The 61029-nt window shown below is 37.3% G+C and overlaps 4 protein-coding genes and 1 long non-coding RNA gene across 7 annotated transcripts; 2 read left to right on the top strand and 3 right to left on the bottom strand.

Moving 5' to 3' along the window:
• Positions 1–5552: 5552 nt before the first annotated feature.
• On the top strand, positions 5553–10314 carry LOC132148983 (transmembrane and ubiquitin-like domain-containing protein 2). Its single transcript, XM_059557829.1, has 3 exons — positions 5553–5701; positions 6889–7419; positions 9333–10314. Exons 2-3 carry the CDS (start codon positions 6905–6907, stop codon positions 9718–9720), a joined length of 903 nt encoding a protein of 300 aa, XP_059413812.1. The 5' UTR covers positions 5553–5701; positions 6889–6904; the 3' UTR covers positions 9721–10314.
• Positions 10315–11459: 1145 nt separating this feature from the next.
• Positions 11460–17863, bottom strand: LOC132148982 (ataxin-7-like protein 3). Of its 3 annotated transcripts, XR_009434989.1 has the most exons (13): positions 17684–17863; positions 17323–17455; positions 17065–17236; positions 16656–16753; positions 16498–16520; positions 16348–16393; positions 16190–16227; positions 15982–16050; positions 15239–15282; positions 14097–14168; positions 12650–12786; positions 12177–12552; positions 11460–12140 (listed from the first exon to the last, which is right to left on the bottom strand). XR_009434989.1 is itself a non-coding variant. In XM_059557828.1 (12 exons), the coding sequence occupies exons 1-12, from the start codon at positions 17732–17734 to the stop codon at positions 12305–12307; spliced, it is 1131 nt and encodes a 376-aa protein (XP_059413811.1). In that variant the 5' UTR covers positions 17735–17863; the 3' UTR covers positions 12158–12304. The 3 variants fall into 3 exon arrangements, 1 of the variants encoding a protein (XP_059413811.1); XR_009434990.1 differs by lacking the exon at positions 14097–14168 and having other exon boundaries at positions 17684–17862; XM_059557828.1 differs by lacking the exon at positions 11460–12140 and having other exon boundaries at positions 12158–12552.
• A 1162-nt stretch (positions 17864–19025) lies between these two features.
• LOC132148980 (nucleolar transcription factor 1-like) lies at positions 19026–29190 on the bottom strand. Its single transcript, XM_059557826.1, has 21 exons — positions 29052–29190; positions 27001–27051; positions 26424–26596; positions 26151–26234; positions 25878–26033; positions 25476–25540; positions 25270–25393; positions 25069–25179; positions 24858–24991; positions 24346–24487; positions 24175–24216; positions 23970–24080; positions 23680–23835; positions 23425–23571; positions 22550–22660; positions 22354–22442; positions 22041–22230; positions 21890–21937; positions 21638–21703; positions 21417–21527; positions 19026–21197 (listed from the first exon to the last, which is right to left on the bottom strand). The coding sequence occupies exons 2-21, from the start codon at positions 27035–27037 to the stop codon at positions 21093–21095; spliced, it is 2202 nt and encodes a 733-aa protein (XP_059413809.1). The 5' UTR covers positions 27038–27051; positions 29052–29190; the 3' UTR covers positions 19026–21092.
• Positions 29191–29425: 235 nt separating this feature from the next.
• LOC132148981 (uncharacterized) lies at positions 29426–34699 on the top strand. Its single transcript, XR_009434988.1, has 4 exons — positions 29426–29649; positions 33792–33916; positions 34038–34306; positions 34568–34699. It is a non-coding gene; the product is annotated as an uncharacterized LOC132148981 (long non-coding RNA).
• LOC132148979 (band 3 anion exchange protein-like) lies at positions 32526–46329 on the bottom strand. The gene is made up of 21 exons (XM_059557825.1): positions 46249–46329; positions 44641–44706; positions 44458–44513; positions 41153–41250; positions 41018–41064; positions 40782–40947; positions 40139–40274; positions 39942–40011; positions 39588–39630; positions 39314–39498; positions 39019–39220; positions 38144–38347; positions 36524–36672; positions 36228–36422; positions 35878–36123; positions 35619–35708; positions 34564–34730; positions 34058–34299; positions 33741–33910; positions 32919–33092; positions 32526–32679 (listed from the first exon to the last, which is right to left on the bottom strand). The coding sequence occupies exons 2-21, from the start codon at positions 44701–44703 to the stop codon at positions 32635–32637; spliced, it is 2748 nt and encodes a 915-aa protein (XP_059413808.1). The 5' UTR covers positions 44704–44706; positions 46249–46329; the 3' UTR covers positions 32526–32634.
• Between the last annotated feature and the right edge of the window lie 14700 nt (positions 46330–61029).

Raw genomic sequence — 61029 nt, 5'->3', positions numbered from 1 at the left:
ACGACAGTGGGCACAACTGGAGTCACATGTGCAAAACTCTAACTAAAGTCTGCACAGCAGCAGTTCATGTGGACCAAACTCTAGTTCGTTTTTCATTGCTTGAACACAGTTTTCAAAACTCTACACACTTATCCCACGACTTTAACCACAACCTGCACAACAATGTGGATTTACAGCACTTTGTTCAAAGGCTAACACACTGCTGTCAAAACTGTGAACCACACATTCAAAACAGAATAGATTTCAGCCTTGTGCCTTTTATTGAAGCAAACTGCTAATTTTCATTTACCTTAAAGAATTGTTATGTTCTAAAAATGTAAATAAATCATGTGAAAGAATGTCACTCTTTTTTTTTTAAGAAATATGACATTGTATGAAGTCACTGAAATTGTTCAAACTGTAAAGATGAAAAGTAAGTATTTTCTGTATTGGTGTTTGATGCTAGTGTTTTTCCTCTCAGTGTGTTCTGAGTGACAGTGTGTGTTATCTCAGTGAGGGTTGTGTGTAGTGTTTGGCTGCACTGAGCCTGTTTTTAGCCATGTGTTAAGAGTTGTGTTGCTTGGAATGAGTTTTGCAGGTGATGTGAACTGTTTAGCTCAGGTGACTGTAGACTGCAGTTAGAGTTTTGCACATGTAGCTCCAGTTGTGCTCACTGTCGTTTAGCAATCAAAAAAAAAACTGTAATACCCAGAGCTCCACCATGTGTCAGGTCAACAATATCTTGTGCCAGGCAACTTTTATTTTTTTATTAAGAGAAATAGCAAATATTTCAAGCATTGGCCATTATACATACATAAATACATTTTTGTTGTAGGCATATTACTTTAGGACGCTTCTAAACACAAAAGCTCTTGTTGGGATGTCCCGGGACACCTTTGCTTTCACTTCTGCCTCTCTAAGCTCCTTAAGGCTGGAGCAGGAGCTGCAGGACTGGGAGGACACCTGGGTGAATTCTTTCTTCTCATACTTTTGCAGGAATGTGGACTCTTGTCGCAAAAGTAAAGCAGACGTCTGCACTGCGTCTGGCTGCCAGCAGGGGTCACCCTGGTAGTGTCGAGGAGCTGCTGTTTAGGAGAACAGAAGGTGGATGCAGAGTTAGACCCACGATGCCTGTTCAGGAGGCCATCACGTCTGTGTGTGCCTGCTCCTAGACCATGATTAAAGAACATGGTCCAGTCATTAAAGTCAAAATCTTTCAAAGTACACAAATGTTCAAAGGTAAGGGGTGAGTTTTTTAGATAGATACTTTTATTCAGCAAGTATGCATTAAAATGATCAAAAGTGACAGTAAAGACATTTATAATCAGTGTTATTTTAGTTTCAGTTATTATTTTAATTTTAGTAAAGTTTCAATAATTTTCGTTTTGTTCATTCTTACTAGTGTGTATTGTTTATTATTAAGTTAATTTTATTGCAGTTTTATTTATTTTTTATTACATAAAGATAAACTACAATGGTGCCTTGCCAAGTAGCTGAAAAAAGTTTTTATTTTTTAATATATTTTATTTCAGTTCAGGTGTATTTTATCTCAAGAAACAAAGGGTGTTTTTTAAGGTTTAAGTTTAGTTAATTATAAAATCCTGTTTATAATGTTACAAAAAATTATTTCAAATAAATGCTGTTCTTTAGAATTTTATGTTTACCAAAAAATCATGAAAACAAAAAAGCACATTAAACAGCACAACTGTTTTAAACATTGATAAACCTTTAGCTTAAACTTAGTTTACCTTAATAATAAATGTTTCTTGAGCAGCAAATCAACATATTAGAATCATTTCTGAAGGATTATAAGACACTGAAGACTGGAGTAATGATGCTGAAAATTCAGCTTTGTATCACAGGAATAAATTGATATACTATATGTGACCTTGGAGCACAAAACCATTTTTAAGTCGCTAGGGTATATTTTTAGCAATAGCCACACAAAAAAAAATTATATTAATAATTTTGAAAAAAAAACCTTTGTATGGGTCAATTTATCATTTTTTCTTTTAGGCCAAAAATCATTAGGATATTAAGTAAAGATCCTGTTCAATGATGATATTTTGCAAATTTCCTACCATAAATATATCAAAACTTAATTTTTGATGAGTAATATGCATTGCTAAGAACTTGCACAAATTCAAAGACGATTTTCTCAGTATTTAGATTTTTTTGCACCCTCAGATTCCAGATTTTGTATCTCTGCCAAATATTGTCTGATCCTATTAAACCTTACATCAAAAGCTTATTCATTCAGCTTCCATGTGATGTATAAATCTCAAGTTTGAAGAATTGACACTTAAGACTGTTTTTGTGATCCAGGGTCACATATATTGTATTATTAGTTGTATTTTATACAGTAAGTTTACTTAGATAGCAATTTGGTTGGATAAGCCCTGCCATTTCTATCAACAATGGTTGATGTTTTCATTCAGAAACTAATATCTCATCTTAATGAAAAAACACTTGTTGTATTCTCAGGAGCATCAGTCTTTCTGATGCGCTGAGACGGAAGAGCGGTCAGCTGTGCTCTCTTCAGCATCTCTGCCGCTGTGCTCTCTGTAGCCACCTGAGGTCACTGTGTCGCAATAGTCCAGCTCAACCTCCCCAGCACTTTAAAAGGTTATCTGCTGCTGCATAATGATGGACTGCTCCTTTGAGCTCCATTTTTAGACAAACTAAAAATAGCGCACAAGAAACAATGGGCTGAACTGAATAATGTTTTTCACTATTGACTCTTGACAATAGAAGTAGGATGGATTATGGCCCCTCCCCAAATGGGGCAGTGCCCTGGGACTTTCACTGTCAGAGGCGTCGAACTAAGAGGACCACAGGGGCCTAAGAGACAGACATAAGGCACTGCAAACGTAATATTAGTGATAGATGGATGGTGCTTTCATATGTCCCTATGATGGTTCTCGCATATGAAATAAAGACAAAAAAAACGAGATTGTCCCAGGCCCCTCCTTGGCACTAACTGAATGTATTATTGTTTTTTATGCATGTATTACTTTGATGATGTATATAAATATACAAATCTGGAGGATCATATCACTGAATTATCTACACACCCGATTCCAAAAAAGTTGGGACACTGTACAAATTGTGAACAAAAACAGAATGCAATGAAGTGGAAGTCTCAAATTTCAATATTTTATTCAGAGTACAACAAAGATGACATATTAAATGCTTAAACTGAGAAAATGTATAATTTTAAGAGAAAAATAAGTTGATTTTAAATTTCATGACATCAACACATCTCAAAAAAGTTGGGACAAGGCCATGTTTACCACTGTGTGGCATCCCCTCTTCTTTTTATAACAGTCTGCAAACGTCTGGGGACTGAGCAGACATGTTCTTGTCTAATACAGGCTTCTAGTTGCTCAACTGTCTTAGGTCTTCTTTGTCGCATCTTCCTCTTTATGATGTGCCAAATGTTTTCTATGGGTGAAAGATCTGGACTCCAGGCTGGTCATTTCAGTACCCGAATCCTTCTTCTACACAACCATGATGTTGTAATTGATGCAGTATGTGGTCTGGCATTGTCATGTTGGAAAATGCAAGGTCTTCCCTGAAAGAGACGACATCTGGATGGGAGCATATGTTGTTCTAGAACTTGGATATACCTTTCAGCATTGATGGTGCCTTTCCAGATGTGTAAGCTGCCCATGCCACACACACTCATGCAACCCCATACCATCAGAGATGCAGGCTTCTGAACTGAGTGCTGATAACCACTTGGGTTGTCCTTGTCCTCTTTAGTCCGGATGACATGGCATCCCAGTTTTCCAAAAAAGAATTTTGATTCGTCTGACCACAGAACAGTTTTCCAATTTGTCACAGTCCATTTTAAATGAGCCTTGGCCCAGGGAAAACACCTGCGCTTCTGGATAATGTTTAGATATGGCTTGGCACGGTGGATTGTGTTCACCGACAATGTTTTCTGGCAGTATTCCTGAGCCCATGTTGTGATTTCCATTACAGTAGCATTCCTGTATGTGATGCAGTGTCGTCCCGAAGGGCCCGAAGATCACGGGCATCCAGTATGGATTTCCAGGCCTTGACCCTTACGCACAGAGATTGTTCCAGATTCTCAGAATCTTTGGATGATATTATGCACAGTAGATGATGATAACTTCAAACTCTTTGCAATTTTTCTCTGAGAAACTACTTTCTGATATTGATTCACTATTTTTCGCCGCAGCATTGGGGGAATTGGTGATCCTCTGCCCATCTTGACTTCTGAGAGTCACTGCCACTCTGAGAGGCTCTTTTTATACCCAATCATGTTGCCAATTGACCTAATAAATTGCAAATTGGTCCTCCAGCTATTCCTTATATGTACATTTAACTTTTCCGGTCTCTTATTACTACCTGTCCCGACTTTTTTGGAATGTGTAGCTCTCATGAAATCCAAAAGGAGCCAATATTTGGCATGACATTTCAAAATGTCGCACTTTCAACATTTGTTATGTTATTTATATTCTATTGTGAATAAAATATAAGTTTATGAGATTTGTAAATTATTCCATTCCTTTTTAACTCACAATTTGTACAGTGTCACAACTTTTTTGGAATCGGGTTTGTATGAACTGACTTTAACTTGAAAAATTACTGTTTGTTATTGTCCTCTTGCATTAATGACAAACTATTTTTTTTGTTTGCCACTGTAAAGCTGCTTTGACACAGTATTGTATAAAGTTCTATACAAAGGTGACTTGACTTGTTGCAGTGTTTATTTGTTTATTTGCATACCCATTCGTCACTACCAAGGTAGCGGCTATTCTTCATGAGGTCCAACAACTAAAAAAAACACACAAAAAAAAATATATTTAATATATTTTCATTCCTCTATACATTAGTCCATTGCTTTGTATTCGTTTTTGAACCAGAAAAACAAACAAACAAACTAAACTCTTGTTTAAATTATGACTAGCACTACTATACAAAAGTTAACAATACAGGACATGAGGAAGTCTAGACACTGAATATTTCTAATAATAATAATAATAATAATAATAATAATTGTCCTTTTCTTTCAGTAGTGGCCAGCCTAAAATTGTATGCATTCTTACATTATTAGCCCTTCTATTAAGGTTCAGAGTGTGTCAAATTTCTTCATTTCTTACAGTTTTTTTATTAAAATGCCACAATATTATATTGAATATCTACATCAATCATAGTTTTTTAAAACACCTCATTTGAAAAAAGAAGTTTTATATGCAAAACAAAGAGCTAAAGTTTTAGGTAATTTATCTGCTGTAATTTTTTAATAAAAATTCATCAGAATGTAGGGGCCTGATACAACCATTTTTGCCCTTGAATTGAGTTTTAGTTATGTAAATGATTCTATATTTAATTTCTAGACATCTAATAATAACTACAAACTAAAAAAATATATATGTTTTCACATTATTTTTAATTGATGTTCAGTTTTATACATTTTGTGAGTTATTTTTTTTTTGTCACCAGCGTGTCATGTTTCGAACGCTTCGAACAGTGAATCATTTTGCGAGGTTCAATTGATTCGAAGCTTCGAAAAGATTCGTTTCTCCCGTCACTATCGAACACCACGTGACCTTCACACTCTGAGCGTCAGCTGAGCGCGTGCGCGTGAGATTGTACGTGTGTTTATTTATTTCTTAGCCAAGTATTTTGTCTTTCAACCGGTGTAGGGATTAAAACATCGACGATCCAAGATGATCTGAAGAAAGAGAAGGTAAATGTGCTGTAATATCTGTTTAAAGGACATGTGTTCTGTTAAAACTCGTGAATCAAGGTCGTCCTGCATTACTGCTAAGTTACGTTACATGATTACCTGCCTCCCCTTGCAGATAGACAAAACAAATCAGAGCCTTTTTCATTAAATGTATTTTAATGTACGGTATTTCGTCTCTTTTGTTTTTAATATCGAGTGTAGCTCATTCTAGGCCCTGTTTGCGACATTAAATGTGCAACGGTGAAGGTTTGTTAAAGTTTTTTTAGTGGAAACCGCTAACGTTAGCGAGCCTCTAAATGTACAAACTGTCTGGTAACATTGTATTATTAATTAATGAGCTAATATATAACTTAACAGAGGGTAATTATACTTTTAATGCAAGAAGTGTATATGTCATTCTGTACTTAATGTCATCGGACTTATTGCCTAATGCGGCTAAGAAGTGTGTCACTTAATGTTAGGTAACAGAGTTAGGGGTCTTTAAACGATCCATACAACAAACACACTAATGTTCTGTTAGATGATCTAACCAGACAGGTAATGCTTTCTAACAGTGTAACCCATAACTGAAGTCCAATGACAATTAAACATAGTTAATGACAATAATTACCTGTCATAAATACAATATTCAAACAGGTCACCAAGACTGAGATTACTTCTGTTAAGGTCGATTCGCTTTCTTAATGCACTTTCTTTTGTCTTTGGTCTTACCTTTGGTCTTGGTATTATGAAATACTTAAGAAATAGCAATAGTACTGTTTTGAATTCATTTTCATTTTTATATTTTCCATTTTATTTTTAATTCCAATTAAAGTAATTTAGTCATTTTGTTTTGGTGTTGTCATTTGATTAGTTTTTGTTGAATGTTTTTTATGGTTTTTAAATGATTTCACTTAACATTTGTTTTGTTACAAGTAACAACCCCCCCCCCCCCCCATAGTTTTACTTTTAGTTAACCCTTAATAACCCTATTCCAGGGGAAAGAAATGTGTCTCATCCAAAAATTGTCTCTGAAATAGCATTCTCTTTTTTGTGGTGGCATCACTGAGCATCATTTATTCTATTGGATAATGTTAACTAATTGTCTTGTTAAATATCCTATTTCACTTGGTAATTTGTCACATGATGTAAGTAAAAAGGGTTGTGAATATATTGGATGTTGATCTTTCTCTTTCTTGTCTGTGCAGGTGGAGAGGGGCTGGGATGGCGGTGTGTGCTCTAACTGTGCTTGACGGGCTCGGGGAGGAGGCCACGACTTTGGGCAGCGTGGTTGTCCTGTTCCTGGCTGTGGTTCTTGCCTGGCTGTCTACCCACGTGGCCGACCGTGGAGATCACATTCTGGGTACTATTCTCACCGTGGGTGCCCACGCCTCCCTCATCGGCCTCGGGGGTCACGACAGCTACGCGAACCCCCCACCCAGCTCAGAGCCCAGCGAGCAGCTGGACGAAGAGCCCGCTGAGGAGGAGAAACAGGAAGAGGGCGAGGCCCGGCCGGATGGGCGAGAGGATGTGCCTGGAGAAGAGCTGCTGGATATTCAGGGTGGGAGGAAGAAAGTGAGCTATGTTCAGGCTGAGGAAAGGGAAGAGGGGAAAGAGGACGAGATGGAAGAAGAGGCGGAGGATGAGGCCACCGGTATCACGGTGAGACTGAAGTTCCTGAATGACACAGAGGAGCTGGCAGTACTCAGACCACAGGACACCGTTGGACTGCTGAAGAGGTGAGACAAACACACACTTGAAATAGCAAAAATATAGTGTACTCTTATGTGTGAATTGGAGAAATTGAACTTAAAGGGGACCTGTTATGACCCTTATTACAAGATGCAGTGTTAGTCTTGGGTGTCCCCAGAATGTGTCTGTGAAGGTCCAGCTCAAAATACCCCACAGATCATTTATTATAACACAATTAGACATGGGGGGGGGGGGCATTTCTAAAAAAAAAGAGCTGTTTTTTTGTGTATTGCTCTAAATGCAAATGAGCTGCATATGTCTGCCCTGTCTTCAGAAGAGGGCATGGCGTATACATCTCTGCTTTGCATACCTACAGCAATAAGCAGCTGGTAGAAGCAACATGACTGAGAATGAACCAGGACATCTCAGAATGGTTTTTTGATACTTTTATGTAGTCTTCACAGCCCATTTGCAATGATGGATGAGCAACACACTTATAAACAAATAGTTATATAATGTTCACTGTGTGCTTTAACGAAATGACACGCTCACACAAATGTGGTTGAAACATTATCCACTGTGTCCTCAGTTGCTCGGATGTTGGGAGATAATGAAGACTTACATTCAGTGTTACATCCGAACACTAAACACTGGCATTGCTTAAGAAACATTGTAGACGTCACAGCTGCTCGAGCGCGGAGAAAATGGAGGACAGAATACAACCAAGCACTACTTGCTGAGGGCATAAACTACTGTAGCTCAGGACTGTCAGTCAGCGGTCATGGGTGGGCCTAAATAATGTGACCTCACATTGCTATGAGAATCAAAACGGCATGTCTGATGAGAGTGATTTGGTTTAATGGAGATTTAAAAATAAGAAGTGTGTGGATTTTTCTCATGCTGGGGTGGTTCTGTTCACACACTGCCAACACATTTATATACAAACACCATGTAAAAGTGGAGTTTGCATAAAAGGTGCCCTTTAAAGGATTAGTTCACTTCCAAAATAAAAATTTCCTGATAATTTACTCACCCCCATGTCAACCAAGATGTTCATATCTTTCTGTCTTCAGTTTAAAAGGGAAAATAAATATATATATTAAAAGGATATATATATATATACAGTACAGACCAAAAGTTTGGACACACCTTCTCAAAACTATGAATTAACACATGTGGAATTATATATGGAATTATATACATAACAAAAAAGTGTGAAACAACTGAAAATATGTCATATTCTAGGTTCTTCAAAGTAGCCACCTTTTGCTTTGATTACTGCTTTGCACACTCTTGGCCTTCTCTTGATGAGCTTCAAGAGGTAGTCACCTGAAATAGTCTTCCAACAGTCTTGAAGGAGTTCCCCGAGAGATGCTTAGCACTTGTTGGCCCTTTTGCCTTCTGTCTGCGGTCCAGCTCACCCCTAAACCATCTCGATTGGGTTCAGGTTCGGTGACTGTGGAGGCCAGGTCATCTGGCGCAGCACCCCATCACTCTCCTTCTTGGTCAAATAGCCCTTGATGCCTTCAGTGTGACTCTACAATTTTCATAGTCATGAAAATAAAGAAAACTCTTTGAATGAGGTGTTTCCAAACTTTTGGTCTGTACTGTATATATATATATATATATATATATATATATATATATATATATATATATATAAATAAAAGAAAAAGATTTATGCGATACATTTCGCACACAATGTTTTGCCATCCACATGACCACGTCACCCTGATGGAGAGCTCACTGTATCAACATTTTGCTTCTGAAGTTTAAACCACATCAAAACATTAACGTCTTAATGCAATAACATTTGTCACAAGACAGGGTGAGAATGCAAGAATAAGAAATGTAATGGCCAAAAGCAAATGCATTAAAATCCTTCCTTTATTTGGTGTTGATTAATTGCACAAGCAGCTCAGTTTTATTTGTTAATGATCGCTCTCTCTGTGTCTCTCAGTAAGTACTTCTCTGGCCGTGAACATCAGATTAAGCTCATCTACCAGGGTCAGCTGTTGCAGGATCCTCAGCGCTCTCTACTGTCCCTCAACATCACCCACAACTGTGTCCTCCACTGTCACGTCTCTCAAGCCCAGGCGCTGCGTGAAGCGGCTGCAGAGGAGAGCCCTCGAGCTGGGAGGGGCTCCATGCTCAGCGGGGGGCTTCGCTCGGCCGGCTTGGCTCTCAGCACAGGAAGCCTGGTGATCCCCCTGTTCGTGGTGCTGCTCGCTGTCATCTGGTACTTCCGAATCAACTACCGCCAGCTGTTCACTGCCCCGGCCACCATCTCTTTGGTTGGGGTCACAGTCTTCTTCAGCTTCCTCATCTTCGGCATGCACAGTCGATGAGAAGATGGATGAAAAGAGGAATGATGCCAATATTAGGGAAGAAGGAAAACCAAACAATAGGACATGAAAATAATCAATCAGTGGTAGCCGAGAAAGTTCTCAGGGAGTTCTTGAGGGTTCTGGTGCCATGGAAGTCGTGTGTGTGTGTGTGTGTGTGTGGTGAGAGTGTGTGCTAGTGCTTTCAGCTTAATTCGTGAGCAGCACAAAGTAATACTGCTGAATAATTTAGCTTCTTGGGGGAAAAAATAGCTTTATAATTATTCAATCTCAGCCTGAAGTGTAGCTTCTCCGTGTAAGGAGAAGTCAGGATCCCATGTCTGACTGGTCTTTTCATTTAGAGGAATCGCAAATTGTCAACTGATTGGTTTTTATCAATGAATGTGACTCTTCTTCTATGATAAAAGCACTACTATCTTCTGTAGTAGCAAAAAATGTCATATGTTTAAATGTTAATACACAAATAACAGATGTGATGTGCTAGTTAGCAGATATTTTGAGACATCGATTTACTCAAACTCATGTTTGATGTTCATGATCGGAGGATTTGTTTATTTTGCCAGTGTCACTGAAGTCTGTATTTGTTTCATACTTATTTCTACATAACATTATGGTTTAGCATGTCTGTTGCTAGTTACAGCTCAGTTATCATTTAGGACATGAAAGTTTTATACATGAAGAGTTTACATGCAAACATACAGGAGTATTTGGAGTATTTTTTTTAGATAAATCTAGAGGGGCATGGAAGAAACTAAAAGCTCTCTAAAGTTGATGATACACGGGCAATGTTTTTTGAGCAATATTGCTTGGGCCCTTTCCCATTGAGAATGGTTAACAAATTTCTATATAGATACTTTAGATCAGTCGTGGGCCATGTGTCTCACTTGGTTGCCCGTTGGTGGCAACATGGCCTAAAAAGTTTCCCTGTGTATCATCAGCCTGACAGTTTGATGGTTCTTGTATAAATGGGTCATTTCTCTCAGTATTTTCAGCAATATCTGCACATGTTTTAGGGGAAGTCTAGTCTACTTATTCTCATTCTCACTATTACAGATGACTAGCACCTCTTTAATTAAAATGCTTTTTGGTTTTGCTTTGATGCAGTAATACAGAATAAATTTGCTCATCTTTGAAATGAAATTTTTTGTTCTTATCTACAAACCGTCCCATCCATGATCCAGCTTAAAGGGCAACACGCACATAATATATTTTGAAGAACGTTGGAAAACAGACAATATTGGAGCCTATTTACTTCAATTGTATGAAAAAAAGACATTTCTCAAACTATAAACAAGCATATCCCGTAGGATAAAGATTGTCATACATTTTTGAAACGACATGACATTTTAAGGGTGAACTGTCCTTTTAAGAGTGAATTAAGAATGTGTGAGAACAAATAATCCTGAGAAATATTTATTTATACTATTACAGAGATAATACAGTCCATTGAGAGCCAGAGCAATAACAGCATCACAGAAGAAACATCCACCCAAAGCAATTGTTTATCCTCAGTTGTACCATGTTTTTTTGTTCTCCATCATGCGGACATTTCAGTTCACACTCTCAGGTCATTTAAAATTTAACTGAAAATACAATAAGGTGCCTATATGGGCTGGATGTTATCCATTTAAGTGCATCTACAATTACTATTACCATTTCAGATTTTTTTTTTTTTAATTATTAACAAACATTTTATACAAAACAAGCAGACATCTAACAAAGTGCTCTAAGGCTCACCAAAGTCTCAGCAATTTAAACTTTGTAATCCAAGAAATGCATACATTAAAGACCAAGAGGTCAAAAAGCCATGATTAAATAAAAAAATAAATAAAAAATTACATTGACACTAAACTAAATAAATAAAGTATCAAACAAGAAATATTATCAATGACAACAAACAAGAATATTAACTTCAAAAGAGACCTAAAAAGCAAAAGATTGTGTATTCACAGATTTGGCAGAAAGCTGTCGGTAGCACAATGTGAGTCCATTATTTAGCATGACATTGTCAAGAGAGAGTATGAGTAGTAGCTTCACTTGCAGAAGACAACAGGTTGCAGTAACATTAGCAAGATGATATGAAGCAAAGACACCCTTTAAAACCAGTAGAGGACATTGCACAGATTAACCTAATGTATACATGTGCCACTAGGAAACAAAATATTTGCAACATCCCATTCACATACATGCAATCTGTTCAGCATTCACCCACGCATGCGTCACTTTAAACCCAAATCTCATGTATACACACACGAGAGTATTCAATAACACAATGACAGTGAACTGCATAGTAAAATAAAAACATTCTTGCTCCAACTCACATCCACATACAAACACTACATTTAATCACAAGAACACTCACTTTTCACTGTGCAACAATGTGCCATGACAAATGTAATCTATTGTGCCCCTGATATGCATGTCTGAAATGGTGCCCAGATCTTTCCTCTCTTACACACACATTCAACGGAGAGTGTCTCATCATGTTCATATACCTTGAAATAGTGGAAACTAGAGATCACATAAGGACTCATCAAATCAATCATTATCAAAAACTGTGTGTAAGTGTGTGTGAGTATCATGTTCCCTAGTTCAGGTCATCGTAGTGGCTAGGGGCTAGGGGAACTGGCAGTTTTGGTCGCTTTTTCCGACTGGACAGGCCCAGTGCATTCTGGGAGCTGCTGCTACTGCTCCCGCCGCCTACTACTCTTTCTCGGTCTCCTCGCTCTCGTTCCTGCCCTTTGTCCCGCTCTCCTCCACTTCCAGTGGTAGTCAGAGTCAGTGTGCTGGGCTTCTTCTTTTTCTTAGGTCTCTTAGATTCGGAGTTATTGGTGCCTGACAAAAAGACTGTGAATAAGTGAAAAAAAAACACAAAAAAAACAAAGACAAAGACAGAGCATGCAATTTTTAAAAGCTTTCATGAAAAACTCACTGGCTTTTGAAGATGCTGAGTCTGATGGTGAGATATCAGAGGAGCCATCCCACTGGAGGCGAGACATGATGAGCTGGCCATCAGGGGCATCATAGCCATCATTTTCCAGCATTGTATCAGAGTCAGGTAGCACTGACCTGTCAAACAGGAAGGAAGATATAACTACACAGAGGAAAATGCTGAATAGGCACACGTTTACCAAGAACCCGAGTTCAAAGAAACAATCAAAAGATCTGAAACCAAAGAGACATTTGCTGATGAGCTGACATAGTTTCCGCTGTCACCTTTCATTTTATAGGTTAAAACTGCACATTAAATATTCAACAAGCATTATTAAAATTATGAAGCTAAAGAATCTTTATTTTTATTTTACTTGCTTTGGATATCAGCATCTGCAAAGTACCTTAAATGTAGGGTTAGTTCACCCAAAAAGGAAAATTATGTCATTAATAACTTACTCGCATGTTATTAATAATTTTGATTTTTGGGTGAATTAACCCTTTAAATGTAAAAAAGCTTGACAAATAAGATTTAACTGTAATTTATGGAAATATTATGCTCAGTTAATTAAAGAAAAGGACTAGAAAAATTGGGCTTCACAAAAAAAAGAAAAGCACGAACAGGTCATCATTTAAACCGAATGTTATTAAATAAGGTCTCATTTGTTAACATTAGATTATGTATCAGCTGACATGAATTAAAAATGAGCAATACATTTTTACAGCATTTATTAACTTTTGTTAATATAAGTTAATAAAAATACAGTTGTTCATTGTTCATGTTAGGGTTGGAATACATTATACAACTTGTAATATCTGAACAGATTTTATAAAATTAACATTTGCTGACTTTTAAATGGTTACAGAGGAAATACTGGGCATCATCCTCTATTAAAGTTTAAAGGCATTCAGAACACAACAAACTCACACTGAAACATGCTTCCTGTTGCTAGGAAACACATTTTGATTGAAAACAACGTTTTCAAATATTGGTTTAAGATATCAAACTTTTGATATCTGCAGACCAGATTGAATCATAGTATAAAGTCTGCACCCATAATACACTGTGATTTTCTGTGAAATCTGCAGACTGACTCTTGTCTTGCTCCAACTAATGTTGGGTCTTCCAGACTGCAAATTGGGGGGTGGGGGTGTTGTGTAGTGAATTCCAGCCTTTACTTAAAAATGCATTAACTAATGTTAACAACAGATTTAACTTAAGAAAAGTCACAGCAGACTAAGATGTACACTGACTGCAGATGGTGTGCCTCAAGCCTCAATACGAGGACCTATTAGTTTTTCACCATTATGTTTGGCCAGCTGCTACAACTGAACACAAGCTTGATGAAAAAGAGGTACATTAAGAGAGAGACAGATGAAGGGAGAGGAAAGCAGGTGGGTACATTGATTGTTTTCTGATCAGGGTTGGGAGAAGGGGTGAAACTCACGCGGACGGCCCAAGGAGGAAGACCCTGACTGCCCTCCTCTGTTCGTCCGTGTGCTGGGGACATCGCTGGGACCTGCCAGGACACAACGTGGCATTACGCACTGCACCAGAGACAATGACGGGCAAGAGACTGAGTGAACACTGCCAGCAGGACTGGAAAAGAGGCTCTAGGGTTAGATATTAGCATTTAGGGAAGGGGGTTTCCATGCTGGCTGATGCTCAAGAAGTCTCTTGCTGCGTAAAACAGGCAGTGCTTTAAAACAACCTATGACCGTCCAAATGGGAAATGATGGTGCACTTTTATGTCCAATTGGAATGGAGACAGATTATTTCAATTAAACATTTTTAACAGAAGCAAGGCCAAATTAAATGACACGAAAGAAAATGGAAAAGTGAGCACCAATCAAAAATATGGGGTTTATATGGAGTTGCCAGTTGTGTTCCGTAAAATCAGTCCCAACATAACATGATCATTTCCATTTCCACGAATGAAAAAGATCATGTGTTCACACATCACATGCACAATCAATACATACACATCCTCGACACTCAAACAGTAAAAAACTATGTCCCGTTGACTCTACCTTTTCCTTGTACTTCTTATCACATGAGAGGCTTCATGAGAGGAATGGTTTGCTCAAAAATTAGCATTTTAATCATTTATTTATCTTCATGTGGTCAAATATATCATCTTAGTAAATTTTTTAACCAATTAAAACAGTATATGCTTCTTTTTTCATTATGCAAATATGTTCATAAGTATTGATCATTTTAAAAGCTACAAAAATGTAAATGTTGCTTAATGGAGGGTTATAAGCAGCCTTAACATAAGTGTAAAAAAAAAAAAAAAAAAAAAGGTTGATTGGCCAGGCCTAAAATATGCAAAGATCTTAAATCTCCTAGACTGCTTTCACAGATGTTTCTGTCTTCAGTAAGTTTGTATTCCTCATAATATGTCTTCTGTGGAAAAAATACTTACTCTTTGCTGGCAAAAGAAAGATGAAAAACGTGATGACTTTCACAATGACTAAGGTAATGGACAGGAACTCTAAATGTCAGTGGCCTGAGTGTACCACAGTGTGCATTTGTGATGTTTATTTATACGGTTTCCTGTTAGTTCACAAATATAGACTGAATTCTTACCGAGTACACATCTTCTTTGTGTGCTCTGATACGACCCCACATTGCTGAGGAAAGACAGAGCTTGTTAGCAAGAGGTAAATTCCATTGGTTGAGAGATAGTATAATGCCAATAATACCATTTAATGTCAAAACAGCTGAAAAGAAACTAAAATGATTAACACTTATTTCACACATTCACAAAAGATCTTGGTACATCTGTAACCAAAAAAAAAAAAGGGGCGAAATACCAGTTTTATTATTGGTCAAACTTATCCTAATATTTGTAAATGTTCAAAATATTAGTTCAATATATTATGCATAATATAGTTTAATAAAGATTTTTATTTACCTGCATTTAAATCTGAAACATTACTATATGGTAGAAAAAACAACAAGGGTTTGGATAAGTAGAGAAGATATGATTTTGAATTAAATTTCAGTTTTGAATAGCATTTTTTGAAGATGAATTAAGATTTTTTTTTTCACTGTAATTAATAATTATTTAATTATTATTATATAAATTATACGACTTTTATTTGTTGACCTAATCTTTAATTTATAGATAACTTTATTTTTATATAGATTTATTTTTAGAAGGAAAAATAAAAATATATATTGTATGGTAAACGGTCTACATAATAGTGTTAAATATAACAATTATGTAATAATATAATATACTTCTCATAATATATTCTTAATATAATTATATATTCTCTATGTAAGAATATAATAATAAATGTATGTATGTGTAAAAGGCTGTTTACTGTAGTCAGTATAGAGCGCAGCTCCTCAGGTCCCAAAGTCTCATAACTGATGCCAGAGCTGTAGTTATACTGCATGAGTGAATGAGAGAGAGAGAGAGAGAGAGAGAAAGAGAGAGAGTGAAACAACATCGCGTAACACTACATTAATAAATGCAACAGTGAAAGCAAGAACCTATGTTATGAATGTTAAAATAATGAATCACCTCACCTTATACAGGTCTGGATTGACATTACTGCTGAGCTCTCCTGCGGTGCAACAAGACACAAAAAGACTCACAACACGTTCACGTGTCATGCAGTGCACTACCTTTAAACAACTCCTGAAAGCTAGATTCTAAAGGGTGATTCAGTCAGAATAAAACCCACCATTCTTGTGCTTCAGGGATTTGGATCTCCTGGGAGAGTTTGGATTCTAAAACAAAACAGATTCGTTTCAAACATTATTTTCAATTTATCATAATCTAGAACATCTGGCTTGCATTTTCAACATGTTCATATCTGATAAAAGTTTTATACCTTTTCTGACTTTCTTTTCTTGGCTGTGAAAATAAGAGGTTAATAAAATGTCATCATTCATTATTAAAAAATAATAATAATGGCGCAACATTTGGCGACAAATAGTGGTGAAGGACGTAAGGGGAAAAGAGAGAAACAGACAGACTGAATGAGCTCACCTTTCTTTTCTGAACCATAGGACCAGTCATTGTCATTGATATCATCATTGTCTTCCTGGTCGCTTTCTGACTTGCTTGTGTTGTTGCTGCTGGCTATTCTGTAGAAACAGCAGAACAATCAATGCTTTGGAATGACATTAGAATTTTCCCTCAGGGATCAATAAAATCTCTATCTGGCAGAGAGTGTTACTTGAAATGTGTCACCCCTAATTTTTCACATTTTCCCACCTGTACATGGCAATAGAATCAAAACGCTGAAGTAAAACAAAAAAGCATACAGACATTAGGATGAATTAATCATTTCGGTCAACTATTGCTTTAAGCATTCCCTTCACTGAATAATGTCTGTGTATTTAGTGAGAAAAGGGTAAACTCATTTATTTTTCATGTGAACTAAATGGTGTGGCACCTGCGGTTGGCTATTCGGCTGCTGTTGCGGCCCATGCCGAGACACTTCTCCAGATGAGGAGCAAAGCGAGAGGCTGCAATACTCCGGCTGCAGTTGGGACACACACACTCCTTATTCTTCCACTGGTTGTACACCTGCCCAAAGATGTCCACACCAGGCTGGTCCACTATTTCTACATCAGAGGGAGCATGAATCTTAAAAGCATGCAGCATAGGCTTTAGAAATAATGAATTAGTTTATTTTTTATGAATGACTCACCAAAATCCTTCATACTTTCTTGGTCCGTTTCATCCAGGAAGAAGTAGCCCTGTTTGACCGCCCTGTGCACCTCAAAGCACAGCCCTAAACAGGCATCTTCCACTAGGTCAGAGTAAACGTCATGAGCCAAGGCCTACAACAAAGCAGATGTTTTGCGAGAAAAGGTAATTCATTTTTGTTCTTATTTGTCTATGATACAGGCTACTTTGTGAGCCTGTGAATTTTAGTGGTTAGCCTGCATGAAACAATTCTTACGCAAACAGATGCATTTATATGAAAACAACATTTACAAAGAACTACAAATGCAGATTCACTTTTCTGTACATTTCATAAATTAAACTCATTAGCTGCAACACTTTACCTCTAGCTTGGTGTTTTCCAGGCCTGACAGAGACATATCCTCCATTTTCATTTGCAACAACTATTGTAGGAGAGCTATCATTGTGGACAATGCTGCAAGAGGCGGAAAACACTGAAATACAAACAAAGGCACATTACATCATGTATGTACGGTCCTCCTACTGTCTAAAGATAAAAGTGTGATAAAAGCGATTCTAAATAATAAGTTAACATCTGAAAACATTTTAAACAGTCATTTACAAGCACATTTGTTCATATTGTTGATTATTTGTTATCAACTAAGTGTTATTTCTTAAATTAAAAAAAAATAATTCTAGGCTATAAGGTCGATTTGATAAAATGCGTGTCATATTTATTATTGATCATGTTCAGCTAGCTGATATAACGGGAATACTGTGAAAATGGGCGGGCAAAGCAATTATTCAGTAAAACAGCAATCAAATAAGATAAACGATTTCTAGTAATTAATAACCAGTGCATATTTTAAACCTAATAAAACTGTTGAACACACATGTACAGTGTCATTGTAAACATAGCTGACAGGCACGACTGTGACACTGCCCTGTTTTCTCTGTCATATAACTTCCCATATGGGCTGATATAGGAAACACTGTTTCAAAACCGCAGAAATGTGTGCTACAAAGTACTACCTGATGATGCGCGCAAAAAGCATATTTGTTGCGCTCTTTAAAATTGTATCTCTACTTACCAAGACTGAACGGGCCGGGTCTTGTGTCATTCAGGGACCCGCTGTTCTCTTGTCTAACCACAACATAGAACAAATTTGCTCAAAACGAACGAACATATGAAAATATTATGTTACAAAAATTATTAGATGCCAGGCTGAATAAGTCGTTTGCGTACAGATGATGTTTGAAAATAAAACAACGCTGCCATTTTGGCTCCAGTTAGACATCACTAATCGATTACTGATCTTGGGTGACACATCGATTGAGATGCCTTGAATTCGTTCCAATTTCATGTTTACACATAAACTAATACATACACACACATTGATATAATATATATATATATATATATATATTTTCTTCTAGGCTATAAGGTCCACTTTATAACATGCGTGTCATATTTATAAATTACTATGACTACATATTACATAGATGTATACACACACACATATATATATATTTGTATATGTACATATGTGTGTAAATGTTTGATATATGAAGTTTGTAAATAAAACAACGCTGCCATTTTGGCTCCGGTTAGGCGTCTCTAGACTATTGCCGATCTTGGGTGACACATCGATTGAGCTTTCTTGAATTCGGACCAAATTCATATTTACATAAACAAATACAAACCCACACCCAAACAAAGACAAAAACGGTTTAAGTGAAGGTTTATTTGCTCAAATTGTAAATTGCAGGGATATAACATCTCTTGCTATAGAAAATGTCCAAATGTTTCAAACCTGTAGTACAAATTTAAGCTTTTTCTCTTTTTTGTCATTTCTACAAATAAACAAACACAGGAAGGGGTAAAAAATTAAAACTTAAATTAAAAACATGTCCCCAATTGACGAACAAACTCATTTTGGCTACAGCAGCATATTGCTTAGCCAACTCAAAATACAAACGCAATAACGTTCACTCATTACAAAGGGAAATAAAAGAAAGATATATGTACAAATACCTTACAACAGCACTGAACCCAACCCAAATCTATTTGCAAGTCTCAAAATCCTATAAAATATCAACAAATCTTGAAAGGTCCACAGGCTTTCTTATCCCGACCTTTCATTCAAAACCTCTAGAACCAAATTATATCTAACTAAGGCAAGAACAGAACAGAACATTTTTGCAAGAAACAGACCTTGATTACTTCAGATTCCTATAATAAAGGTCACACGTCTGGTACAGAAATTACAGCATCCAGATCTGTTTTGACAGCAATCCCCCCAAAAATGATTTGCTTGTCTTTACATGCAAATGATCAAAGTTCAAAGCTTTGATAGAGGACAAATATCACTTAAAAAGCCCCTGTTAAGCTGAGGACTGCATAAACATACTGATCAAAAGGTGGTAGCTCAGCAGAGGAAGCTGGGTTGTGGGTTTAACTAAATTTAGTTGCCATTTCACTCCAGGGCACTGAAATGAGAGAATATACCAGTCACCCTCAAAACTGTTCATATATACATAAACACATAACAAATAACAGTACCCCTCTCTTAAATAAAACATCTCCATTACATTCCTTGAGCTGGTGCGTGAAAGACCTGGGAAGTGGTAGACATTACGGGCGAATGAGTGAAATGCAGAAAGAGCAATACTGAAAAAAAAAGGTCACTATGTTTGTGAACAAGGGATTCCATCATAAGTGCACTGAATTGTGGGGTAACTCACATCCATCGTATTTAAAATGCATCATTTTAAAAAGGAAAACAGCTATTTGGAGCACCAAATAAAACAGTGGTCGGAAATAGGAACAAAAATTTCAGCTTCAAGAAATACATAACCATTGATAACAAACAGAAGAAAAACATGTTGGTGCCCCATCCTCAAAAAAAAAATAAAAATAACCCAAGCATACTTCTGCAAGAACTTTGCTTGTGCTGCCGAACAATTAACTGATGAATTAGTCCTCATTATGTAACATCAGTCAGTTTTATTATCTGAATGAACAGTAAAACAAAGCCCATCAGCTATGGGCAGCTTTACTAAAACAAGACAAAAATAAATAGTCCATTTTCACCTTTAACCCCTCGTCAGGTGCAGGTAAGGGCAGCGCACAAACACCTGATGAACAAGAACCACGTGCGAGACCAGCGGGGGCCATGCGGCGACATTCAAAATGGCTTCATTGTTCCTGAAAATACCACAATGTTTTGAACCGAAGAAGCAAAAACAAACAGCAGAGCAAAAATGGAGGGAGCTAAAAAGGGAGAGGAAGAACAGGAGAGGTACAGACAGAAGAAAAGAAAGCAAACATTGTTCAGAGTGCAGTTATTTGGTCCCCTGTACCTCCTGAAATAATCTGTGAAACCAAGAGACTCTTTGGCTCATTTATGGAAAAGAAAATGGTACCTGGTGCTCTCTATGTCCTCCTACATTTAACGCATAAACACAAGGCGTCCTAATAACACCTCATGACTACTACAAGCCAATAGAAGAGCACTGCACCCTTTTCTGTGTTGGGAGGAATTTAGACTATACATCCTCATACACGTTGCCTAAAATGCCTTAAAACCTGCCAAGCAAATTTATCGAGGGAGGACAAACTAAAAGCAGAAGTGCAGGGGAGAAGAGAAGCAAAGGAAAGAGTGTGTGAGAGGTGGTGCAGATGTGTGACAGCGGGGTGAGCCCCCTCCTGTGGAGGCCCAGACCCCCGGCTCATGGCTCAGTTCACAGCATTTCTGGCAGTCTGTGGGCTCAGTCTGACAGGACTCTGGCTCAATCGGAGTCTGAACCCGATGAATCGTCAGAGCTGGAAGCGCTGCTGCTGCTTTCTGACTTATTCTCTTTATCCTCAACCTCTTCATCCTCTATGTCTTCATTCTGGAAGGGAATTTGGAAAGATTATTTTTTCCAGGTCTGATCAGGTTTATCAGCTGTCGCAAAAAATGTAATCCCCTATCGAGAAAACGAATGGAAACGAACTGCTGCACTCCATAGCGCTAATCAAAATCAATATTGCCAAAATCAAATGCTGATCCTATATCATCAAGACAGTTTTAAAATGTGTGGAAAAAATTAACAGCATGCTATAAATTTTACATCATCGTCGTCATCGTCATCATCACTGTCATCAGAGGATGATTCGTCATCAGATTCCTTATCCTCGTCATCATCATCATCGTCATCATCGTCGTCGTCATCATCATCATCCTCATCCTTTGGACAAGATCACAATTGATACAGAACCATCAATCACATTGTACATTGTGCTAAAAAAAAGTGCATAGAGGCTAATAAATGCTAAATGATTTAAGACTCACCGATTGTTTGGCCTTAGGTTTCACTTTAGCAGCAGTGGCACCTGGTTTTGATGTGCTCCTCCGTTTCTGCAGAAAAGTTTAAGAAAAAAAACATTAAACAGGCAAAAAAAAAAAAAAAAATGCATGTTTTTAAATGATTAAATATCACAATTTTAAATATAAAAAATGTAAATGTTAAAATAGTTATTGTATATAATTCAAGTCTATTTTGATTACACTTCAATACTGAGTTGACCCAAACTGATGACTCACCAGAGAATTATATTCTTTATATGTAGCTTTCTCTTGTGATGATAAACCCTGTGAAGTAAAAAAAATATATATTTATTACTGTTGTAATATATTAGATATTAAGCTGTTTGCACAAGTGTTGAACAGATTTAATAGCAGTAAAGATATGTACCGCAAGCCACTGCTCGAGAAGAACTTTGTACTGCCTCTGCTTCTCTTCTGCCAGTCTTTTGTAACGGTCCTTTTCTTTCTGAGGGAGCCGCTGCCAGCGTCCTCCGATTTCACCCATCCGCTCTTTCATGGGCAGATGATTCAGCTCGCCGTTTGACAGCATCTCCTGAGAGAACTTCTGATAACCGTTCCTGAAGTCACAGGTGAAGAGAGCATAAATAGAAAGAGTGAGAGGCTAAGACAAGCGAGCTGCCTCGAACACCCCAACAGGTTTTTCCTTGTAGAGGAACACCACAACACAAGAACAAACTTACGAGGGCGGTTTCTTAGGTTCCCCATCAAATTTCATTTTCTTCCCAGGGGTGATGACTGGGGCAGGCGATCGCATCTCACTCAGCTCTCTCTGCACAACACAGAATATAAAAATAAAAAAGAGAGTATGAAGTCTTCCACACAGGAAATCAGGAAGAAGCCCCCAAATCCAAAATGTTTGGATTTGTCTGGACTCACTTCATATCTCTTCTGGTCCTCTGCAGCCTTCTTGATCCACATGATCTTCTCTTTCTTCTCCATGGTGTTCCAGGTGGCCTCCATGGCTTTTTGAGCTTTTGTGCGATCATTCTGAGAAAGCATTGAAGAGGGAGAGACCAGTGGAGAAAACATAGTAAATTATCAAATAGTGCGGTCGTAGGGGTTGAAGAAATCTAATGTGTATCATTAGATCATATTGGATCCATGCATCAGGTCTTAAAGAGACAGCAGTCTATAAACACCTGCTGCTGTCAGTAACGCTAATCATTTAACAAAACACAGCTTTTTACTTTACACTTAATTATTACATTCCCGTTACATTACCGAATATTACCGACCTTATTTTATTTGTAACTCTGTTCTTTTGTATTTACCTATGCTTGTAATGTGTGTCTTTGTTCTTTTTTTTTTTTTTACTGGTTGTTTACTTGTCTTTAATCAGGTTTCATCTTTCTTAGTTGGGCTAGTAGTTTTTGCTTTGATATAGAAGTAGTACTTAGCTTTAAGTAATAAATGGAAAGCAAAGTTATATTGAAAGATTTTCTTTTCTTGTTGATATGAAAAACGTTCCGATCAGTGACTCAAAAACCATAATATGATCCGAACTGTGAGTTTTGTGATCCATTGAACCACAAGCAAGAGTCGACTGGAAGATGTACATACTGATCTGAACAGCTATGAGTGACTGCTTCATGTTGTCTATTCGGTGTTTGAAAGCAGTGACAGAAAATTGACAAATTTCAAATAAATGCGGTTCATATTAATGTTTTTACTGTATTTGTGACCTTGATGAAAACTTAAACGGTAATGTAGGCAAATTTTCCACTAATTTACTTGCAATTATGATTCCATACCTTGAATCGGGCAAGATAGTCGCCAATGACGCTTTGTTGCCAGATTTCCTGAGCCGTTTTGGGTGTTTCTGGTCGTTTCCCTTTGTTGTCTTTGCTCTGTTTTTCAGATTCTGCCTTCAGCGTCATCTCCAGGTTTTTATACTTCTCCTACAAAAAAAGGTTACATGTTAATGTTAAAAAAAAAAACAATTTAGTTGGCTGATAAAGTAATGGAAGGATCTTAACATCTCTGGAGCACTAAAGTGTCATGATCACCTTCTTCTTGTCAGAAAGTTCGCTCCACATGCGGGCCAGTAGTCTGGTGAGCTCCATGTCAGAAAGATCAGGCCGTTCCTCTTGAAGTTTTGGGCGCTTCTCCTCAGAAAAAATAAACATTGCGGACACAGGAGGCTTGGGCTTCTCTGTACTGGACTGTTGGGATAACAAAGAGGGGAAAAAAAAGAAAGAATGGAAGGGATATAAAGATGTGAATTTGTATTTACTATAAGCTCATTTAAATACCGATTTTTTTAAGTTACTCAAAAATGACTGCGAGGTGAACTGACCTTTGCTTTTGAGTTCTTTTTGGAAGCGGGACTACTGCCTCCACCTCCCTTTTTAAAGCTGCCCATCTTCTGTTCTGACAGTATTCTCTGCTGTTCCTCCTCTGAGATACTCTGGGATTCACAGACAACATGTTCAAAATGCAAACCGAACAGAAAATGGCGCAAACAACACACTGAGTGCCTGTTGTCAAAAAGGTATACTTACTAATAAGTAGCGATTCATCTCAACTTCATATTCTTTCTTTTTCTGTGTACAGAAGCAATAAAATAAAAATATGAAAGAGATAGACAAATGTTCATATGTATCCCTGTTACTATTAATGTGTGGCAAAACTGTTTACAAACAGAAGGAAGCATGCAAAAACGTGTTACAAACCTGCTCACAGCTCTTTTGGTAGGCATCTTTCTCGTTCTGTGTAAGGAGTTTCCAGCGCTGGCTGCACATGACCATACGCTCTGTACTGGGAACATCTTTCATACTGGACATCAGCTCAGCACAGAACATAGAATAACCATTACTGAAAGAAAGACCAAAAAAACTTTCACTTTAAACTTACCGTACAGAAACTATCTTCCTAAAACTATTAAAAATCCACTTTTGGCAATTGAAATAAATAGGATAAAACAAGCTGGAGTACAATATTTAAAATGTAAAAGTACAAAAATAAATAAATCTAAATAAAAAATAAAAAAATGAATAAAACTTACAAAAGCACAAAAATATTACCAGTTTTGAAAAATAAAAATATATAAATATAAATATTATAATAGATAAATTATACTAAACTAATACTGAAAAAAAAAGATAAATAGAAAACAAACATGAACGTGAACATTTCCAGGTCATATTGCACCCCGCATAAAACAAAACTTATGAGTTAAACTTACGAAGGCGGTTTGTCTGGCCGCCCATCAAACTTGTCCTTGAGCTGTCTCTCTGCTTTGGTCAGAGTGGATTTGACGATGTTCTCCTCCGTGAAGTTCATCTCTGGGTGCTGCTGGACAAACTCGCGCATCTTTTGCTAAAAAAGGATGGGAAAGATCAAACGTTACAAAGAAGCCCACTACCGCTGGCAAATATGCCATATAAAATGCTTACCTCATACAATTTTTTCTGCTCCAAAGACTTTGTGATCCACTTTATCCTCTTCTTGTCTGAGAGCTGTGGCCACTGCTTGCCAAGACTGTCCTTGATGTCTTTGGTAGTCGCCTTGAGAGGTAAAAAGTATTTTACGCCATTCATGTGCATCAATAAGCCAGCTTCAAATTCTTTATGAGTGCGAGTGTGTGTAAGGCGTACATCTGGGTGTGCTTTGAGAAAGGCCTTCTTCTCTTGGCTGTACCACAGCTGCTGGGGCGTCTTGGGCTTCTCTGGAACATTGGACTTCTTGTTAACGTTCTCAACAAGGTCGGGATGATCTTGCCTTTTAAGAAACACAAACTCTTTGAGAAAACCCATGATTTAAAAATGTAAATGTGAAGGTAAAGTGTCAGTTAGTCACGTACTTGAACTTCATCATGCTGAGCATGAATGTCTCCTTTTCTTTGAGAAAATCATTCACATATTTCTCCTGTTGACAAAAGGTTCAGACATAAAACAGGTCAGTCAAAACAATGGCTGATTTGTGAGTTCTAGAAAGGTACAACTCAAAACAATAGGTGATCCAGGCCAAACAGAACATATTTACTTCTTTTCAAAAGGTACAAAAGAGCAGCCACAGATTTGTAATCTACTAAACTCCAGATGATTCTTAAAACTTTAGTTAACATACCATTACACTATCGCCATAATTTCAAATTTCCCATTTGCCTAAAAATCCACATTGATTCCTCTTTTATAGTGGTTCTTGAAAAATTGTACAAAGACTATGATTTAGTGATGTTTTGTTAGAATTTTATTGCACTCACTTTCTTACGCTCTGGGAGCTCCTTGTACTTTTTGGACAGGATTTTTGTGAGATCTAGGTTGCTCATCTCTGGATGTAGTTTAGCATACTTGGCACGCTTCTCCATAAAGAAACGGAAATACGGGGTCAGCGGCTTTTTGGGGAAGTCTGGGTGCTTCTGCAGATAGGACAAATAACATATAATAGTATTTGTTACAGTTGCAGGTGACACAGGAAAAAGCTGCAATTGGAAAAGCTTCCAATTTTTCAGCACTGAGCCATTAAGATTGTCGACCTTCAGCTTCTTTCCTTTGTATGGATTTTTGACGTAGTCTTGCGCATCCACAATCAGCTCAGTAAGGGTGCGGAATTTGCGAATCTGAGTGAGGAACAGGAATTTTAATGAGACAAACTTTATAATCATTGTCCTATAGCTTGTCATATACAAAGGTTTTATATAATAAAAATAAAAAAAACATTTTAAATACTACTACCTGTTGATCAACAACTAACACATCATTGATGCGTGTTTTTCTAATTGAAACCCACTGGTTACTGACTAGCGTACCTCACGTGACACTTCATGCCATTTCTGTTTGCACATCTCCCCAGAGTATGAGTTGAAAGCCACTTTCTCCCAGTCCAAATGGGACTCGGACGTCTTGTACTTGGCCAGATCTTTTTCTGGTAGGTTCACCTTCATGGCATCCAACAGCTTCAACAGATCATCCTGCTCCCAAACTGTAATAAAACATAAGGCAAAAATAATCCATGAGAACCAGTGAAACACATCTTCATGCAAACAAGAAAAGCTTACACATTTGAACTACACACAAAGTTTAAATAAAGGTTCACATGCAGTGAGAAACGTGGTTCACGCTAAGAGCAATGTTTCGCAAGGCAATTATTGTCATGAGTATAAACCTACTTATTCAAGACAATGTATTCCCTGGGAATCAAACCAATGATCTCAGCAATGGTCAACTGTTTGAACCATCCATTCAACAGACATTTCAAAAACAAAATTCTCTATAGCCATTACAGTTCATGGCAAAAAAAAACAAAAAAAAACAAACAAAAAAAAAGGTTCACTAATATTCATAAACAATTGAGAACCACTGATCTAATTGATTCATGTTGCTTACCGGGTTCTTTAGCAGAGGAGTCCATTTCTCCATTCATTGTCTTGAATCACTCTAGAGAAAATAAAATTTGTTGAGAATTATATTAAGGATTGCAAACGTTGAGGTAATATGAGGTAGAAACTCATACTTCAATGGCATTAACAATATAATAGTTTATTATCAATAGTGTTTATTTTTAAGGAATACAAAATGATGGCAAAAAATACAAAGCAATAATAATTCAGAAGAGAGAGAGAAAATAATAATACTAATAAACTAAACAATTACATTAAAAAAATGGATCCCATAACAATACACACAAAAATCTTTCCTACAAAACAAAAATCAAACCAAAATTATACAAAAACACCAAAAAGTGAGCATACATTCAAAGTTTTAGTTGCCTATTTGTTACAGGAGGTAGAAAAGGATTTAATATAGATCTTAATATGTTCTAAAATGGGGGATAACTTTCATAATCTTGCATTTGTGAATTATTTTGAAATGATTAGTTTGCAAAGAAAATAAACATTTTCATATTTCTTCTCAAGTGAAAAATCCAAACAAAACATTTAAAGCAATGATCAAGTAAAGATCATAGTCATTATGTATGAAGTTCACTATGAACTGGCCAAGCTTTTTTATGAACAACACCAAAAAAAGAAGCAAGACAGTTTCTGGTTTATCATCAATATTTAAAAAAAAATTATTTCTCAAAAATGAATATTGTGTTTTTGTGAAAATTTGTATTTCTTTCTTAAAAGTTTAATGAGTACCGTGTAGGTGTTTTGTAGGCTAATGTCTCGAAACAGGAATTGCTGCCTGAAGAGTGGGATTAAGCTCCAGCCCGACGCATAATGGTTGATGTTCATTACACCGCCCCTAAACGAGAGACAGAGCCTATTGCTTGTGACGGTTTCAAATCTCAAATAACTCTGCAGTCGACACCAGCAAGAGCAGCCAATCCGTCTAATCTTCCATTTTGTCTACACATCTAAGACTTGAAACGGCTGCTCCTGCACTCAGCACGCTGTTGCGAGGCGAGAGTTTCGTGCAGTCGCTAGAAATTGGAGTATATTTTCGGCGGACGAGCGGATACTGGGAGGTCCTACAGGAGGAGGAAGCGTTTTGGGCGAAAGGCAGGCAGCTGCTTCTAGACGGACCAGCTGACCACGGATCGGGATCTGCTTTCGGTCTCCGTCGAGAGCGAGGGGGAAACACAGCCAGGGATCCTGATGAGTGACTGCTACAGCATGCAGCACCAGAGTCTGCCTCCAAACCGACGGGGCGCGGGGCTCCGCTTCCGCCACGAACGCGTTCTGGGTCGCCCCCTATTATTCATAGCGACTGTTTTTAAAATGCTTGAACATGAAGGGCTAGTCATAATCTGATGTCGTTTAGCAAACGTGCACGGCGACTGAATTAGTCACAAAATGGTTTTTTCCAGGGCGAGGCGTCGCCGCTGCGCTGAATGTGTAATGGCGGTGCGTGAGCCAGCAGAGTCCAGCTTTAAAATAGAGCCAGACTGAAGGACATTTTAACACCATGCCATGTTTCTAAAAAAGTGGATGGCATAATCAGACCCCGTTTGGGTAGAATCGAGTGTTACTACGATAGAGATGCTCAGATAAAAACTATTTTGTTGATTTTAATCGCATTCATGAAGAAAAGCTTTGTAACGGGGCTTTAAGTTTAGACCAAAACACGTCAGTGTGTTGAGTATTTAAGTATTTATAGGGCTCTATTTAAAACCTTTGTTAAAACTCAATGTTTTCCATAACAAACCTCATTAAATTAAACGATTGGTGCGGTGTAGTGTGTCTACAAGTGTTAAGTGCTACAAATAATAGCTTAGAGACATCTAAAAAGTACGCTTTTTTAAACAAAATGCTACGGTGTTAAACCGAGCTGCACCGGAGCTAGCCGGCTGTAACTAGCACTGAATCCCCCTACAGTTCTGGTGAAAGTCGAACCAACAGTCGTCAAAAATAACCTTAAAATGCTGCTAAAATCTAGCCTTATTATATGCTGTTTAACAGAGCTTGTAGTCGGCGTCCAAAATATCCTCTTACCGTGAAGAAATCTGGTTATTTACCCCGAGTTTCGAGTGATGAGGAATGCGGAGTGAAAGCACGGCGTGAGCAGCTCGTGTGGCAGCAGGGTCTTCAAAGGCTTGGAAGACAAAAATGAGATAAATATACGATTAATCTCACTGAACACGCGGTGACTGAAGCACAGTTATGACAAGCGACATCCACTTATTTAGAAATGAATCAATCTGTTGTGTAATCATGTCATTTAGTTCCCAAGTCACAATGGAAAAGCGCGACAGCCGAGAGAGGACGCTTCAGTGGCGTGTCGACTGTTCTAGAGCCGCCATACTCGCCTCCACGCGCTGCTGTGAGCATAATTCACCTCCACCGAGAGGAAAAACAGCGCAAACGCTTCAGAACTCACCCGACTTGATCCTTAAACACAGATAGTCGAAACCTGTCAAATGAGATCGCGGACTTTGCTCTCACGGCTGGCACACATAAAAACGAACCCACACGGCGAGATCACCGAGCTCCCTGATGGCGAACCAAGAGGCGGCTGTTCTTCCCTCCACAAGCCTCATGGAGTCCTGACTCGGAAATGAAGACGACCGCGAGGGCTCCAGACACGACAAAGGTGCCCTTTATCGCGTTTAAAAAACGAAAAACAAACGAGTTTAGCGGCTTCTGGAGATAAATTCGAGAATTAAACGAAAGTAGTGGCAGATAAACGGGGTATGTTTTCCCCCCCGAGTCACTGGACGGGAAATTCTGTTAAGGCGACCTCGGAATGTACCGTGCCTTGCACCAAGTCAACGCAAATTTAAACGAGGGGTGTTTACAAAATCCGCGAACGATCAAAACTTAGAATGTTTAGAATTTTTTTCGTAGAATCTTAAGAAGGGTTTTTTTTTTTTTTTTTTTTTTTTGAAGGTTTGTTTACCCGACGGTTGGTAGGATGAGGCGCTGGTTAGACCTTACCTGTCGCTGTTTGTGTGTGGAACTGCTGGTGGAACAAGGGGAGGGTTGAATGTTAGCCAGCACTGCGCCGCCGGTCCAGGGCACGGGCGCTCCAGTCCCCGCAGAGCTGAGAGACTTCCCCCCCGCCTCCATCTCTCTCGCTCTCCTTCCAGTCAGCGCACAGCTCTCTCGATCCGCTCATTTCTCTTTCCAGAGAGACATCCGCGTTTTCAATCTCTCCGCTGCTCTCCGCTCTCATCACGGATGGATCGCCCGGCTTCGCTTCCATTTGGATTATAAACTTGAGCTGCCGAGGCGCCATCACACTTCCACCCGCTTGTAGCCTTTCGGGCTCGTTTTGAACGCATTTCGAGATGATCATGTAAAGTTTTAATAAAATAAGTTAATTTGATTGAATATGTCCCAGAGTGATTTACGTTTTGATTTTGTTTTTTAAGAAAAAAAAAAGCAATGCAGATTTCTTGAATTTAGTCCAAATGGACTCCCAAAGTGCATGCATGATGTAAAGAGTGGACTGTTGTGTACTTTAAACATCTTTTCGGTATTTTGAGTCTTGACAGCTACATATTTTTGTCACTTAAATAATTAAACCCCACCTTGTCTGTTTGAGGGCGTCACCTGCGATGTCCAATCAAGACGTTCTGATTTGGAGAAAACACGATTTTCCAACGAGCGCGCTGATTCGTTCAACATCAGAGCGCTGACGTGCGCTTTTTATTGGATTACTAGTCAGTCCCGCACCGAGCCCTCCTGCTTCCGGTAACAATACAGAGGCCAGTGCTTTCCAAGCTTTTGTCTTTTCTCACTGCAGCCCTATCTGTACACCTGCACTGACACCAAACCAAAAATGAACTCACTATATATATTTGCAATCATTTAGCACTATCAATAACCTACTTAAATGATTCACCTGTAAATATGATATAGTGTTGCAGAATCTCCCTTCAGTAAAACATCTTATCTTGTGTTATCACAAGTTTTGATTTTAAGGAAATGTATTTATACATGAAGTCCTGATGGGATGTTTGGTAATTGTAGTCAATTATAAAATGCCGTACACCGGTCATGTGACTCTCAAATTTCCATTATTTGCAATACCATTCAAAAGTTTATTTTTTTATTTAAATTTTTTTAAAGAAATTCAGAAGATACATTAAACTGACCAAAACCTAGTTAAATGTTTATTTTAATGATTTTTTCCCCCCAAATATGTTATTTTGAGCTTTCTGTCCATCAAATAATCATGGTTTTCAGAAAAATATTAAGCAGCACAACTGTTTTCAACAATATTTACTGAGCATCAGATCAGCATATTAGAATGATTACTGATTTCTCATGTGGTAAATGGCTGAAAATGTCTTCACAGAAATAAATTATATTTAAAAATATAAATTAAATTAAAAAGTAATTTTAAATTGTAATATTATTTCACAATTTTCAGTTTTTACTGTTTATTGATCAAGTAGATGCAGTCTTGGTAATCATAGTTCATAGACTTCTTTCAAAAGCATTACAAATATAGCCAACTTTAACTCCAAATGGTAGAGTATATAAACTATTCACTGACAAAAATGTAAACATATATATATATATATATATATAATGGGATTATTTAAAACAAGTGATAACACTACATTTTAAGTTGAAAATGTGTGTTTTCCTATATTTTCTAAAAAAAATAATAATAACATTAATAAAAAGGTCCTCTTAAAGTACCCCTGGTTGGGAGTCACTGGTAAAAAGCTGCTAATTTTCAGAAAAGCAAGTCCAGCTTTAACATGTAAGGAAGCTCATAGGACTCACAGAATGGGCTGGACATCCCAGAAGGTGGGTGGAGGGTGATTGCCAGGGTGGGCCAAGTTCATGATTGGGTGGGTCAGGCCCACCCAGGCCTCCTGTGAAGTCAAGTCTGCTGGAAAAGTGGATGTGTTTGCTTGTGCAGATGACTAATTTAAGACAGGAATATAAGACTCGTTTACTAATAATAACTTTAGATGTTTTAAAGAATTTTAATCATACAAAGTCACACACCATAACAGACCAAGCATCCATAAAACTAAATACTCATCTGAAGTATCAAATCTTTGCAATAGTAACCTATGGTAATATTCTGTAGTTGTCAGCCTATAATATTTACAGGTATGGTGTCCCTGAAACATTGCAATTCTAATAAGAAATATAAAGGCACATTTTGCATAGGCATCACCTGTTAAAACAGGACAGGATTTACATTCAAGCTGGTGTGTAGCTGACATGCTTCACATGGACATGAGATTTCTTGCACGGAAGCCTGAATACATAAAATAAATAAACAGGATGTATAAATCCCAAATGAAGAAAGGAAGAAAATAACTTATCAGGCACACTAACACACACACACACAAAAAATAATAAAGCACAATGTTCAATGAAAAAGTAAACAAAAGTAGGAAAAGATTGTGACAAAAAACTATGGAATGCATATGAACGGTTTATGAATTTTAGGTGTGCATTAATTCTTAAACTTTAATGATATAAAGACATATCGATTGCACAACAGTTTAAAAATATAAGCAAAAGATTCTCATGTAATGCACACAGTACGATGAATTCATAGTGGCTTGGAATCAAGAAAGACATCAAGGGTTTTTGGGGGGTTATTTTAGTCATCCTCATCAAATTTCACGTTTGCATCATCTGCATCCAGCTGCAAAAAGATGACAACATAAACAGTCACAACATAGACAAATAAAAATGCATAGGTGTGAATGAGTGTTTTTGACTGGAAAAGAAAATAATTAAAGAAAAAATATCAGTATAAAACAATACAACTTGAAGGGCTCATATAGCACTTTTTAACTAGCTTTGTTTTCTATTAAGACATGGTGCGTGAAAAGGTCATGCAGAAATGCATAGGGGTCTCAGGCCTATAAAAGAGATACTTACACATTTCATTTCCATGATAGTGAAGATATGACCGGTCATGAACATTCTCAGAGGGATCGTGAGGATCAGGACAAAGGGCAGAGCAAGTGAAAATGCACTAGACTTTACAGCCCACAGAATCGCCAAACACATCACTTGGATCAAAGTGTACAAGTGCATACGCATAGTAGGCACCTGTAGAGAAACAGAGAGAGATTGGTACTGTAGATGGATGGATAAATAAATTATGACTACATGGACACCGCCTTCTAATTATTGGGTTTCACCATGCACTACTGATCAAAAGTTTGTGCTTGATAACAGATTTTAAAAAAGAAGTCTTAATGCTCACCAACAATGCATTCATTTAATTAAAAATACAATAAAAACATGAATATTGTGAAATATCACTATAATTTAAAATATTAAATATATTTTGCAGTATATTTTATTCCTGTGATGGCAAAGCTGAATTTTCAGCATCAATACTCCAGTCTTCATTGTCACATGTTCCTTCAGAAATCATTCTAACATGCTGATTTGCTGATCAAGAAACATTTCTTATTATTATCACTTTTGAAAATAGCTGTGCTGCTTAATATACAGTTTTTCCTCTTTGATGAATAGGAAGTTCAGAAGAGCAGCATTTATTTGAAGTAGTAATAGATTGTAGCACTATAAATGTCTTTACTGTCACTTTTGATCAATGTAAAACATCATTACTGATTGAAAGTATCAGTTTCTTAAAAAAATAATAATAAAAAGTGGGCGGAACCCAAACTTCTGAACAATAGTGTACTTTTGTCCATATAATGTATATGTGTATCTGTAATTGAATCTTACACGGGTGACAAATGGAGCAGGTGGGTGATGCTTTTTGGGTGTAATAAGCAGAAGTATACGGTCCCAAAGCTGGATGCCACTTAGTGAAGTGATACCCATGTAGAGAAAGATCCCAAACAGAGCTGTCATAGGAATCATCTTCAGGATGGGCTCCATTAGAATCGAGACCCCTGTGGGTAAAGAATTTTTAGTTATTCTGTGTATTGTTTAATATTATTTTATTAAGTATAATTATGTTGACTTTATAATTTTTTATGGCAATTAAAATCTAATTTTGTTTACGTATCATTATATCAGATAAAAGGCTTGGAACTCACCAACCATCACGGCCACCAAAATACCACTGACTCTTTGTTCTATCACGCGTTCAATCTGAGGTCTGGGGCCTTTGGTCATGACAGTCAGGGCATTGGCATGTGTGACAGATCTCACAGTGGCAGCACTGAGCCAGGGGACACCAAAGATAGAGGCAGCTCCTCCCAAGAACACCAAAAGGAGGAGGTCCAGATGGAAACCAGAGCCCTTGACCATTTTTCTCTCAGGCTTACTCACGATCAGCCTGGATGGTAAGGAAAAGGATTGATGTTAAGGCAGTAGCTCCACCAAAATTTTACTACCAAAATCCTTGCATGAATCTTAATTTGATCATAAATTATAGTAATATTTTACAGTATTCCTGTTTTTACTGTATTTATGATTAAATTAATGTTGGTGAGCATTATATACTGATTTTCATTGTATCTTTTTATAATGAAGATTTCTAGCATATGTGTCTTCACCCAGTGGGAATGTAAATGTGCTCTGTTCTGAATATCACACTCACGTAGTGATCTGGGACTCAAGGAAAATAAGGATGAAGACCAACAAGGCAGGAACAGCACAGGCGAACATCATCCAGACAGGGAATAGCTTCTTCTCACCAAATGGGTTGATGAGCCAGCCTCTAGCAGATGTGTTGGACACGGTCAGCCCCTTTGGCACCACCAGTTTCTAAAGCAGGAAGTGAAAAACACATTGAAACTATCGATTATAATGTTAAAAACCCCAGGTTATTTGAATCCATTAATGCTATGGGTCCAGATGCATAAAAATGTTTATCTTCATTAAGGTCAATTCTCTAATAAGATTTTCTCTCTCTCTCTCTTGTCTCTCTCTTTCTCTCAAAACGATAATTCAGATCTTTTAACAATTAATTTCTTGTTCACATCAGATTTGAATTTTTTATTAGTTTAAGCTAATTCTACGTGTTTTGGCACTTGTGTGCAAAAGAGCAAGTACAGCAATTTGCAAACAACTAAATGCACATAGTTTGCTGAGCACAATCACTACCATTTTTGGACAACACGTAGGAACATCACACCCTTACACACTAGTTCATGCAGCTTGTAGTGCTACATTCTGTGAAAAAAAAATAGATTTTTTTGTTTTGTTTACTGCTGTACTTGACTTCAGATATAAGAAATCTGTACAAATGGCCATGCAAATACATACTCTCTATTTAGATGCAATATAATTTTTTTTTTACTGTATACATACAAATATGCATATTCTTTCTCTGTGTACTACAGTATTGGATTTTCCCAGTAAACATTTACCTACTGTGTCAGCAAAGAAAGTAGAACAAAAATCTAATTTGTATATAACAAACATTTCCAAGTTGACTGCCATGGGAAAAACATCAGTACAGCTCACACAATGACACCAAAAAAATAATTTGAGCCATTGCTTTTCGAAGCATGAATTAAATATTTTGCAGACATGCAAAATCTAATAAAACCGTTGTGACAGTTGCATTTACAATTTAGAGAAAGTTAGTGCCAAAGCAATTGAGAAAACCAATAACAGCAAACTACGTTAAATGATTAATGTTTGTCAAACCTGTGTGTAGGCATCACTGATGCTGATATCCACAGCAATCATGAAGAAGATGGCAATGGGGACCCCAAAATCTCCAATCATTCGACGGATCTGGTGGTTTACAGTATTTTAATAGTAACATGATTTACATTTAAAGGCTTGGCTGGATGGCATAATTGCTAGACCGTCTTTCCGTTCTCTGTATTATTTGAACTTTTAAACCTATTTTTGGCTAAACAGTATCAGTTTTAAATAAAAAAGGTAAACTGAAAACACTTACAGGGCCGGGAAGGAAGGTGCTAGTTTTAAACCCACGGAGATACAATGCAATGAAGAAACAGCCAAACATAAGGCACATGGACAGCAGGGCAGTGTTGGGATAGGCCCTCTCTATTATTTCATGATGTTCAGTAACATTGCCATCAGGATGAACCGTGATGTTGATCTTTTTGATAGGGTGGAAGGGGTCTTCCAAAGTATCATTCAAGTGTTCGTAGTTCAAAATCAAAGGATGCGCTTTGAAAATCTGCGGAGTACAAAGCATAGAGCAAAAACTGAAGATTTAATGACAGTTTATATGATGTGAATTAATCTAATTTAGAGTGTGTCCATTTTGAAGGCTGAATATACCCTGATAAGCTTGGCAAAGGTCTCGTAGATGAAAATGAGAGAGATCAAGATGGAGAAGATCTCTTGGGTGAATCGTGAGATGAAACGGACAAGGAAGCTCCCCTCCACTGCCATAATCACCACCACAATGATGATCAACCACATGCCCACCCAGACACGGCCCACGATGTACTCAAAGCCATTAGACTTGCAGAACTGAATGGGAAAGATGATTGTACTTAGATGGATGAGAAAAGTCATATAGGTGGTGATAATCTACATCATTAAATCGCAATAGTCACTGATAAAAGCATCACCTGAAAGAATGCCTCCTCAAACACCATCAATGGACCGGTAAACCCAATGACAAGCACTGGCTGAGCTGCAAACAGACAAAAGATGATGCCCTGCACACAGGTAGCGACCATCAGCTCAGACACCCCCATCATGTGCTCTGTTTTGTCCGCTGAAACATAGAAAGCAATGGAAGGTTACTGTCCATGTCCAGAAAGGTAAGAAAAACATCATCAAAGTAGTCCATGTGACATCAGAGGGTCAGTTAGAATTTTTTGAAGCATTGAAAATACATTTTGGTCCAAAAACAGCAAAAACTACGACTTTATTCAGCATTGTCTTCTCTTCCGTGTCTGTTGTAAGACAGTTCAAAACAAAGCAGTTTGTCATAACCGAGGAGCTGATGATACTGCACATGTGTGATTCAGAGTAAAGCAAACCGACACACAGAGCGTCTGAACCGAACTGATTCTTTTGGTGGTTGATTCTGAACTGATTCTGTGCTAATGTTATGAGCGCAGGGTAAACCGAAGGCTTGAATCAAGGGCAATCATCGCAAATGACGTCATTACATCGAGCGCAAAAGAAACGGTGAACCAATTTTCTTCAACCGGTTTACTGAATCGAACTGTCCAAAAGAACAACTGGTGTTCCGAAAATCGATGCAACCGGTTCTTGACTCGTGAACGAGTCATTATCTGGCTCGGCTTGGTGTTCATCTTCAGTTCTCTTTTCACATCAGTTCAGTCAGTGTACTGTTTCAGTAAATGAATTACTCTGGGATATTGGTTTGTTTGAACTCAGAGGGAGTGTCAGTCACATTAAACAAGTTGACAGCTTAAGTCATTTGTGGATTAATGCGTATTGGAGACGCGAACCGTTTAAAACGATTCAGTGTGATTTGGTGAACTGGTTCAAAAAGATCCGGTTACATCGAATGATTCATTCGCGAACCAGATATGACAAACTGCTTTGTTTTGAACTGTCTTACAACAGACACGGAAGAGAAGACAATGCTGAATAAAGTCGTAGTTTTTGCTATTTTTGGACCAAAATGTATTTTCGATGCTTCAAAAAATTCTAACTGACCCTCTGATGTCACATGGACTACTTTGATGATGTTTTTCTTACCTTTCTGGACATGGACAGTAGACCGTACACACAGCTTCAATGGAGGGACTGAGAGCTCTCGGACAAAATCTAAAGTATCTTAAACTGTGTTCCGAAGATAAATGGAGGTCTTACTGGTTTGGAACGACATGAGGGTGAGTTATTAATGACATAATTTTCATTTTTGGGTGAACTATCCCTTTTAGAACCTTTTGTGGAATGGAAGAGTTCCATGGATCTTAAAGGTTCTGCGTGGAAACTTTTTTTCATTTTGGTTAAAAGACTGGGGTCATATGATTTACCATCATGTTCAGTTTGAATGCTTTTTTAAGCATCAACTTGTGTATATTGTCTTGTACACCTGCATTACATGGACTCACATCTTTTTAATGATTTCGTCCAGGTGGGCAGTTATTGGCCACAATAAGATAAATGTGGACCAGATTTTATACTGCAAGCCAAATGCTAAATGAGGCATATTTATTTATTTTTCAATGGTGTGATTAGTCTATGCTTGCAGTGAATGAACTTACCAAGGAGTCCTCCGAATGTAATGGCAGGAGAAAGGGCAGCGAAGTAGATGAAGATGACAGCGGACAGCACCTGAGGGTCCAGTGCATCGGTGAAGTCACTAAGGTAATGCTTGTAGCGGCGTTTTATGTCTTTAACCATACCGCCAAACGGATAGCCGGTGCGGGCCAGTGGATCATCCCGTGGCTTCTCAGGTCCAGTTTGGGCTTAAAAAAACAGTTCAACAATTAATTTGAAGAAATTCCAGGTTTAAGACTAGGACGTCCTAGACACATGCACTGTTGAGACACATGAGAACTGTTCTATGTAGCCATTATTGATTATTCTAGACTGCATATAAAAAATTATTTTAAAGGGTATTAAACCCTCAAGATGTACACAGAAAAAAAGAAGCATGAAGTATGATAAGCCGAAAGCATGATTTTGATTAAATCTTACTAATAAAAGTATTATTGCCTCTTCCATGATACATTCGCTGATTTTCTTCATTTGTAAGTGATTAAAAGGGTCTGCTAAGTTACTGAATATAAGTGTAACTATATTAAATATTTTGCAGTAATGACAGACCAGCATCCTACACTAAAATGAAATAATTCTAATTAAGTCAAATTTACATCTCGAGAAGACCTAGGCCTAGATTGAACCTGCAACCTTTAAAAAAAAATAAAAATTCTACACTAATTCTCTAGGAAATCTGCACAATACTGTAAAATGTAACGACCTAAAAGCATTACCAAATTATTTAATAAACATCAGACTGTTTATATTATTTAATATTCAAATACACACAGGGAAGTGAAGGAATTTAATAGCTTAAAATGTAAAATAAATGAATACAGTGACACCAGTATCACCATGTCAGCATATAAAGCCTGACCTTTGCCCCCAACCAGGAGTCGGGTGTCATATGGACGGACTCTCTCACGTAGCATCTTCTTCTGAAAGTTAATGATTGGCTTCAGCATGCTCTCATCCTGGATTTCTGTGGGAGGGATCACAATGCTGCAGTCCATGAAGTCTGCCATGGCATTGGTCAGATCCTTCTCATTTGTAGCTAAGTAAGCCTCCAGAGTGAAAACCTGTTTGCAGGTACAGAATTAAGATGATACTTCAGAAAATTATTCATTTTATTTGATCTATTTAATAAAATAGAGTCCGTAGCTCTTCTTTACCCAGTCAGCCATCAGTGATGCCATGGCCCGGCCACTCTCATGATAGTCCATGCCACTGTGACTGGGGCCCACGAGGAAGAAGACAAAACGGACTGGAATTGGAGCTTCCAGAACCCCATCCATCACCACTGAATCCCGTAGACGTGCAAATGCTACCACTGGTTTCTGGAGGTTCTCCACCACACCTTGAGAGTAGTGTAGAAACAAGGGCATGAAGTAGGCTGTATAACACAATAATGTGTTCACATAAAATACAAAATGAATGTACTATCACCTGATAAAACCACAGAGGCCTCCACACGAGCAATCATGTCTCGCTGAGGAGGAACAGAACAGTCCAAAAGTCAGTAATCAAAACTGGCAGAGCATTTTAAATTTAAAACAGGTCTGGAAAATAGTCATGTGGTTAACAATTTATTTTGTTTATTTGGAGGCTATAGGTTTTTAGTTGTTATTCATTTGTTATATCTATCTATATATATAGATAGACAGATAGATAGACAGACAGACAGACAGACAGACAGACAGATAGACAGATAGACGGATAGATGGATAGATAGATAGATAGATAGATAGATAGATAGATAGATAGATAGATAGATAGATAGATAGATAGATAGACAGATACCTGTTTGGTGATTGAGAATGTTTGCAGCTCTATGTCTGCTGAACCAGGGGCCGAAGTGGGCTCTAATTGACTGTGAAGCAGAAACAGCGAGTCATATAAAGTTTATAGTCATATTCAGCTATTAATATAAACACCTGTGACCTGTCCTCCATATGCACACAAACACACAAAGCAACACAGATATCAAGGAGCCTAACCTGCGCTTGCGTTGCAGAATGGCTACAAGAGCGTCACGGTCAGTTGGCTGGATCTCTTTTTTGAGCAGAAGCTGTTCCACCATCTTCTGACAAATGCTTGATAAGCTGCTCTCATCAACATCTAGCAGCACCGCACCTGGTTACAGTCACCATAAAGAACATGTAGAACGAATGTGAATGTTAACTGGTCACCACAGAGCAGTGCTTCTCAACCAAGGGTTCTGGAGTGCACTATATATACATTTATGTCAATGAGTTTCAATTTTTCAAATATATGTTTGTTTTGCTATGTTATAAGTTACTTATTTTAGTCTATGAAGACTCCTAATTTCTGTAAATTAAAATAAACAGGGCAGGGGGTCCTTCAAATATTATTGTGAACAATGAGTCGATGAATTTGAGAACTGCTGCCATAGAAGATAAAAAAAAAAAAAAAAACTCTTATTGTGATATCATGTCCACTAGTGTTATTTTTATTAACCACTTTGGAAGAAGTTGTTCCAGTCAGTGAATTAAGATGCTCTGGTTGAGATATGGGCATCTGTTAGAAGTATATGTCAGTGTTTATACAGGCAGCACACTTTATGCAATTCCTGTTCTAAGTGTCTAAAGGCCAAATGAAATGTGTCACTCTGTGTCTCACCTGTGCTCATGACCTTGCGGAGTTGAATGAGGCTTTTGAAGGTGAGATAGGAAATGTGGGACTGACTCCATTGTCCCGTGGCAGGGCTTAAGTTCTCCTCATAACCCAGCCAGTGTCCCATTTCCTGCCACACCTCCCCACGAAGCTCATTTAACTCAACGTATGCCTAGTGGGGATGAGAGTTTTTATTAAGATTTTTACAAAGAAGTCAAAGAATTAATGTGTTTGTGTTTCACCTCTGCATCTCCTCTCTTGATGGCATTGGTGTTGGTATTTCGGGCAGCTGAAGAAGGGAAATGGAAAAAATAAGCAGTGAATCAGTAAGATGCAGGGTTTATGTTTGTATAGATGCATGTGTATAGCAAGCACACCCTCTAAGTCTCTAAAGAAGGTGAAGGTCTGATGCTGCTCCTCTTCCTGCTGCCTCATCTGCTCTAAGTCATAGCTGCCTTTGTGTCCCGCAGGCTTCCTAAACAGGGCGACAGAGAGCACACACTACAACACACACCAGGGCACAGACCTGATTGTCACAGCTGCACACACTCACCATATCTTATGCACCATAGGGCAGACTGAACTCCAATCTCTTACAAACTGACTCAAGCCATCCCTGATCAGTGTTGGGGAGTAACTAGTTACATGTAACGGCGTTACGTAATTTAATTACAAAATAAATGTAACAGTAATCAGTTACAGTTACTAAGAAAAAATGAGTAATTAAATTACAGTTACTTATGAAAATTGTAACGATTACAAAGAGGATTACATTTGAATATTTACACACATCCAAATACAGTTTATTTCTTTCCCAAATTGCACTAAGACATATGGCCCATAATCTCCGAGACGCGGAAAACACATTAGTAGAATCCAGTCATAAAAATGGATTATAACGCGGACGAAATATGCCACATTTTGGACGAATAAATCAAAAGTAGGTCAGTACACTTGAATCAAAACCCGATATGGACTGATGTCTGTGAATATTAAGCCGCAAAAAGACTGAATATGAATCCTGCACATTCTGCGTGTCTGTGGAAATCAGGCGCTGACTGGACATCGGGAGAACCGGGACTATTCCCGGTGGCCTGGCAGACGATTTGGCCTTCTACTTTAATATTGTTATTGTATAATTGCAGGCCGAATATACTAAAGCGATTATTTCCGAATCCGCCATTCGATAATTAAATCTCTAATAAATCATGAATCGGTTAGTCGTGACTGGCAATGATTGGGCTCGCGCGCTCTCCGCGCCTCCGCCGAACGGTTTGGATCAGACTCCGAGTAATCAATGCGAGAGAGAGAGACCGGAGTGAACTGTGTAAGCGCACAGCTGGAGCAGAGAAGCGACACTTCTGTTCAGGGTTTCAGGTGCAGGTCAGTTTCATCTGTAAATATGCTAATGTAGTTTTGTCTTTGTTTACTTAGTCAAGCAGCAGCAGCACATTGCTCGCAATCACTCAAAATACTGTATAAACGACGTCATTATTATCTTTTGTAATGTTACAGTAGTAAGTTAGCAGACAAATCATCATATTTTATCATAGGTTTAGGGGGAGCTAGTGCATACAAAAACACAACCTTTAGGAAAATTAATGCCTATGGTATGGCACTAACCGTGGTTTAACTATGGAATTTGTAGTAAAAATAAATACAAGTGGTAATTAATTTGCCAAAAAAACTAAATTGCACTTACAAAACATGGTAAAAGTCAAATAAAAATCTTCAGTATTAAAGTCATGAGAGAGATGGGTGGATAATGGAAGTGAAGGTGCAGTTCAGGAGAGAACTCTTAATTACGTTGCATGTCCCCCAACCTAAGGATTCAAATCTTTTTCATGTCAGGTCCATACACAAAATAGGGTTGTCCATGTAACAGAATGGGTTGTGGGTGTATGAGTGTGAGATTTCCCAGCCTATTTTTTTTCCCAGTCCGCCCCTCATGGAAATTAATCTCTAGAACAGTCACTTCATGAGCATTTTTTACTTATTTTAAGAAACTATCATCATATCATATACAAAGAGACAGCAGTGTTTCAAAAAGACACCAATGTTTCAGGAGTTTAGTACACAAAATAGGACACATGCTTATTAGATAACCGTATTTGAGTTGATGTATATGCTTTTATTTTTTTATTAACTATTTTTCCCCAAACCATTGTTAGATGCCGTTAGATGCCTGTAGTTATGCAAAGATTTGGTTTCAAAAACAGTATCTATAAACTATTTCTTTTGATTTTAAATCTGCTTTGAACTTCAGATCAATCTCTAAGTAAAAGGCACTACTAAAGTCTGATTGTGTGGTGGATGTGTTCAAATGTGATCATCTTAATTCAGCTGATGAAGAATGATGAAAGTCTGACAGTATTGAGCACTACTGTTAAGGTTAAACCTGCATGGTGTAAAATGGTTGAAGATGATTAACAGTTGCAAATTAACATTCATTAGAAATTTATAAAAGTAATCAAAATGTACTCAAAAGTAATTAGTTACATTACTTTATTAAAGTAATTAAAAAAGTTACACTACTATTACATTTTAAATAGGGTAACTTGTAATCTGTAACCTATTACATTTCCAAAGTAACCTTCCCAACACTGTCCCTGATACAAGAAACATAAACCTCTCTGTCCAGCCCTCCTCGCACTGCCCTGGTCGGCCACAAGGGCGCAACATTTTACAACTTTACTGTCAGTGATCCTGTAAGTACTGTAGTGTATAGTAATTCACTATTTTTTTATTTTTATTTATTCTTGTAAACAGAGGAGGGCATAGTTGGGCTTGTGAACATTCATCAATACCCACAACACTCCATATGAAAGTCAATCAAATAATAACTGATAATCTGAGATTCAAGTAAATTTTTAGAGATTTTCAGATGACAGCTCTTTCTGAATAGCTTCTCCCAAAAATAAGTGACTATATAAATCAATAAATAAAATAACCGATGGGTTATTAAATAAAAAAGTAGATCCAATTTTATTAAAACTAACAAACAAACATGTCAGTAGCATATAACCCTAAAATAAAAATAAATATTGCATTGCATTACATGGTTATTTTAATGACAATTATTCTCAGTCATTTGTAAAAACGTATTCTAATTATTGTAAAGTGAAAACATTAAAATTGCATTGTATTTACACAACATGTACTTTATGTACTATAGTTTAAGCTCAGTTGCAACAAATGTTATATATGTTTTTTTTCTTTTTCTTTCTTTTTTTCTTGTTAATGCCTAAATGTTGAAATTAATAAATGCTGTAGAAGTAGGCTATTGTTTATTCTTAGTTCATGTTAACTAAAGTAGTAAACTAACATTAACTATTGAAACATTATTGTAAACTGTTTCAAGAATATTGTTAAAATTGTAACTGCATTTAGTTATTATTATTTTGGAATACATGTAAAACTGCATAAACATGTTGAAATGTATAATTGGTATTAAAACTATTAAATAAAATAAAAAAGAATATTAACAAAATGCAAAATAGAATTATATTTGTTCTCTTTTTATATGTAAACTGCCTCCTCATTTTAAAACAACACCGCACACCATATATATATATTTTTTGATAGGATTCTTAAGCTGTGGCTGAGAGATACAGTGAAGCAGATACAACTTTATTTGCATTTTTCTATCAATGTGTGTTAAGTGTGTGATAGGACTTCTCACAAAGTGGATGGAGACGGCAGAGGTGACTCATTGTCCTCATAAGACATGTCACTGTCCTATAGAGAGAGAGAGAGAGAGAGAGAGAGATTGACTGTTTAGTACACATTATGACTTAAATAAATGTAATCTATGGATGAACTATTGTACATCAACTACATGAGTGCTATGAGAAGCTCTCCTCACCCCTTCAAACGATACTGCTTCCATCATCAAAACTGTCTTCTCTCTGTCCCAAAACTCACACATAACCTTATTTACAAAGAAACAAAATAACACAGTAAAAACTGCACACCTGCTACAGGCAGTGGTTATCATTCATTCATTCATTCATCTACTCATCTATTGTTACTATAGGCCACATAACAAATGAGTTTCAACAAACTATATGTTTGACTAGTATTAGTTTTACCAAATAAATTTGACTTCAAATGATTTGCATAAAATATTTACAGTATTTGCAATAGCATATATAAATATGAATTTATACAGTTTTTAATGTTCTGTATGTCTTTGACTATTTCATTGAAGTAAAGAAAAACAAGGCCTCTATTTATAAGCACTGAGATTTAGATCACAGCTCAGTTTTCGTGTCTTTCAGTGGTTTAAAACTGAGACTCACTCTGAACTAGCACAAGGTTGTGTAAGAGCCACAAACAGACAATTATCTGAAGAGTGAACTTCTATGGTGTGATAAGGACTCTTCTGTCCCTCATGGACTGAGGCAGATAGAGCACATCAGAGGGGTTCGGTGAACTTCAACAGAATAATAAAGATGGTAAACACAAATGTTTTCCTCACTGAACAAAAATATGATAATCTTATCGACGTTTACAATAAAATTACTATGAAATGTAAAAGTGTTTTAAAGTTCATTCAGTTCCGCAATAGTTGGGATTTGTGCTGTGAGCAGTGATAAATCTAGTGGATGGAGAAGAACTAAAATTGTTTATTAGAATATTGCCACAAATTAGTTAATATGATTATATGACCATCTGTATGTTAATTACAAAGCCTATATACATCAGATACACTGAAGAAAGTTCATTTATAGACAGAATTATTGTCCCAGTTTTCAACTTCAACAAACTAAATACACCAGACTGCACCAATTTAAAAGACAAGTAAGAAGACATAATTAATCTTCAGATTAACTGTTAATATGTACAAATGAACTTTTCTTTTATCTAAGCAGTTTCAGCAACTCTAAAATTAATGGCAAATTTAAATATGCTGTCTCGAGTAATTTTTTTTAATGTAGTTATAAAACAAAATTGCTGACTCCCTTTTATAGGAGCCACAGTCTCCAGTATGAAAGCTAATGTTCAGTCTCGGTCTTTTGAATATTTAGAAAAAGCGAAATAAATGAGATATACTGAAAAAAACCCTAAATAGAGACAATATATGATATAAAGTTCAGATTTCGTGCAGAAAAACACTTGCAAAATGACTGAAAAATTACTGCTGCAAGTAACAGTGAGATCTGTACACTGAAAAACACTAAAACAAAAAATTGGTATAGAAACAATTTTCACTCAGAAATTGCTAGTATGTTTCACAAACAATGACAAAGAAACAGCAAGCAACACCATGAAGCAGAAAAACTGAAATAGAAGTTTCCTGTAAAACAGACTTAGAAAAATCTTTTTTTTTTGCAGTGTACATTTAGCAGGTGTCCCCCTCTCCGCAAGTGACCACTCTCTCATTTTAACCTACTTTTGTTTTTTTACACCCACTCATACCTTCGAATAAACACTTCATTTGGCTGTTTAACAGAGCACAGCTCACACTTACCTGAGCCCAGGTGGTCCTGGCGGGTCTCTGTGCTGGGTTTCCACGTCTACACTTTGAGTGCCCAAATCAAGACTGACCTCGGACTGATTCAGAAAACATGGGTGGAGATGAAGGGGTGATGGAAAAAAGAGAGAAAGATGTAATGTCATGTAGTGCATGGCAACCCGAAAAGCAAAAGCATGCGTATAGCACCCAGGGGTGGGAGGAAGTGATAAGACCCCTTAAAATAAGAGAAAAAGCCTTATCGATTGGACCACCTTACAACAGGAATACCCCAACCCTAATACCACTCCCAAAAACAATCACCCTCGACCTGGTACAAGACAGAACATAGTAAGAGAGGGAGAGAGAGTTTTACAAGCAATGTATAGTTACCTGTGCTAGTTAATTCTGGATCCTTAATAAACAGATTCAAACTGCATTGGTTCATGTGAATTGTGCATCAAGGCCAGTTCCTTAGGTAAAATGGCATCTGCAAAAAACATTAATATAAAATATAAATAACCCATTGTTTATGCCAGAGAGAGAGAGAGAGAGAGGGGTTTATGTGGAGTTTTAATGTGGAGCTCATCATAAGCAAGGCAAATTAATCAGCAAAACAAATGAATTGCCTTCTGACATCAAGCTGCACAGAGGTTTGGGATTCCCTTCATGTAGGGTAATGGTGGACACCCCTCTAAAGATGGCTGGGGTGGGGTAGCGGGTGGGGGGGGGGGGGCTTTAAGGGGTTTCCCCCTCCTTGGCCCTCACATCAGTTTGATATGCCACCTTTTTTTCAGCTGAGTCACAGAAACACTGAAGCCTCTTGAGCCAATGAGAGGTCCTGGAAATAAATAAAAACAAAACAATAATCCAGGAAGGGTGCAATCTGAAGCTTTTTGGTTCAGGTTATTCTCTAGAAATGCCATTTGTGTTCCCTTTATTTTCCTTACTATTCATTACTACTCTAGACATACATACATACATACATACATACATATATATAGATTTTGGTTTAATTGAAATGTTTTTTTTGTTTTTTGTTTTTTTATCAGATGCATAATGCATTTTCTGAAAATGCATATTTTGTCTTTATCCCCCACTTTCTGTTCAAGACTATTAATAATGCCTAATGATTGATGACTAATGAAAAATAATGGTTTTGTAACAGTGTTTTTGATCACATGGTTCAAACAGATTATGTTTTGCTTACAGAATGTCTTTAGACTTATTTGCCTTATCAAGCTTAGTATTTCAGTGTTGGTGGAAAAATCACAGTGGTCTTTTTTTTTTTGGCAAAAAGTAAAAAAAAAAATATTGCATTTCAATTAAATGCAGTTCTCAGTTATACCATGTGTGATTTATTAGTGAAAGTACCAAAATGTACAAACACATTATCAAGACAAGCATGACCCCACGACTACCATTGCACTCAAATTTACACAAGCTTTCAGACACAAACATGCAATTCATACAAACAACTAATAATCATTTTCAATATTTAAATACGAAACAACATGTGACCGAATTTGCTACATTACCTGAAACATGGAGAGGGGGGTTGTGTGGTCAAGGGTCTTGGGCTGCCATTTAGAGTTTGAAGGTTCAATCCCAAGTGACACAGATTCAGAGCACTTCTGACATCCTCTTGTTTCATTCCCAATGTGCCCTCAAGCAAAGCAGGTTGCTCTAAGACAACCAATCCTGCTCCTGGAGAGCCACCTTCCTCCAACCCCAATTAAACACATCTGAACCATCTAATAAAGGTCTTCATGATTACTAGAAACTTTCAGGCAGGTTGCAGCAAAACTCTGCAGAAAGCTGGCCTTCATGAGCAGGACCGGACAGGTCTGTCCCTGCAATTATTATGCTGCTGTCTTGGCTGAGAGCTGAAAACTAAAAAAAGACAATGGCAAATAAAAGGAAAGAGGTATATAAATAACACTTACTCCAACATACAATGAATGCTAATAATATACAGTCAACTTATCATTTACCTAGTGTTCATTTAAAATAATATATACATATTAAAAGTCCATAGGGAGGAATACACACCTTTATACCAGGTGCATTAGAGCACATTTTCACTGGGGACATCAGGCAATGATTACAGTTCACCGACAACACATAAATGATGTCAGCATTCACGTGGCTAGAGACCTTTCAGGAGTAAAAGAGTAATTAATGCTCAGTCCTGCAGTTATGAGACCTATTAAAGGATGGAATAACTGCATCTCCAGAGGAGCATCACATGACCCGTGAGCAATAACTGAACCCAAGCGCCCTGCTGCATGATCACTGAGCCAGTCTTTAATACCATAGCAAAAATGTATGTTCTCTGCTTCTCTGTTATTGTATACACCCTATTTTGAAAAGCGGAAATGGGCAGTTTTTCTGTGAATGTGATTCATTAGCCACTAACTAGAATACCAAAAAAGTGTGTTTATGATTACTACAATAAAATAAAATGATAGAAAGTTTGCAATATCAAGCAACATAACAGACTGTTTTTGTGCAAGTAAAATAACTGGAAGCAAATGACACAGAAAGTCTTGTACATTCAAGTTACAATAGCCATTTTAGAAATAGTTGTATAAAGCTGTTTAGTAGAAATGTGAATATTTACACTGACAATTAAATGCAACTTGATTTGATTCAATTATTTTGTTGGGACTACAATATTAGCCAATTTAAGAACAACGTGGATTTGCTTTCAAACTGTAACATATTTAGATATGTATTCAGCAAGTGCAGGATGCATCAGTCAATGATTTCACTCAATAAATCTATAGGTTTTAATGAAAGCAAAGATGATATAGGTTTTAATGAAGGAAGCCTGAAATGTACATCTAATTCATGGAAATATTAGCAATAACCAATTTTCAATTTAGGTTTGGTCTTTAAATGAAAAACACTGAAATTCAAAATAATACACTGTCATCAACATTTTCCAGAGATATATACAATTAGACCAGTTACCTCAAGCCTTTGAGTTAACTGACTAAATCACATTGATGTTGTTATTTTTAGATGAAATGACAAAATTAAAAATAGCATACATTTATCAAAATTATTCAGATATTTAGAGATTTTGTGCCATCTATAGTCAAAAGAGAAAATTAAAGGGGGCGGGGGTTCATCTCGCCCTGAGAGAAAAAATTTTCAACAAAGTTTTGTGACACAAATGTAAGGAGGGACAATTTAACCACCATATTTTCCACGTTGTAGAATCTTGCCAAAATCATACTGTTTTACATTTACAGATTCAAGATTTGAATTTTGATTAGGTAATTAATGCATAATATATTTAATATTATTAGAATGATAACAATCAATAATTAGAATCTTGGAATGAATTTTCTTTGTCAGAAGGTTTTTTTTTTTTTGTGCACTGTATGTTTGCTCTTGTGTGTATCTCTGCTGCACACACCAGCTTCACTGTTCTGTGATAACCATACACACAAACTATCACCTGCTACTTTAAGGGCGTTCACACAATTTTCATTTTGAAAATTACAGTGCAGTGTTGGAAACTCTTAACTGAATTTTCCTCATATTATCTTAGCCTTAATAAGCATGTAAGTAACATCACATGTACTTTAACACTTATAATGAAATGTTGGTGTCAATGCCCTAGCTGTGTTTTTTCTTAAAAAAACAGAGATGTTATATTGATTCTGAGCCTTGCTGACTTGAACTCAATCACCATACTTAATCATTTTGTTTAGTATACAATAATATTAATAGTATACTATTACACCTGAATCCTGTGAAATAATCCCTGCTGATAATAATTATCATTCCGTTACTTGCAAGTAGTTAGGAAATCTTCTTTGTTTTAGGTGGCTTCATTTAAACAATTTTGTCTCCATTCTGTTAATGCATGAGGTGAAAAGTGAGATAATATCAAATACACTGAAAGAACACAGTTGCAAAGACCGACCTCTACTGCTGGCTAAAATATTTACAGCCCAGAGGATTTCAATAAAATAATTCACTGCTGCGCGAAAACATCTGATGAAATTATTATAAAGCCTGAAGCAGAGAGGCTTTATGAGAGTTAAAAATTAGGTAGCATATGTGATAACACTTAACTCCTATCAAAAACAATGTGCAAATATTTTCAGAAAATATTAAGTTTATTTATTGATAGATTTTTACATAACATGGACCACATTAATCATGTTATAAATCTAAAATGATAATGCAATTATCTTTGAGCCAGTTCAATCATCAGTTTCAGTACTCAAAGTAAGAGAAACTTTGTTTTTAAATAATTGAGTAATTTTTCCAATTGCCCTATAACAATATTTGTGTCTATGTTTTTTTATACATTTTAGATCTTCACAGTAAAAGGTAACACTTCCGAAATCTGTGTAAACAATGAGTAATGTACATGCGAGAGAGATCACTTCCGGCGCTTTCCGCGCTTGCGCAGACTAAGCCAGAGGGCGCACACATGTCACACAACAGGAAGCACGTGCGCCCTCAGATCAGTTGGACGTGGTTGTGTACAAGAGGTAAAAACTATATAAATACTCTTCGTTTTCTAACATGTGTACTTACGATGGGGAATTGTTTAATTTGGACTCCTCTGTGCCTGCTCTTTGAGGTGGTGACCATAGACCTGCATTATATGAGTCACAGACAAGAACGGTTTGACCTAAAAATATCAAAATGGAAAATACTGCAGAAACAAAGACACCTATATCTTGGATGCCCTTGAGGTAAGCTAAAACATACCAAAATTTTATTTGAAAGTGAACTATACCTTTAAAGTTAAGAGTCAACCATACCCCCCTAATATGCCTCATTTAAACAGGCCCACACAACTCTACGTCATGATGTGGGAAGGTTTGCATAATGCCGCCCATATGTTCACGAAAAGAAAGAAGGCGTAACTTTGATTCTTGCTGTTGCCACTGGTGACATGTCATGGAGACCCTATTTCGTTGTGAAAGCGAAAATACTTTGTTTGGTCTTCCAAAAGAGGACACAACTACAAATCAGTGATTAAGCTGTATTTACAACACTGTTCCAGAACAGTTCAACCCAAATATTTAGACGTGTGCAGTAGAGGTCTTCACGGGTCCAAAAATTTGTGCCCGAACGTGAAAGAGACCCGTAATGTCTATTATTTCAAAAGCTGGACCCGGACCCTTGTAGATCTGAGAAATGCCTACCTGGACCCGGCCCGGACCCGTCTATTATTTGAAAGCTGGACCCGACCAACCGGGAAGACACAGACCCGACTGGACCCGATTGTCACATATTCCACTGTGACGAGTGGGGCGGGGCCGAGGGATGTGGGAACACGAGTGAGGCCGGTGGAGTGATTGTCACATATTCCACCTTAAATTACTATTACAAGTCAATAAACCTGTTGCAAAAAATACAAATTTTTGTCTTACCTAATTTAAGGAGCCGTAGTCTCTCTTTATTGTACCTGACTGCCTGTGATGCATTACAACCCTCCGACAAGAAAGTTATCCATGTTATTCCACTCGTTATTCTCGTTAGTCTAAGCTTAGTCCACTCATTATTTCAGCTTCAAAAGTCCACTTGATGTCACGGTGATGGATTACAAATACAACTGTGCACATGTACATTCTAAGTTAACGCGCATAATAACTTAGACTGTTTGCCCTTTTGAACTATAATAACGCCACTGAGGTTATTTATTTGCTATCATCTCTGTGCTCTCTGCTCTGCTTCAAATCTGAATCTGACCAATAAAACTTTAAGATTAAACGGTTCATTTATATTATTATAAAAATGGGAGAAAATGTAAAGCGCGGTTTGGCGGTCAAAGTGTCCCTCACTGGTTGCCATAGAAACATGAAACACGCTGGAGACTGCACATGCGAGCTAGCTGGATCAACCTAAAATGCTTTAACGCAATTTGAGCGTCATAAAAAACATTCATGTTAGTTCACATCAGATTGTGTTGCTGATTTAAAATATATTAAATATAAGTGTGTCAAGTCTGCAAGCATTATTACCGTGCGTGCACTTGTATTAACTCTTGAGTCTGCGCGCTCTGCTTCTAACGGCAGAGAGAGAGAGAGAGCGAGAGAGATCGCCTGTTTTTGGCTCACACTTTTCTTTTCCTAATTTTACAAGTTGCAAGTTACAAAAAACACAAGCAGTGTCTGATCACGGCTGGGTGTTCTCCGAGTCCGATGACTCTGATCGCACGGGTATTACACACAATGTTAAACATACCCGGGACCCGAGGTAATAGATTCGGACCCGACCCGGACCCGGCTGATGATTTAAAATATAGACCTGACACGTACGGGATCCGGAACCCGGAACCCGGAACCCGGGTCGACGGGTGCACTGTCAAGACCTCTAGTGTGCAGCACATTTTATGGAGGACTGTTTCCTGATCCTGGGAGAGAAGACTGCTGGCTGTTCTGACCCACAATCTGTAAGTACGTTTACATATTTAAAGGATTTGCCACTGATGATTCAAACGATTCAAACGTGAGTTTTGATCAATGGTTCTCAATTCCAGTCCTCGCGCTCCCCTGCTCTGCGCATTTTCTATGTTTCTCTTATCGCTTCAGTCATTTGTTCTATTAGAACATAAGTGCCCTGCGAAGTGGACATCACAGGATATTCAACCATGATTCCAGTTCGAAGGGACCGTCTATGTTCCATTCAAAGTTCACTCAAGTGTGTGAGACGTGAATTTAAATTGTATTTATTTACAGAGGTATATGATGCCACATTTGTCCGTGTGTGAAGACCGAGCGCCAACCTCCCGCTCTCTCTCGTGAGGCCAATAAGGAAGTGACTAAAACTGTAATTCATCGACTGGCCGCTTGAGGCTGGCTGCAAAAGGGAGTCAGTTCCATAGACTCCACATGTTAAAATGCCCAACTTTTCAGGAAAAAACATGTTTAGAGCCTGGTTCAAAAAATAATTTTGGTCTAAATAGCTAATTTTGCCCTTCATGACAACTGTGAGGGGGGTGAATTTTTTTTTATAACTCATCCGTTTAAATTATATTAAGACTTAAAGTTCTGCATAATTAAGGGCGTAGCCACTTGAGTGACAGGTGGATTGCCGCTGCTGACACTGTCGTCGTGCTAGGTGGGTGTGGCTTCAGCAACTAGCTCCCGCCTTTTTGCCCATTTTTGATTGTCCGGCAGAGTCGCGCGGTGACACGCTGCCAAGATGGCGACGGCCTGCTCTACACACTTTAGGCTTCAAAAACACAGTTCAGGAGACTATGGGTGACGTCACGGACAATATGTCCATGTTTTTATACAGTCTATGGTGAAGACATTGCGCAGTGCAAATTCATGAATTAATGATCAGATTTCCTCTGCTCAGGGAGTAGGGAGCAATAAACACTGTGTAGGGACCATGTCAATGGCAAGACAGTTCATGCAAGGAGCTCACTTCTAACGAGATGATTATCTGATTTAGGTGTGTTAACAAAGACATGCAGAAATATGCAGAGCTGGGGGGTGCGAGGACTGGAATTAAGAACCGCTGGTGAAGAGAAATGCTTGTTTGTCGTTTCTCCGATCTAAAATGCAGTCGTGGTTTTATGTTTACTTGGTGCGATGCAACGCAACGCATAAAAACACAGTATAAGTCATTATAAACCATAATTATGTCCCCACTGGAAGCAACAAATGCCTTGTTTGGTATGGGTTTTATTGTTTTTGTCTTTTTGCACCATTGTTCTGACTGGGACACGCATAACAGTATGACAAGGGGCATAACATTTCTGTCAGACTCTTGAGGCATTCGGCCAATCACAAAGAACTGGATAAGCTGGCCAATCAGAGCACACATCGCTTTTCAGACCGATGAACTTTGTAAAAAATTTTGCGTTTCAGATGTCAATGTCACAAAGCATAATCCCACATCTATAAATGTTTGTACATACCAAGCAAAATTCTAAAGCATTGGCTTTTAAAAAGTATAGGGCTACTCTTGATCCTATAGGCTACTGTATGCTATGTAACCCAAAAGGGCACATCAAGTCTAAAACTATATAGGAAACAATATGCTTTACAAAGTACTTGGCCACACATCACAAACAAATAAAACACACAAAAAAGTAAAATTCCCTGATGTGTACATCCTCTTCAAAAGGGAAAACTCCTGTTTGTAATTTTGAGAAGACAAGATGTTCATTGATCTGTACCTCAAGACTTCTACAGAAAAAAGGAAAGAGAGAATATGTTAACATACTGCCCACAACACAGGTGACACTCACTGTTACTGTGAACGCCACAAATGTTTCATTTATTTAGTTCATGAGGAATTTATGTTTGCTAGTATGCTATATGACTATAGTGTCTATACGTGGAGAGTCAGAAGGACACTGTGTACTCAACCTCTACGGTCCACAAAGTCTGACACCTCGACGAGGCCCGTATCATCATCCGCTTCTGGTGGGTTAAAGAAGACTGGTTATTTCTGTTTAAAATATGCTCAGTCATTTCTGCATATAACCGTTTTTTTCAGAATTTGAAAACACGACTGCGTAAACTGGTTTCTACGATAACAACACTATGTCTGTGTTTCAGAGCATTGGTTAATCCTCATTGATGCAAATGCATTTTAAAGGGGTCATATGATGCGATTTCAACTTTTCCTTTCTCTTTGGAGTGTTGCAAGCTCTTGGTGCATGAAGAAGATCTGTAAAGTTGCAAAGACTAAAGTCTCAAATCCAAAGAGATATTGTTTATCAAAATTAAGAGTCAACCAGTGTTGCTGTGTGTTTTGTTGTGAAAGCGAAACTACTTTGTTTGGTCTTCCAAAAGAGGACACAACTAGAAATCAGGGGTTAAGTTGTATTTACAACACTGTTCCAGAACAGTTTAACCCAAATATTCCACCACGATTCCAGTTCGAAGGGACCTTAAATGTTCTATTCAAAGTGCATTGAAGTGTGTGAGACGTGAATTTTAATTGTATTTATTTACAAAGGTATATGATGCTACTCTTGTCTGTGTGTGAAGACGTTGAACAATGAACACTGTGTAGGGTAACAGTATGTGGAAAATAATGTAAAATTACATTTGAAAAATTAAATTGAAAGAATTTACAAATGAGGAACAACATTACTTCAAAGCCAGGTGTACTTAAATTCAAAGTTAAGAATTGTACCTGCGTTTGTCTTCTATCTTCGGGTCCATGATTCTTGTCTTTAGATTCTGAAAACAACACTTGATCTCTTCCTCACTGAGACACCTGTGTCAGGAAGGCTACATCAGGCTCACCTCCACCTGTCTGACACGCCCACAGAGAAACTGATCATCACTGTCAATCACAATGAACCTCTTTTAATATTGCATCAAAATAAATGTCAACAGTTGCATGAAATGATCATTTTTAGGGTACTCTTGAGCTTTTCAGCACTACTGAAAAAAACTAAAGAGAAGGAAAAAAACCTTGGCAAACAACACTAAGCTAGTTGCAGGGGCTGTGAAACTAGATTAAAGCTAGCATTATGATGGTTTGCTGGTTGGCAGCTAAAATGTCAGGCCAAATGCACTAAACAATTTAAAGGGATATTCCATCACAAAATGAAAATTTTGTCATTATTCACTTACCCCCATGTCGTTCCAAACCCTTTGAAAAAGCTTTAAAAGCTTTGTTCGTCTTCGTAACACAATTTAAGATATTTTGGATGAAAACCGGTAGGCTTGAGGCTGTCCCATAATTGTCATTTAAAATGACAATTTATTCACTCAGATGGACCCAAAAATAATGTGAATTAGGTGACCCAAGCTATGAGGCATTCCCTTCTTACATCTATTTCCTTAATATATCATTATCCATTTTTCACTTTAAACCTCCCAAAACAAAAACAAATAGTCAGCAGATGAACAATGTTTGGCATTGTGGCACTGTGGCTTCAAAAAAAAGAAACAAAGACATTAACCCTTCCACTGTCCTCCTCCTTGGCATCCCTGCATCTTACTCATCCAGCTTAAAGGATGCGTGGACTGCAGGACTTATTCCATAACTGCTAATCTCAAAGCTCCCTGGAAAAGAGAAACGGAAGAGCTAATGATGTTTGCTTACATTCACATTTGTCCAACGTACCTTGGCGGCCGACAAAGCCACTCATATCCGCATCAGTGAACTCCACAGTAATGTCCCGCTTGAGCTCGTACCCTCATCCGCCGCTGCAACACAACAATAAAGAGCAGATGTAAGCCTACAGTAATTTTGCCATCCAACAAACATTTGGTTTCAGGAACACAGAAAACGTGTGGTAACTAGTGAATGAGTTTATATCTGAAAATCAATCAGATGACTAGAACTATGGAAGCCAGTGTCTGCCACAGAATAAAAAAAATTATAAAAAAAATAGTAATAAAATAAAAATTATGAAACAAAAAATTGTAATTACGACATTATCTCTCAATTTGGACTCTCAAGTTTCACGCAATTCTGAGAAAATGGTTGTAAATTCAGATAAGGTTAATTGCAATTCTTACTTTATTTCCTATATCACACAATTCTGTTTTTTTGATTCCACTATGGAATAAAAAAAATAATAATAAAGGAAATTGTAACTTTCTAATTCTGAGTTTATATATCCCATGTCTGAGTGTAGATTTTGCAATTTTGAATCACTTCCTCAGAATTGACAAGAAAAAAAAGTCAGAATTGTAAGATAAAAAGTCGCAGTTACCTTTTTAAATTTTCTTTTTATTCCATGGTGGAAATGGCCTTCCATAGAGAACATTGCCATCTTTATGAGATGGGAAAAACCTTTGATCTAAAAGAGTCTGAATACCATGACTATCACTGTGATCACTATAACTGGAGACAGCAATCTAGCACATACCACTGCACACAACTTTCCTGACAGTTCAGTTGTTGTGTGCCATATCTCTTTGCTATAAGCCCTGTGTTGTGAACCAAGGGTCTAACATATAAAAAACATAGGATTTTCTTCAAAAATTCAAACACAAATTTTTCCGCTTGCAAAATACATGTCTATACATGTACAAATTAATAATATGTTAGGCATTAAAGAAGCTAATATTTGTCTAAATCAATATTGCAAGTTTTTAAGGGGGTCCTGGATTGCTTTAGAGTCCAGATGGTCCTTTATTCTGTACTGGTTGAAAAAACCCTTTCCTAATGGATATACGGAACAATTACTGCAGTCTTCCTGCTAAAATCCCACAGTAGATAAATCATCTCGAGCCTCAGAGGCATCAGCTCTGATCTGTAAACTACTTCTCTATCAAACCCGTTTTGGAGAATAGCACGTATTAAAAACATGATGCATGATAAAGCTATGATTTATAGGAAACGAAACCTCTAGCGCCCTCTGTCAGATGGAAGCAGGGTTGCCAGGTTTTCAAAACAAAACCCGCCCAATTGCTACTCAAAACTAGCCCAATCACGTTTCGACGGGGAACCCCCGGTAACGTAACGTTTATGGTGGGGTTCCCTGGTAAAACGCATATTTTAGGGGCTAAATATTACGTTATTGGGGTTGCTTAAACCCGTGGACATGAAAAACAATCAGCGGCAACAGTGTTCTGAGCATTTATTTTACTTCTTGAATAGCAAAATTACTGTAACTGTGTGCCTTTTATGAGAAAGAATTAAAAAAGCAATTGAAATGGTTTAATTCCCCTGGTTAATAGTGTCTAAACTAAACGGTTTTATAGTATCCATTTCACCAGGGCCGGCCCTGACCAATTTGCTGCCCTAGGCAAGATTTTACCTGGCGCCCCATGCATCACAGCCCATTTCACCCTGTCATTGTGTTCATGATTTAGCATATATATATATATATATATATATATATATACACACCCACACACACACACACACACACACACACACATTACAGCAGAACTGTTTCCAACACTCATAATAAATGATGATATTAGAATGATTTCTAAAGGATCATGTGATAGACCGGATGTCACATGTGACACTGAAGAATTGAGTAATGATGCTGAAAATTCAGCTTTGCATCACAGAAATAAATGATAATTTAAAGTATAATAAATTGAAAACAAATTATTTTAAATTGTAATAATATATCACAATATTAAATTTTTTTTCTGTATTTTTGATCAAATAAATGCAGGCTTGATGAGCAGAAGAAACTTCTTTCAAAAACATTAAAAATAGTAATGTTTCCAAACTTTTGGCCTGTACTGTATGCACCCAAAACTGCACAACTGTAGAGTAAAACATTAATAAAAAAGTGATAATAAAAAATGCGTCTAATGCTGCGTTCCAGTCAGGTTTTTGAGCCCGTAAGTCACGATTTCAAATCACGACTCACGACTTTATAGCGTTCGAGTATGGAAAGCCAAATGGGTCAGAATACGCGTGCTTTTCAACGCCGTATTCATTTTAAAACGCCGTTTTCATAACGCCGCCAGGCGTTAAATAAGCGCCGTTACGTGATAAGTTGACGCCAGACGCCACCAGGCGTTAAAATAACGCCACACGCCTACCGACGTTAAGTTAACGCGACACGCCACTTAAGATGCAAATTTATTCGCTCATCTACATGGACACACCTCTCATGGCTACGAGGACTCTACGGCAAGTCAGAGCATCCAGTTTGCAAGAGCGCGAAGATGGCAAGAAGAGCGTTTGTTTTGCAGTGTAAACACACTGTTAATGACTGCACTCGCCTTTTACTGTCTGATAATCCCGGGCCTGCTGTTTTTCAGTCATCATTAAACAGGTAAAGATTGTGTTTATGTTCTCCAAAATAATTTAGTTAGAGTTGTAACGGTCACGTTTTGATAGACACGATTACATGAGCTGTTGATTTAACTTGCTAATTTTAATGGCACAATAATGGCACAATATTTTTTTTAACACAATTTACTAACTTTTATGCCCCAGAACTATGTTAAGTCATCTTAATACATTTTATGCAGTTGTTTGGAAGCAAACAAGATGCATTACAGTGTTTCTCCACCCTGGACCTGGGCATCCCCCAACACTGCACATTTTGTATGTCTTCCTTATCTGACACTGCCTTTTCAGTCCCCTGAGTTTCTTTTAATGAGCTAATGAGTTAAATCAGGTGTGTTTGATTAGGTAGACACACAAAATGTGCATTGCTGGAAATGCCAGAATGAACTGTCTCATATAGTTATTACAGGAATCACAAATAATTCCAACTTTGAAAATGATCAGTCGTTTGAACGAATGGACTGAATGATTTTTAAACATTTACTGACACCTACTAGCAGTGAGTATCTTTTTTAGTTTATGTTTAAAATATATTGGCTATATAGTTTCTCAAAAATTGAAATTCTTTTTATTAACATCTACCCACCCCAATGTTGTTTCAAACCTAAATGTCTATATTTCTTTTGGGGAACATATATTTTGAAGAATGCTGGTAACCAAGCTGTTTTAGTCATTAAATGTATGTAAATAATGATTCAGATGCAGCTTCAATAAATAAATAAATAAATAAATAAAAAATTGACAGTGTAGCCTAAATGTAAATTGAATATTTCTTTCTAAAGCAACATGTTAGAACAACATTTTTTAGACTTTAAAATAAGTTTTGAGGTTATTTTTCTTTCTTTTTAAAAAAACATAGCATGATATACTATTTAAAACAAAGCAAAAAATTATGTATTGTTATTAATTTATTTAATATAAAAATAATAATAATAAAAAAAAAACATTTACTTTTTAGACTTCAAACCATGCTGAGGAGCCTGGAATGGGCAAAGGGGACTCTTCTACATACTCAGGCAGCAGATGAGATCATCCATGAAGTATCAGATTTTATTCAGGAGATTCAAACTTCTGAACCAAGAGCACAGGATGGTAAATGCAATCAAACAATCTTAATTACTCACAGTAAACTTCAGTTAGATTGTCTGATTTTGATGGCCAGTAACTTGACATCTACAGTAATATATTTTGAATAATTTTGCTAAGCATAACATATCACACAGACATACAAACTATTGGAAAAATTAAGAAGTCTGTTTATAATTGTTTATAAAAGCAATATATTATAATTATTCTACAGACAGCACTGTATATCGACCTCCACTGATTCGTAGTGGATCCAGAGGTGCACCATCTTATGTCATTACACAGGATCAGCTGTCATTTTTGTTGTCTTGTGGCTTCACTGTAAAACAGATTGCACAAATTCTACACACCTCCATATCCACAGTCAAGCGACGTTTAAGGTAAGTTATATAATATAATAACTAATATCCATTGACTACACACATTATACCCTGTTCACAGGTGTATTTGTCATGCAAAACTAATAAAATGATGGAAACATTTTATTTTATCCCAGTTACATATGTTACATGTAGTGTGCATAATTACATGATACTGACCATAAACTAAACCCTAATCCTATTCCTAACCACAACCCTATAGTAAGTGCATCTAGATTATTATTATTATTATTTAGTACTTAAATGTGTAATTACACTGTGTAACCCGATTAATAAAGTGAATTTTATTTATATTTACATTTAGTCAGTTAGTGGACACTTTTATCCAAAGCATTTTATAACAATAGAAACATATTTGGGAATTTGCTCCACCTAGATTAAAATGTCATATGTTTAGGCTGACTGGAGTACTCATCTCATTAGATCATAATGAGTTGGGAAAAATGCTGAGTGCAACTTTTGATTTATTTTAGCGCTCCTATTAAATGTTAAAATGCTTGGATATATATTTCCAGGTGCTTCAATCTGTTGCAGTCTTCCTCATACTCAGATATATCTGATGCAGATTTAGATGAAAAAATTAGGGATATAGTGGCTGGAAATGACCAAC

The sequence above is a fragment of the Carassius carassius genome, chromosome 9 (genome assembly GCF_963082965.1).
Source record: "Carassius carassius chromosome 9, fCarCar2.1, whole genome shotgun sequence".
Taxonomy (NCBI): Eukaryota; Metazoa; Chordata; class Actinopteri; order Cypriniformes; family Cyprinidae; genus Carassius; species Carassius carassius.
The sequence above is the reverse complement of the archived record's forward strand: the minus strand, read 5'-3'. Positions and strand labels throughout refer to the sequence as shown.

Excerpts from the sequence above, each read along its gene's own strand:
- LOC132148980 (XM_059557826.1), bottom strand. The coding sequence starts at position 27,037 with ATGAATGGAGAAATGGACTCCTCTGCTAAAGAACCCG. Across the intron at positions 25,541-25,877 it reads AGCTCCCAGAGCGTAAGAAA|GAGAAATATGTGAATGATTT; the intron begins GTGAGTGCAATA and ends TTTTGTCAACAG. Across the intron at positions 25,180-25,269 it reads TTCTCAAAGCACACCCAGAT|GCGACTACCAAAGACATCAA; the intron begins GTACGCCTTACA and ends TTACCTCTCAAG.
- LOC132148983 (XM_059557829.1), top strand. The coding sequence starts at position 6,905 with ATGGCGGTGTGTGCTCTAACTGTGCTTGACGGGCTCGGGGAGGAGGCC. Across the intron at positions 7,420-9,332 it reads ACCGTTGGACTGCTGAAGAG|TAAGTACTTCTCTGGCCGTG; the intron begins GTGAGACAAACA and ends TGTGTCTCTCAG.
- LOC132148982 (XM_059557828.1), bottom strand. The coding sequence starts at position 17,734 with ATGAAAATGGAGGATATGTCTCTGTCAGGCCTGGAAAACACCAAGCTA. Across the intron at positions 16,521-16,655 it reads CTATGGTTCAGAAAAGAAAG|CCAAGAAAAGAAAGTCAGAA; the intron begins GTGAGCTCATTC and ends TTATTTTCACAG. Across the intron at positions 16,394-16,497 it reads AGAAAAGAAAGTCAGAAAAG|AATCCAAACTCTCCCAGGAG; the intron begins GTATAAAACTTT and ends GTTTTGTTTTAG.
- LOC132148979 (XM_059557825.1), bottom strand. The coding sequence starts at position 44,703 with ATGTGTGAGTTTTGGGACAGAGAGAAGACAGTTTTGATGATGGAAGCA. Across the intron at positions 40,948-41,017 it reads TCAAGAGAGGAGATGCAGAG|GCATACGTTGAGTTAAATGA; the intron begins GTGAAACACAAA and ends CATCCCCACTAG. Across the intron at positions 39,499-39,587 it reads GGCCTCTGTGGTTTTATCAG|GTGTGGTGGAGAACCTCCAG; the intron begins GTGATAGTACAT and ends ACTACTCTCAAG.